This window comes from Vitis riparia, chromosome 14, assembly GCF_004353265.1.
Source record: "Vitis riparia cultivar Riparia Gloire de Montpellier isolate 1030 chromosome 14, EGFV_Vit.rip_1.0, whole genome shotgun sequence".
In the NCBI taxonomy this organism is placed as follows: domain Eukaryota; kingdom Viridiplantae; phylum Streptophyta; class Magnoliopsida; order Vitales; family Vitaceae; genus Vitis; species Vitis riparia.
This window is the reverse complement of record NC_048444.1, coordinates 15,805,515-15,877,603: the sequence shown is the minus strand read 5'-3', so window position 1 is coordinate 15,877,603 and position 72,089 is coordinate 15,805,515. Positions and strand designations below refer to the sequence as shown.

The 72,089-nt window shown below is 35.5% G+C and overlaps 3 protein-coding genes across 7 annotated transcripts; 1 reads left to right on the top strand and 2 right to left on the bottom strand.

Annotated features, from left to right (window-relative positions):
- The first annotated feature begins 9,973 nt into the window (after window positions 1-9,973).
- LOC117930495 lies at window positions 9,974-10,899 on the top strand. The gene is made up of 2 exons (XM_034851144.1): window positions 9,974-10,569; window positions 10,677-10,899. Exons 1-2 carry the CDS (start codon window positions 9,974-9,976, stop codon window positions 10,897-10,899), a joined length of 819 nt encoding a protein of 272 aa, XP_034707035.1.
- A 10,182-nt stretch (window positions 10,900-21,081) lies between these two features.
- LOC117930494 (probable disease resistance protein At1g52660) lies at window positions 21,082-21,570 on the bottom strand. Its single transcript, XM_034851143.1, has one exon. It carries the CDS (start codon window positions 21,568-21,570, stop codon window positions 21,082-21,084), a length of 489 nt encoding a protein of 162 aa, XP_034707034.1.
- A 17,138-nt stretch (window positions 21,571-38,708) lies between these two features.
- On the bottom strand, window positions 38,709-44,776 carry LOC117929894 (plasma membrane ATPase 2-like). Of its 5 annotated transcripts, none has more exons than XR_004653822.1 (6): window positions 44,529-44,776; window positions 42,624-42,743; window positions 42,014-42,126; window positions 40,394-40,652; window positions 39,198-39,254; window positions 38,709-38,919 (listed from the first exon to the last, which is right to left on the bottom strand). XR_004653822.1 is itself a non-coding variant. In XM_034850334.1 (4 exons), exons 1-4 carry the CDS (start codon window positions 44,562-44,564, stop codon window positions 40,646-40,648), a joined length of 276 nt encoding a protein of 91 aa, XP_034706225.1. In that variant the 5' UTR covers window positions 44,565-44,776; the 3' UTR covers window positions 39,965-40,645. The 5 variants fall into 5 exon arrangements, 2 of the variants coding, with proteins under 2 accessions (XP_034706225.1, XP_034706224.1); XR_004653821.1 differs by having other exon boundaries at window positions 38,709-39,254; window positions 40,394-40,502; window positions 40,600-40,652; XR_004653820.1 differs by having other exon boundaries at window positions 38,709-39,254.
- Window positions 44,777-72,089: the final 27,313 nt, after the last annotated feature.

Genomic DNA, 72,089 nt, shown 5'->3' with positions numbered 1-72,089 from the left:
ATAAAAGGCTTGTTATCTTTCTTAACATAAGATGTCTTAATGAGGTCTTGGGTTTCAATGATCTCCTTAACCTTGTTAAGTTTATCACCTAAAGTTTTAAGAAACATGTTAGTGTTGTTGTTTTGCTCCATGATTCTTCTAACATCTACTACACTAGCAGTTCCTTTATCCTCAGGCTTAGTCTTAAAAGGTGAAGCTTTTATTATAGTTCCATTGATATTCCTTTCTATCTTAGCTTTTGGATGGTGGATGAATTCTATAACAGTGTCGTCACTAGTTTTTCATCTCTTAGTTTTGGTGGATGTGTTATTAACACGCTTACCAGGGTAATTTAGGCATTCCTCTTATTTGAAGAGTTCAAACCAGATCCAATACTTAATATTTTTCTTTTCTTGCCTTAAATAAGCATAGAATTCTTCTTGGTAGATGGTTCTAAAGACCTTAGGGACTTTGCTAAAGAACCAATCTCTTTTTTCTTATTGGCTTTAGAATAGAAGTCTTTCCTTAAGAGATCTTTGTTAATCTTAAAATCCTCATCATCTAAGCTTACTGTGTTAATCATCTGTGAATACATAGGAGACATATCGGGAGATTCATCTTGATGTGATCCTTGGGTAGACTCCTTTTCCTCAGTGTAAAAGGGTCTAGCCAGGTTGGTGTGACTTCTAACACTTGTTAACTTAATGTTCTTAGGATTTGCTTAAGTGGATCCTTTTTCTATCCTAGTGATTCTTACTAGGATAGATGAACTTGAAGCTCTAGAGGGTTCATAATATGAAATTCTAAGGTTGCTAGAAACTCAACCTCATTCCATATGATCATTTTGAGGATTATGAAGTTTGACTTGTTAAGAACATCTGAGTGGAAGAGAATTGTTTCATCCTTAGGACTGGAGCACAATGCTCTAGATCGAACGCTTGTGGTCATAATCTTATAGGCAAACCTTGTTGTAGACCCTCAATTTTGTCCCTCGACACTGACATTTATCCTTTGGGTGTCACCTGCACCCATCGTTCTCATATGACACCATTAGGGCCCCTTTTGGGCTTAGTCGGTGTCCGAGCCTCGTGTGGGCTTGTCTGTGGTCCATTGTGGTGTGTATGTGATTCATTTTGGAGGATCATCGTGGCCATTTTCCTAGTCGTTCACATCACCCTATAGGAAGGAAGTGGGGTCATCCCGATGTTTTAGCTTAGTTGGAGTTTATAGGGGCATGTTGAGGTTCGGAGCACTCGGGCTTATTTTGATCATATCTCCCTTTTTCGAACTCGGAATTGCGCACCGTTTTTTTTCATGGATTCTTCACTCTTATAGGAACATTTTATCAAATTTTCAAAATTTTTTGCAACCGGTTAGACCAGTTGGCATCCGATTCAGCCGGTTCATCGAGTCAGCCGGTGTAGAACACTGATTTTTGGTAATTATTTTGATCATATCTCCCTTTTCCGAACTCGGAATTGCACACCGTTTTTTTTTCATGGATTCCTCACTCTTCTAGGAACATTCTGTCAAATTTTCAAAATTTTTTTGCAACCTGTTCGACCGGTTGGCATCCGGTTCAGCCGGTTCATCGAGTCAGCCGGTGTAAAACACTGATTTTGGTAATTTTGGGACCCAAATCCTACATGGCTCAAGCCCATAAGCTCCATATAGGTTTTGGGCAATGTTTTGGGCCCATTTTGGGCCTTGGTTTGGGCTCCTTGCAGCCCACCACGAATCCATATGGATTCTTGGTGGTGAAGCAAGTTGAAAACTGAAGGGGGTGAGTTGGCCTCGTAAGTGCAAGAGAAATAATGGGGGGTGTGTTTTCCATGCTGATGGAGGGGATTTCGGTGCTGAAGGGGAAGGAACCCAGGAAGCTCAAATGCTGAGAGGGGTATGAGTATAAAAGAAAAAAAAAAAAAAGAAAAGGAGGGCACTTTGGAGAGAGGATTTTTTGCTGGTGAGAAAAACAGAAGGTCAGAGCACCTTCTGAGTTAAGAGCGTGGGGGAAAGATTCAGCACTGTGGTTATTTCGAAGAGGAGAGCTACAACATCTCATTTTTTGGAGGTCATCATCGACATACACGGATCATATCTGGTGGAGATTCTGAGGTAAGTAGGCTGAATTTTTTTTACCTGCAGTTTATCTTCATTTTCTTCATATGCGTTTTCTCCTTCCGCATCATCTTTTATTTCCTTTGATGTGAAGATTGTATTGCTTGGGTGTGGGTAATAAAGGCCACACATGATTGTTGTTGATTGGTTATGAATGGTTTAGAAACTTTCTGACCAAATTTAGGATTTTTCATCAACCGGCTAAACTGGTTCAATCGGTTCAGCGCCATAGCTGGCTGCCTCTGTCAGCCATGAGGAACCCCTAACCTTTCTTTGTCCGATTCTCACTCATCCGGGCTCGGAATTGAGAACCATTTCTTTTGTTTGTTTCCTTATTTAGCTAGAAACTTCCTGGCTAAATTTAGGATTTTTTTATCAACCGTCTGAACTGGTTGGGAACCGGTTCAACCGGTTCAGCGCCATAGCTGGCTGCCTCTGTCAGCCATGAGGAACCCCTGACCTTTCTTTGTCCGGTTCTCACTCATCTGGGCTCGGAATTGAGAACTATTTCTTTTGTTTATTTCCTTATTCAATTAGAAACTTCTTGGCCAAATTTGGGATTTTTTATCAACCGTCTAAACCGTTTGGAAACCGGTTCAACCAGTTCAGCACCATAGCTGGCTGCCTCTGTCAGCCATGAGGAACCCCTGACCTTTCTTTGTCTGGTTCTCACTCATCTGGGTTCAGAATTAAGAACTGTTTCTTTTTCTTGCTTCCTTATTTAGTTAGAAACTTTCTGGACAAATTTGGGATTTTTTATCAACCGTCTGAACTGGTTGGGAACAGGTTCAATCGGTTCAGCACCATAGCTGGCTGCCTCTGTCAGCCATGAGGAACCCCTGACCTTTCTTTGTCTGGTTCTCACTCATCCAGGTTCGGAATTGAGAACCGTTTCTTTTTTTTATTTCCTTATTCATTTAGAAACTTTCTGGCCAAATTTGGGATTTTTTATCAACCGTCTGAACCAGTTGGGAACCGGTTCAACCGATTCAGCACCTTAGCTAGCTGCCTCTGTCAGCCATGAAGAACCCCTGACCTTTCTTTGTCTGGTTCTCACTCATCCGGGCTCAGAATTGAGAACCATTTCTTTTGTTTGAATCCTCACTCATTTAGGAGTTTTCTAGAAAAAATTGGGAATTCTTCTCAATAGGTTGTACCAGTTGAGAACTAGTTCAACCTGTTTTGCTGGAGGACTTTAGGTAGCCTTCGATTTTGGCATTTTTCGAGCCCTTATCCATTGGGGCTCAAACCCATTTGCTATAGGGCACTTGTGAGCCATCTTGAAGGTTTAAGTCAGTGTTTGATTTCAGTTAGTATGGGCAATTTTGAAGTTATGGGTGGTGTGGTCTAGATGAGTCTAGTTCGATTTGTATGACATTTGGGGAGTCCCTTACCTCATTTCAACCAGCTATCTTGCTTTTTGGCACAAGCTTTGATGCTTGATTTTGAATACATGTTGCGTGGCTGACTCACCCTCTGCTGTAGCACATGGCTAGGGACCACAGGTATGCATCGTTGGTTTTGATTGTTGAATCATATGCATACATGGTGCTTAATCCTGAATGTTTGTTATGTGTTTATCTGTGTTTGACTGACCTTTTATGCATCGCATGGCTGGGGACCATAGGTACGCACCCATTGTTTTGGTTGGTTGAATTCATATGCATGCCAAATACCAATTAGGATTGTGTGATTCATGACATCTATTTAGCCTAGGGTTTCATTTTTGACCCATATGCTCCCACATACCCAATTCATTACTAGAGACTGTGTTCCGGGCCTAGAGGGGTGCTACCTCGCATGAGGTACCTTCCTAATGGGTAACTTGATCCCCGGACCTAGAATCTAGTTTTCGTAGACCACTTTTTCCATACTAGGGTCATTAGGGGTTTTTGTTCTTACTTAATTTTCCCCATTTTAAAAATAAAAATAAAAAGTAAGTGGCGACTCCATACAACACCGTTCCTCACCGGGGGCGGGTTTTTCAAAACTGGAAAACACAATTTTTTCATTATTTCTTTTCTTTTAAAAGCGAGTCGCGCCGGTCCGGTGGATCGGGTGAGGGTCCACAAATTGGCAACTCCACTGGGGATCGAACCCAGAATCTCTGGTTTCATAAGAAGATCAAGCTTGAACTTGAGTTGGGTATATTGGAGCACATGATTGATCAGTAGACTTTTAGGCTACATAGATGACTGATGATCATGTACTTGGTTAGTATTTGGATTGCACCTGTGATGTGTTGTTGCTTGTGTGTTCACCTGTTGGATTCTAGCATGCTTGCTCATTGTTGATTGGTATCTAGCTATGACATTTGGGATTAGACTTAGATGATTAGATTGTGTGTAGATGTGTGGTAGGCTATCTCTTTATGCATGACTATTTGCTGTATGACTGCTCATTCCCTTGCATGACTGCTTGCTGCTTGTGTTTGTGGGGCACGTGTGTATCCCTTTACTTTCGAATCACTAGTCTTGGTCAACTATTCCTCATGGATTGCTTGTGTTTCTTGGGAGTCATTCCCAATTGTTCACCTTCGACCAAGCTAGGGGTTTGGAATAGGGTCTAGCATAAGGGCTATATCGATGTTTGGGAACACTATGGAGAAGACGGATATCTGAGCAATGAAGACCTGTATAGCCCTGAGCTGGATTTCATGGATACATGCGTGGCCAGCATGTCACTTTGATTGTTGATTGATTTTTGGTTAGGACCTTAGGTTGCGTATCCCTGTGGGTACAGTCATCTAGTCTTTTAGGACTTGCCTCTTCTCTTTTTTGACTTTTGAGCCACATTACCCTTAAGGTATCACCATGTCAGAATCCCGCTCCTGCCTGCGGAACCGTATATCGGTTTAGCTGTTGACATCACATGTCAGTTCATTTTCTTGGAAGATTTTAGTCATACATTCCTAGTTTGATGTCCGGATTGATAGTCACAGGGACTGGCGCACCCCTTTCCTTTTGTAGGATTATTGATTGAGATCGACCTGGGTTCCCGAGCTTGGATTTGGATTGGAGATAGACTGGTTAGAGTATCAGATCCACACAACTAGTTAGAGCAGATACCAGATCATAGAGATATGGACCCTCAGTACGCTACTGTTGACCAGTTGGCTGAGATTACCGATACCATGGCGTCACTCAGGGACGCTATCTTAGGATTGGGTCAGAGGATTGATGGGCACTAGGCCCAGCCATTACCGATTCCAGGAAACACCTCGCATGACTCTACCACACCACCACCACCACCACCTAGGCCATCTGGACCTACTATACAACAGGACTGCATAGTTCCACCACCAGCAGTTCAGTCAGCTCCCCAGGCTGGAGCATTTGTGTTGCACGGTCGAACTGAGACTACACCACATTCTGTTGTGGCACCTGCACAGATTGTTGATGACACCCAGACTCGTATTGACAGGATTGAGCAGATGATGAGATCACTACATGTTTCTGATGGGATTATGAGTTAGGATGGCTATGATGATCTGCCAGTAGCAGCTTTGCCTGTTGAGTTCCGCATGCCGGACATTGAGAGATACACGGGGATAGGGTGCCCTCGTATTCACTTGCAGTTGTATAGCACTGTTATGTGCGAGCATAGACTAGATGAGGCACAAATGATTATGTTATTCCCTCTGTCACTGAGTGGTGCTGCTCAACGTTGGTTTGCCTCATTGGACCATTCGAGACGTAGGACATAGACTGATTTGGGACAAGAGTTTATCAGATAGTATTCTTTCAATACTGTAGTGGATGTATCCCGGAGGGAGCTAGAGGCCCTCTCAGACATGGGCCGGATGAGTCAGTCACTTCATTCATTTCCCGTTGGAGGGAGAAGATAGCACATATTATTGATAGACCTTCAGAGCGCGATCAGATCACTATGAATATGCGTAGCCTCCAGCCCTGCTTTGCTAGGCATCTCACGGGCTTCCCTCAAACAGACTTTGGCTCGTTAGTGTAGGCCCTCTATGGCATTGAGAAGGGTATATCTAGAGGTTTATGGGCAGATTCTTCCCATTCGGACTCAAAGGGGAAGAAGCCGGGATCAGGACCCAGGCCCTCAGATGTTGGTACTATTGGCATGATAGGACACAGGTCCGCACATCGTCCTTTGTTTCAGAGTCAGTTTTTAGGCACTCCTTATCAAATGATACAACATGATCGGTACAGACCAGTTGCTCCCATTAGGCCGGCAGGGACTACTTATCTGCACCCACCACCACAGCCGGTATATGCTACACAGGCACCCCAGAGGCCGCCTATGCAGTTCCATCATCAGTATAGAGCACCGCCTCCACCGAGGTCTGTTAGACAGTTCACACAGCTTGGGATGCCACTGAACCGAGCTTTTCAGAGATTGGTTAGGGAGGACTAATTGCCTCACTACCGCCTAGACCACCATTACAGCCTACCCCCCTAGGATTTAGGACAGATCTTCATTGTGCATACCATCAGAGAGCAGGCCATGATACAGACAGCTGTTCAGCACTGAGACATGCCATTCAGGATTTGATTGATCAAGGCTTGGTTGATTTGGGGTGTTCGGGTGTAGCCACAGACCCGCTACCTACTCATGACATTAGAGCAGTACCTCCACCCCCAGAAGGGGTACATTTGATTGAGTTTGCAGGGGATGAGATATTTATGATGGGTTGGGATGGAGAGGCTCCTCAGCCGATCAGTCTATATGAGGAGTCAGATTTTGTTGGATATATACCTAGATAGCAGATCCCCAGGCCATTCAGTTTGACCCCGGACAAGATTTATGGGCCGCCTCCAGTATCACCAGTATACTTACAGCATGTGCCACCTATGACACCCTTCATTCTGTTCCTAGAGGAATATAGGCCCCCTCACAGAGATGTTCAGATAGTTACACGAGTGGAAGGGTAGCACAACCTCCACCCGTTGACAGGCCATTTGCTGGTATAGCTGCCAGAGAGGAGGTTCAGAGGGAAGATGATGAGATATTACGCCAGCTGCGCACTACTCAAGCTCGCATATCTATTTGGAGCCTTTTGGCCTCATCTAGTACACACATAGATGCACTGGTCAGAGCCCTTGGCCAGATTAGGGTTGACACTTCTACTATCCCAGAGGGGCTTATTCACATGTTGACAACTGATAGAGCTACATGTATAGTGTTTTCTGATGATGACTTGCCACCAGAGGGATCAAATCATGTTCGACCCTTATTCATTGATGTTGTTTGTTCAGGCCATCGGGTGCTGTCTGTTCTGCTGGACAATGGTTCTGCCCTGAACGTTTGTCCATTGGTTACTACTATTGCACTTGGGTTTTCGCCAGCCGATTTTAGGGCTTCTACACAGACTGTTAGAGCTTATGATGGGACTCAGAGGACAGTTATGGGTACACTCAGTACACATGTCATGATTGGGCCAGTTAGTTACTCCATAGTATTTCAGGTTTTAAGGATTCAGTCATCCTTTAACCTGCTTCTTGGTCGCCCATGGATTCATGAGGCTGGTGCTATACCATCTTCCCTTCATCAGAAGGTGAAGTTCATACATGAGGGGCACATTATCACGATACAGTCTGATAGAGATATTATCACTTCGTCTGAGCCAGTGTTACATATCAGTCACAGTGAGAATGAATTACATTTGACCGGGTTTACGTTCGATGAGGTTCAGGTTGTCAGCTTAGAGGATGGCAGCAGAGATATGGTACCTATGTCATTCGACCAGCACAGCAGCACTTTGGTGCTCAGCATGATGAGAGGCATGTCTTATTTGCCTGGCATGGGATTGGGTCACCGCCAGCAGGGCCCCACGAGTTTACTTTCGTAGTTGATCATGACACACCCCATGGATTGGGTTACATCCCCACAGAGGCTGATGCACGTTATATGGCACGGCTGCGCAGGATATAGTGAGGGCTCGCATGACTGGCATTCCATTTGATTATCCCCTCCGCCCATACACATTCCAATTGGCTGACTACTTCATCAGGGGTTCAAAGCATACACCCCGCACAGAGGGGACTGTTCACATTCCAGAGACAGTTGAGATTTAGGACATCCAGCAAGCCCTGGGTCAGATGCATTTGGACACCGGGACTACTGAGATGCCTGGTGCCATGATAGTTGCGCCCTTATCACCAGACCGAGCTAGTGTGTTCTCTATGTGTTTCCCCGAGGAGGTCCCTGACTATGACCTACCTATGGATTTGGGATATGGCACTGACGAGATGGACATGATCGGCATAGGGAGTATCTTCGATGCAGCCCCACGCGGGCCCCATACTGCTTTCGATATGTTCGGAGTTTCTATACTCGAGACTGATGAGGATGACTTTATTCCTGATGCCTACACTGATGATATGGATTTTATAGGCATTGGTCGTATCCTTGATGTAGCCCCACGCGGGCCCCATTCTGCTTTTGACATATTTAGAGTTTTCGTACTTGATGATGAGTCAGTCCTTGATGTCGTTACTTCTGTTGAGGGAGTGTCCGACTCTGTGGACCCGCCTCTTTCTTCTGACACTATGTCCGGGTTTGTCACCCGCTTTGATGATATTTCTGATGATAATAATGATATGAGTATTTTCGAGTACTTGACTATGTCACAACATTTTCCTTTGATTGCACCACCAGCACCCACGACACATATATATGATGTTGATTATGTGGGGATACGGATAACCCACTGGGTGGTCAGTCAGAGTGTGATTCTGACACAGAGGACGAGAAAGTCACACCCATTTCTGGTAGCACAGAGTTGATAGATTTTGGGGCACCAGATCAGCCCAGGGAGATTAGGATTGACTCTTCTCTATCTCCTGATGAGAGGAGTAGGTTGATTGACCTGCTCAGGTCATACTTGGATGTATTTGCATGGTCATATGAGGACATGTCGGGCCTTGACCCCTCCATAGTGCAGCATCACCTACCCATTTTACCACATGCTAGGCCCATTAAGCAGAAATTGAGGAGACTACACCATCGATGGAGTTTGCAGGTTAAGGAAGAAATTTGGAAGCAACTCAGTGTTGGCTTCTTGTCAATGGTTGAGTATCCTGAGTGGCTGGCTAATGTCGTCCCTGTTCCCAAAAAGGACGGCAAGGTTAGGGTTTGTGTTGACTTTCGAGATCTGAATAAGGCTAGCCCTAAGGATGATTTTCCCCTCCCACACATTGATATGCTGGTTGATAGCACTGCAGGGCATCTGATGTTGTCCTTCATGGATGGCTTTTCTGGGTATAATCAGATTCTGATGGCTCCAGAGGATATGGAAAAGACTTCTTTCATTACTGAGTGGGGTACTTACTGCTACCGGGTTATGCCATTTGGGTTGAAGAATGTAGGAGCCACTTATCAGAGAGCTGCTACTACTCTGTTCCATGATATGATGCACACAGATGTCGAGGTATATGTGGATGACATGATAGTGAAGTCCCGAGACAGGACAAATCACTTAGCAGCCTTACAAAGGTTCTTTGAGAGGATCAGACAGTTCAGGCTGAGATTGAATCCCAAGAAGTGCACCTTTGGGGTGGCTTCTGGAAAATTGATGGGACACATTGTTAGTGAGCGAGGTATAGAGATTGATCCAAAGAAAATCAGAGCCATACTTGACATGCCTGCCCCGAGGACTGAGAAAGAGATCAGGGGATTCCTAGGTAGATTGCAGTACATCAGTCGTTTCATTGCTAGACTGACAGACATTTGTGAGCCTATCTTCCGTCTTCTGAGGAAGAATCAGCCTACAGTTTGGAGTGATGATTGTCAGCGCGCTTTTGAGAGGATTAAGGAGTGTCTCATTTCTCCTCCGATTTTAGTGCCTCCCACACTGGGGCGTCCTTTGCTTCTGTACTTATCAGTTTCAGACATGGCCTTATGATGCATGTTAGCTCAGCTTGATGATTTGGGGAAGGAGCATGCCATCTATTATTTGAGTAAGAGGATGCTTGAGTATGAGTGCAAGTACATTATGATTGAGCGCCTTTGCTTGGCATTGGTTTGGGCCACTAGGAGACTTAGACATTACATGACAGAGTATTTCGTGCTCTTGGTCTCACGATTGGACCCGTTAAGGTATCTATTTGACAGGCCTGTTCTGACCGGTAGGCTCATGAGATGGCTGGTATTGTTAACAGAGTTTGATATTCATTATGTCACACAGAAGTCAGTAAAAGGAAGCATTGTTGCAGATCATCTAGCTTCTTTATCGATATCCGATGACAGATCGGTTGATGATGATTTCCCTGATGAGCAGATTGTTTCAATGACTAGTATTACGGGATGGTGGTTGTACTTTGATGGTGCCGCCAATCAGTCGGGGTTTGGCATTGGTATCTTGTTAATATCACCACAGGGTGATCATATCCCCAGATCAGTCCGGTTAGCATTTTCTGATCATCACCGGTTGACGAATAATATTGTGGAGTATGAGGCTTGCATTACAGGTTTGGAGATTGCATTTGATCTTGGCATTAGACAGTTGGAGATCCACGGGGATTCCAATTTGATTATAGGACTCGGGATGAGAAGCTAAAACCCTACCATGCTTACTTGGACATGTTGATTGATGGATTTGATGTGTTAAGGTATATACATCTGCCTAGGGCGGAGAATCAGTTTGCCGATGCATTAGCCACCTTGGCTTCTATGATTGTGATCCTCATGGGGGTGACTGTTAGGCCATTGCTGATTGAAACTAGGTCTGCACCAGCTTACTATTGTCTGATTGGAGAGATAGAGGATCAGATTGAGTTGCCATGGTATCACGATATTTATCAGTTTCTGTCATGCGGCACTTACCCAGAGTGAACCTCGGCCAAGGATAGGAGAACATTGAGACAGTTGGCCACCAGATTTGTTATTTGCGAGGATGCACTGTATAGGAGATCACCTGATGGCCTGTTATTATTATGTCTAGACCGTACATCTACAGATCGAGTGATGAGAGAGGTTCATGTAGGGTCTGTGGCCCACACATGGGAGGTCATATGCTAGCGCGTAAGATCATGAGGGCTGGCTACTTTTGGTTGACCATGGAGACAAATTGTTGCCAGTTTGTACAGAGATGTCAGGAGTGTCAGATGCATGGAGACTTGATACACGTGCCACCTTTTGAGTTGCATGCACTCACATCCCCTTGGCCATTTTCAGTATGGGGTGTTGATATTATTGGGAAGATCTCGCCCAAGTCCTCCAATGGTCATGAGTACATCTTAGTAGCCATTGACTATTTCACCAAGTGGGTGGAAGCCGCTTCCTATGCTAGATTGACAGCGGCCAGGGTGGCCAAATTCATCAGATCGCACATTATCTGCCGATACGGGGTCCCTCACGAGCTGATTTCTGATAGAGGGGTGCATTTCAGGGGCGAGGTGGACACGTTGATTCAGGAGTATGGCATTCAGCATCACAGATCGTCTGCATACAGGCCGCAAACTAACGGGGCAGTTGAGGCCGCAAATAAGAATATCAAGAGGATTTTGAGAAAGATGGTCGAGACTTCTCGAGATTGGTCAGAAAAGCTCCCTTTTGCATTGTGGGCTTATCGTACATCTTTTCGTACCTCTACTGGAGCTACCCCATATTCTTTGGCGTATGGTATGGAGGCAGTGTTACCTGTTGAGATTGAGATGAGATCTTTAAGAGTAGCACTAGAGCAACATGTATCCGAGGCCGAGTGGGTCCAGTCTCGTTACGATCAGCTTAGCCTGTTGGATGAGAAAAGATTGAGGGCAGCAGATCATGCTCAGGCTTATCAGAGAAAGATGACCCGTGCATTCAGAAAGAGGGTTAGGCTTAGGAAATTCCAAAGAGGTGACCTAGTCTTGAAAGTCCTTAGGGGATTGATCAGCGACCCTAGAGGCAAGTTTAGACCGAGTTGGAGCGGGCCTTATGTCATATGAGATCTGACTCGAGAGGGAGCTGTCTGGTTGACAGACCTAGACGGAAATAAGTTCACAGAGTCAGTCAATGTGGATTAGCTGAAGAAGTTTTATGCGTGAGATCATGGTCAAAGGATGGGTGGCCGTCACTTCGAGTAGCCATATTCCCTATTGCACGCCCATACATCGATATACCCTATTGCTAGCCCTTTGAGTCTCACGCGGTTTATTATGGCCCTTTCTTTCATTTAGCCTTGCATACCTTTTTTGACCTAGGTTGGGGGCCTGCCCCTGTGCGCTTTGTATTTATTGATTAGATCTGTGAGCATTGGAAGCATTGTGTTATTCTTCATTTGTTCTTTTTTGCATCATTGCTTGTTTCTTTTCTTCTCCGTTTTGCATCTTCACACCGTATTCATTTCGCTTCTGTTTTCCCTTGTGTGATGGTGACGCGCTCTCGTCTCAAGGCTACAAGTCAGGCTTGTCACATCTTTCGTTCCACCCTTAGGTTTTGATCCAGGAGTTTTAGTTTGAGGAGACCATTTGAGTTTGAGATTTGAGGTTCTTTTGGTTGGACTATGCTAGTGGGGTATTCGGCCTACTTTGAAAAAAAAAATGAATGAAAAAAAAAATTGAAAAAGGAAAAAATAAAATAAAAAATGAAAAAAGAAAAAATTGTGCTTGTTTGGTATTCGTTGATATACTTGGGATCATCAGAGGTGGTTTTGGGTTTGAGGGATTTCTTTTTCCTTTAAGAGTCGGGTGAGAGCATTGAACGATCCTTCTCACCATGGATATGGGTGACACATTGGGAGTGAGGTTTGGGTTTCCTTTGCACTAGGTTTCCTGGATCATTATCTACATCACCATTCCCATCATATAGTGACTTGCTTTGATTTTCCGTTCTTAAGATGAGTTGTTCGTTATTGTCACACATTGCTACACTTGTTTCCCAGCTTGTTTCTCCATTTCCTATACCTCCATTCATTGTTTGTCTCATCCCTCTTCATTTTCAGCTACCCTCGCCGATCGTCGTCTCGCTTCATGAACGATGAGTTCTTTGGTGCATGTCACCTATTGTTTGATTATTTATTTATTTATTTAGATACATGGTTGAGTCACCTCACTCACATGGTTCTGCGATATTTGACATTACGCACACAGGGGTTTGGCACTATCTATTTGGAGATTTGGGCCTTTGTTTCCCATCGTTTCATTCACATTTTACCCTGGCCTACATTACGGTCCTAGTCGTAAGACCACCCTGAGGCCATGAGGTCTCGTGTTTGCTTCGATGCGGTTCATTCGGACAGGCTTCGTCTACTGATTGAGTATGGGATGTTGACAGGTCTCCATTACTTCGGTTGATATCGAGGGTCACATATTGTCTTTCCATTCAGTTTACTTGCCTCAGGCCCGTGATCAGAGACAGATGATACAGACAGTTGGGACCATTGAGGGCACCTTTACTCGATGTTTTGACATGTTCATACTGGGGCATGCCCCCATCCTTGCATGCTGGCTGTGGTTTTTGTACATGTACGCAGGCATTCTGTTTCACCTAGCGATGTTATGGGCATCAGAGTTTGAGTAAGCCCCGCATTCAGCTCAGTTTCTTCATACAATAGAGTGCTTCTAGGATCTGACTCGAGATCAGATTCACGGTATTCATCGACCCAATAGGGGTGCATACCCCATTCATTGTCTTGTTCGTTAAGTTCAAACGAGTGGGTCTTCAGTGATGTGTTTCAGAGTTTTCATTGAGATATTTGAGTTTCAGATGTACACACTGGGGCATACCCCCTATCAGTTTTTGTGGATATTGAATGTTATGGGTTAGAGTTGAGGGTTTTTTCTTCAAGGATGGATGTTTGTGATATTTCCAGCTCTCTGACTTTAACCATATGTGTGGTTATGGGATTCTGACATGATATTGATACCTTAGACTGGGGCATAACTCCTTCTTGTCACCCTTGGTCACATTTGTGAGTTGTCCTGCAGGGGCATACCCCTTGCTTTCCATCTGTTAATGGTGATTGTTTTTTCTCTTGTCATTTGTCATCATTTTCTAGGGTTACACTGGGGCATACCCCTTTCTTTTGTCATGATGGAGGTGTTTGATTTCTGGCCTCTTCGAGTCATTTGTTGGCAATCCCGAGAGTCATATTGGGGCATACCCCTTTGTCATCAAGGTTTGTACATCAGCGGTTGCATCTTGAGTCTCCCCATTATGCTCTGAGTTTTGTTTTAAGGCATCTCCTGTCTGTTTAGGCGTCTAGAGCCTTAGTCTTTGCATCCCTACTCCTTTTAGTTCGGTGGTTCCTCGGCATCGTGCCGAGTTCGATCCCCTTCTCCGGTACTCGCCCGGATTCTACCATTTTCTGGTATTCGCCCGGACCCTTCTTCGGTACTTGCCCGAATTCTGCCATTTTTAGGTACTTGCCCGAACCCTTCTCCAGTACTTGCTCAGAACCTTCTCCGGTACTCGCCCGGAGTTTTTTCGGTACTTGCCCAAACCCTTCTCTGGTACTCGCTCGGATCCTTCTTCGGTACTTGCCCGAATTCCACCATTTTTTGGTACTTGCCTGAACCCTTCTCCGGTACTCGCCCGGAGTTTTTTGGGTACTTGCCCGAACCCTTCTCCGGTACTCGCCCGGATTTCACATTTTTTTTGGTACTCACCCGAATTCTGCCATTTTTAGGTACTTGCCCGAACCCTTCTTCGGTACTTGCCCGAACCTTCTCCGGTACTCGCCCGGACCCTTCTCCGGTACTCGCCCGGAGCTTTTTCGGTACTTGCTCGAACCCTTCTCCGGTACTAGCCCGGACCCTTCTTCGGTACTTGCTCGAATTCCACCATTTTTCGGTACTTGCCCGAACCCTTCTCCGGTACTCGCCCGAATTCTACCATTTTTCGGTACTCGCCCGGACCCTTCTCTGGTACTCGCCCGAATTCTACCATTTTTTGGTACTCGCCCGGACCCTTCTTCGGTACTTGCTCGAATTCCACCATTTTTCGGTACTTGCCCGAACCCTTTTCCGGTACTTGCCCGGAACCCTCTCCGGTACTCGCCCAGACCCTTCTCCGGTACTCGCCCGGAGCTTTTTCGGTACTTGCCCGAACCCTTCTCTGGTACTTGCCCGGAGCTTTTTCGGTACTTGCCCGAACCCTTCTCTGGTACTCGCCCGGACCCTTCTTCGGTACTTGCCCGAATTCCACCATTTTTCGGTACTTGCTCGAACCCTTCTCCGGTACTCGCCCGGACCCTTCTTCGGTACTTGCCCGAATTCCACCATTTTTCTGTACTTGCCTGAACCCTTCTCCGGTATTCGCCCGGAGCTTTTTCGGTACTTGCCCGAACCCTTTTCCGGTACTCGCCCGAATTCCACCATTCTCCGATACTTGCCCGAACCCTTCTCCGGTACTTGCCCAGACCCTTTCTCGGTACTTGCCCGAACCCTTCTCCGGTACTCACCCGGACCTTTTTTCGGTACTCACCCGGACCTTTTTTCGGTGCTTACCCGAACCCTTCTCCGGTACTCGCCCGGATTCCACCTTTTTTCTGGTACTTGCCCGAATCGGATCCCTAATCTTTCTCGACATTGTGATCGGGTCTCCTTGTATTTTTCTCCGGCATCGTGCCTGTATCCTATAGTCCATTTGGTCAGCATGACTTATTTTCCTTAGCCTCCTTTATTATTGGGTGGGGACAAAATTGTTGGTCATTTGGGTTCTTCACTAGAGTTCATTTCACTCTTGCATTGCTTGCACATTGCACTCACAATTCACTCGTCCATTCACTCTACTGAAGAGGGGCATATTGTGGACCCTCACCCGATCCACCGGACCGGCGCGACTCGCTTTTAAAAGAAAAGAAAGAATGAAAAAATTGTGTTTTCCAGTTTTGAAAAACTTGCCCCCGGTGAGGAACGGTGTTGTATGGAGTCGCCACTTACTTTTTATTTTTATTTTTAAAATGGGAAAAATTAATTAAGAACAAAAACCCCTAATGACCCTAGTATGGAAAAAGCGGTCTGCGAAAACTAGATTCTGGGTCCGGAGATCAGGTTACCCATTAGGAAGGTACCTCATGCGAGGTAGCACCCTCTAGGCCCGGAACTCGGTCTCTACTAATGAATTGGGTATGTGGGAGCATATGGGTCAAAAATGAAACCCTAGGCTAAATAGATGTCATGAATCACACAATCCTAATTGGTATTTGTCATGCATATGAATTCAACCAACCAAAACAATGGGTGCGTACTTGTGGTCCCCAGCCATGCGCTGCATAAAAGGTCAGCCAAACACAGATAAACACATAACAAACATTTAAGATTAAGCACCATGCATGCATATGATTCAACAATCAAAACCAACGATGCATACCTGTGGTCCCTAGCCATGTGCTACAGCAGAGGGTGAGTCAGCCACGCAACATGTATTCAAAATCAAGCATCAAAGCTTGTGCCAAAAAGGAAGATAGCTGGTTGAAATGAGGTAAGGGACTCCCCAAAGTCATACAAATCGAACTAGACTCATCTAAACCACACCACCCATAACTTCAAAATTGCCCATACTAACTGAAATCAAACACTGACTTAAACCTTTAAGATGGCTCACAAGTGCCCTATAGCAAATGGGTTTGAGCCCCAATGGATAAGGGCTCGAAAAATGCCAAAATCGAGGGCTACCTAAAGTCCTCCAGTAGAACAGGTTGAACTAGTTCTCAACTGGTACAACCTATTGAGAAGAATTCCCAAATTTTTCTAGAAAACTCCTAAATGAGTGAGGATTCAAACAAAATAAACGGTTCTCAATTCCGAGCCCGGATGAGTGAGAACCAGACAAAGAAAGGTCAAGGGTTCTTCATGGCTGACAGAGGCAGCCATATGGTGCTGAACTGGTTGAACTGGTTCCCAACTAGTTCAGATGGTTGATAAAAAATCCCAAATTTGGCCAGAAAGTTTCTAACTGAATAAGAAAGCAAACAAAAGAAACGGTTCTCAATTCCGAACCCGGATGAGTGAGAACCAGACAAAGAAAGGTCAGGGGTTCCTCATGGCTGACAGAGGCAGCCAGCTATGGTGCTGAACCGGTTGAACCGGTTCCCAATTAGTTTAGATGATTGATAAAAAATCCCAAATTTGGCTAGAAAGTTTCTAACTAAATAAGGAAGCAAGCAAAAGAAACGGTTCTCAATTCCGAACCCGGATGGGTGAGAACCAGACAAAGAAAGGTCAGGGGTTCCTCATGGCTGACAGAGGCAGCCAGCTATGGTGCTGAACCGGTTCCCAACCGGTACAGACGGTTGATAAAAAATCTCAAATTTGGCCAGGAATTTTCTAACTAAATAAGGAAAAAAAAAACGATTCTCAATTCCGAGCCCGGATGAGTGAGAACCGGACAAAGAAAGGTCAGGGGTTCCTCATGGTTGACAGAGGCAGCCAGCTATGGCGCTGAATCGGTTGAACCGGTTCCTAACCGGTTCAGACGGTTGATAAAAAATCCCAAATTTGGCCAAGAAGTTTCTAACTGAATAGGAAAAAAAAAAAAAAAAAAAGAAACGGTTCTCAATTCCGAGCCCGGATGAGTGAGAACCGGACAAAGAAAGGTCAGGGGTTCCTCATGGCTGATAGAGGCAGCCAACTATGGCGCTGAACCGGTTGAACCGGTTTAGCCGATTGATGAAAAATCCTAAATTTGGTCAGAAAGTTTCTAAACCATTCATAACCAATCAACAACAATCATGTGTGGCCTTTATTACCCACACCCAAGCAATACAATCTTCACATCAAAGGAAATAAAAGATGATGCGGAAGGAGAAAACGCGTATGAAGAAAATGAAGATAAACTGCAGGTAAAAAAAATTCAGCCTACTTACCTCAGAATCTCCACCAGATATGATCCGTGTATGCCGATGATGACCTCCAAAAAATGAGATGTTGTAGCTCTCCTCTTCGAAATAACCACAGTGCTTAATCTTTCCCCCACGCTCTTAACTCAGAAGGTGCCCTGACCTTCTGTTTTTCTCACCAGCAAAAAATCCTCTCTCCAAAGTGCCCTCCTTTTCTTTTTTTTTTTCTTTTATACGCATACCCCTCTCAGCATTTGAGCCTCCTGGGTTCCTTCCCATTCAGCACCGAAATCCCCTCCATCAGCATGGAAAACACACCCCCCATTATTTCTCTTGCACTTACGAGGCCAGCTTACTCCCTTCAGTTTTCAGCTTGCTTCACCACCAAGAATCCATATGGATTCGTGGTGGGCTGCAAGGAGCCCAAACCAAGGCCCAAAATGGGCCCACAACATTGCCTAAAACCGATCTGGAGCTTATGGGCCTGAGCCATGTAGGATTTGGGTCCCAAAATTACCAAAATCAGTGTTTTACACCGGTTGACTCGATGAACCGACTGAACCGGCTGAACCGGATGCCAACCGGTTGAACAGGTTGTAAAAAAATTTTGAAAATTTGAAAAAATGTTCTTGGAAGAGTGAGGAATCCATGAAAAAAAAACAGTGCACAATTCCGAGTTCGGAAAAGGGAGATATGATCAAAATAATTACCAAAAATCAGTGTTCTACACCGGTTGACTCGATGAACCGGCTGAACCGGATGCCGACCAGTCGAACCGATTGCAAAAATTTTGAAAATTTGAAAGAATGTTCCTGGAAGAGTGAGGAATCCATGAAAAAAAACGATACACAATTCCAAGTTCAGAAAAGGGAGATATGATCAAAACAAGCCCGAGTGCTCCGAACCTCAACATGCCCCTATAAACTCCAACTAAGCTAAAACATCGGGATGACCCCACTTCCTTCCTATAGGGTGATGTGAACGACTAGGAAAATGGCCACGATGACCCTCCAAAATGAACCACATACGCACCACAATGGACCACAGACAAGCCCACACGAGGCTTAGACACCGACTAAGCCCAAAAGGGGCCTTAGTGGTGCCATATGAGAACGATGGGTGCAGGTGACACCCAAAGGATAAATGTCAGTGTCGAGGGACAAAATTGAGGGTCTACACTTGTGGATATGGAAACATGACTATTTCCTTCCTTAAACTTAAATCCATGGGTCTTAACATGGAGGACAATTGAATTTAAGATGTCGACGTCTCTTAATCTAACTGTGAAGTTAGGATAACACTGGAAGTAAACAGGACCATCATTCAATCCTACTTGAACTACTCCAATAATAGAATCTCGATAATCAAGATGTCTATTATCTCTTAAACACATGACAATTGAGGTATTTAAACCTATTCTTGTCAAAGGCTTAGTTGCAACTTGAATCATACTAAAGTGTATGAAGTTGTAGTCTTTCTTATGTCTTTCTATGGATTTACCATCCAAGAGTCTTATCACTTGATCTTCCTGTTCTAAGCTTATGGTCCATTCAAGTGTCTTAATAGTGTAGTCTGTAAAGAACTTAAATGTTCTTTTCTTATAAATTTCTTGATTAGATACCTTGGGTAACTTCCAATCATCTAAATCATTTTGGGTTTTAGGATAATTGATCTCTTTACTGTTCACTACAGCTTCTTAAGAATCTGTGGATTTCCTAGACATGGTTCTGAAAATCGAACTCATTTTAAGGTTTTAATCTAGAGCCTAATAGCATATTGACAAACCTAGTGAGTAATCACCCCAACCCTTTTACAACCCTAAAACACTTAACACTGGCTAACGACGAGCTCAACCCGGCAAGGATCGCCTTAGGTAGATTGCTATTTTTTCCTAGGATAGATTAAAAACTTAAAACAAAACCCAACTTCCCTTCTCGTGGCTCAGATAATAAGTTTATATTGGATGATGTTAACAAGTTACTTTTAGCTAAATAGAAAAAGCCAAATATTTTGCCTTTTTCTATTCAACCAAAAAACAAACACCACCTAAAACTTTGAGTAGGTTCATCCCTTCAAAATTGTGTTTGGGATATTCAAGGAACGACTGTTGTTCTGCAATAAAAAAAAATAAAAAAAAATTGAAGTTTCGAACATACTAACCTGTGAGGAAGCTCATGCACCGCATTGAAATTTAAAGAGATGTATTTGGATTCATCAGTCCCTGAACATTATTCCAATGGAACATCTTCTATAACTACAAATCAATGAGGATCCTTGGATGCAATATATCTGGTAACATCACGAACAACATCATGTAGCCTAACAGACTTGTTATCAACATCCATGAAAAGCAACCTTGAAGTTCCTCCTCCAAACTTGTGTCTATGATTTTCACCGTCAAGTAACAAGCTTGAGGCTTTGAGGATTTCCACTAGTGTAACTAGTTTATTTCTTGCTTGCTCTAATGACTTGATGTGGTCAAACAAATCCAAACCCATAGCATACCTTAACAAGCGGTCCATTGAAATATCACCATAGCTTAAGGAACCACAAAGTAAGAACAATGACTTGATTTCATTGCCTTTCAAATGGTTGTAGCTCCACTCCAGGCATGAGTATATGATTACTACCAAAAAGTGCTATTTTGTAGACCTAATTATAATGGTTTTAAGCACCTTTGTGTAGTAATCATATTCATTTAACCCAATTAATTCATTAAGGTCCTTAGTAATTGGTTTTAACCATTTTGTGGCAAGTTTACATGTTTTTATCAGCTTATGAATCAATTCAAGCATGCCAAATGATGGAGGAGCTACTTGGACAAGTTAAAGCAAGGATTTTGGAAGTTTACAGGCTTGAATTTCAAGTGGAAACACGAGCACAAACAAGAACAATGGAGAAGATAGAGGAGAACAGAGGACAGCAGCTGCAGTCTTCTTTCTCACTTTTGGGGCACTTCCCGAAGTCCATTTTCTACATACTATATACCATTTCAAATCTCAGGAAGTCAAGAATCTAACGCTTCAAACCATGTACAATTTGGAGCTGAAATGAGGAAGATATGGCCTTCGGAAGACAACTGCATCAAACCTTGCGAAAATTTCGCAAGGTGAATTTCTCCTTGCGAAATTTCGCAAGGGGATTTTCCTCATGGTGCGAAATTTTTCCATTTCGCACCATGAAGAAACCACCTTGCGAAAATGCCAAATTTCCTCTGTTTCTCCACGCACGCACCACCGACTTCCCAGATATTTTTAGCAGTATACTTTTTCCTCCACTTCTCTGATGTTTGTTGGTGCAGAACTCCTGAGTTCTTCCAAGGCATTCTTCCTTACAGCCAGGCTTTCATCTTTTAATGCCTTTGCAATTGTTACAATTGCAACTGGTAGAAGACCCTCGCATTCTTTAACTACCTCCCTTGCTGTGGGTTGCAATTCAAGATTATTCTCCACGGAATCACCTGCTGTCTTCTTAAATAAATGCCAAGCTTCTTCTTGTGATAGATGTTGAATTGGAAAACATTCTTGTGCGCCCATGTCTTTGCGTAATACGGCTTCATTTCTAGAAGCCAACACTATTTTGCATTTTTTCTGATCATCTTTAGAAGGAATTCCAACTTTCTCCAAATCAACTTCCTTCCAAATGTCATCTAAGATAATAAGGATCGTCTCCTTCTTCAGTCTCTGCTTCAGTTCAACTGCTCTTGTGGTTTCATCTTTCCCCTGAAATTGGAAGCCTAACATTTCTGCAGTTTTTTTGTTGAATTTTAGCAATTCCTTCTTGAAGTTTTTCCGACTGTCGAGTCCAGGATGAATCTATATAGATTTCTGTGGCGAACAAATTCTCTTGCTTAGCTTGTATAGTCACTTGTTTGACCAGCGTGGTTTTGCCCACACCGCCCATGCCCCATATCCCAATCATATTGACATCATCACATCGTAACCGCTCCATGATTTTTTCCAATGTCAGGTTTCTTGATTCGAAAGCTTCGTGACCTTCGAGAGCTGCAGATCCAGCCCCTGGCGGGGGAGCCAATAAAATATTGTTTGAAAATCGCCTCCTTCTTGGCTTTTCTTGACATCCAGGGCCATTTTCTTTGCTTGACTGCTGAGCTGGTATCGTGAGATCAAATTAGGACACAACCCCTTGAAACAGCTCTTCTTTGCTTTCTTTTCATCTTCAATGAATTCCTGAGCCTCCTGGGAGATGTCATCAGCTTGTGTCAGCCAGATGCGAACATCTAGTAAGATTTCACCCCCATGCCTATTAACCTCGCCCTCACGTAACTGCATGCTCTCTCTTGCTTCACCCAGCTTCTCAACTTGATCCCGGAGTTCCGCCATGTTGCAATTGTAATGAAAGAGATAACCTAGCTGATGTCCAACTGGAGCAACCAAGTATTCAGCAACTTTTGCTGCAATGGAAATAACAATCTCCACCATTTTCAGAAACGAAATTAATGAAGGAAATGAAGGCACCAGAGTATTTGTTAATCAAAGAAGGAAAGATGGTAATAGGATGGATGGTGATGAGGAGTGAGAACGAGTATGATGACAAGCGTAGAGAGCAGTAGTAATGGATGGTGAGTAGGAAATGAAAGGCAGAAACAAATGAAAGCAGCAATAAGAAGAAACTGAAGTGCTTGTAATTGCAATTGATGGGAAAATGAAAATTGCTCAAAAGATGTTTGTATTATTGAAACATAGCTGTTTATATGTATAATGTTTTTAAAAATATATGTGAATTTAAATGTATACACTTCCTATTTTTTATTTTAAAAATAAAAGATTAAAATAATATTATCTTTTATATAATATACCAGATTTTTATATTGAAAAGATAAAAATAAATTATGTCTTAAAATTTTAAGATATTTTTTAAAGATATGAAGTAAATCTAAATTTTTTTATATAATATTTTATTTTTTATGTAGAATTTATTAAAATATTCTTTTTTTATATATATAAACTTTTTAAATGAAAAATTATCATCCAACCCACCTAAGTTTTTTTTATTTACCAAGGGTATGTTTAGTTTTTGGAAAATTTGAGGGAAAATGCGAGGGAAAGAAAATAGAGAAGAAATATAGGAGGAAAGAAAAAAATGAAGGAAAATAAAAAATAAGTTTAAACTTAATAAATTATTTATATAAAGATAAAATAATTTAAAAATATATAAATTTTTAAGGAATTTTAATTATATTTGGTTTTCTTTTGTATTTTTCATTATGATACTAAACATGAGAAAATCATTTTTCTTAATAGTTTTTTTTCTTTAGTAGTTTTTGGGAACCAAACATAGCTTAAAACAACAATATGGGTGACTCACTCTCACCTATAAGCTTTAAAAAAATCATAAAAAATAGTAAAAAAATTATAATTTTATTTCCTTTTTATTACATAATTACCGAACATTTTTTTTCTCATTTTGATGAAAATAAAAAATAAAATTGTAACCACCAACAAAGGAATACAAATACATGGTCTATAGCTTACATGAAAGTGGGCTATCGATTTTCAATAACAAAGACAAACATCTTGAGCCTTGGGTGCCTTTACATAAACCACTATTGTGTATAGTGAAAAGGGGCTCCCATTATTAGGCTCAATCAGTGGAAGCCTACTGTAGCAATGAACGAAATAGAGAAAAGACCAACACATGAAATCACAATCAGTGACTTTAAATTCCATTGTTTGCCATTCACCAAGAGCATGTGACTCCCACAACACATTCAAGTTTCGGTCTCCTTTGGCTGTTAAATTATTGCCATTTTAATCTCTTCTTTGACTATAAAAAATAATCATAATTTATTTATCATACATGTTTTAAGATATAATATATGTGAATCGCCCTACTTAGTTACTTAAATTATTTTTGCCTACATGGTTTCGTAATATGATCTAATTTTAATGTCTTTATACTATAAAGTTGGAATGTAAGTTTTGTTATAACTTTTTTTTTACCATTTTTACCCCTATTTTCTTTGAATATTTACAAAACTACCCACACCAACAGATAATGCCCTTTTGAGATATTAATAATAATACCCTAAAATATTAGGTTATATAACTTATATCAAATTGGATATGTGTAACAAGTCTTATATTATGTATGTTAAAGGAATAAAAATTAGAGTGAACAACATCTCATCTTTTTTTTTTATATATAAAATATAAATATATAACATCTTAATATGTGATAGTAAAAATATATGAAATCTCTCTTAGAGCCCATTTGACACTGCTTCTAGTGAAAGTGTTTTTTTCTACAATACTTTTATGAAAAACGCTTTTATAAGAATTTAAAAAGTGATTCTAACAATGTTTTTTATAATATATTGTATAAGTACAAAAAAACATTTAATGACAGTAAATTACTAAAAAGAACATTTATTTAAAAAATAAAATGTTATAATAAACCAAATACTTTTATTACATATATATATATATATATATATATTCTAATAATTTGTTTTATAATTAATTCGAAATTCACTATAACATAAGTTATATACAAGGATATTAAGATAAAAAACAATAGGCAACCGCAAAACCCACTTTGTTTTTTCCTCTTTAACTCTTTGATCCCGTGCACAAGATAAGACAACACAAATTCAGCCCAATTCATCTTCTCTATTGAATCGATGTCTTTCACAAGATGTAAAAAAGAATGTTTCACAAAAAACTTTATTGTTGGGCACAGCAATGCATCCAACACAAATAATACAAAACAAACTTTAAAATCATTCTCACCTTCTTTATTCTCCCTAATTTGATTTTCTAACATGACTAATGGCAATCGCCCCTTTTATCACAATATTTTTTTTTTTACATAAATCATTCTTATTGCTAACATCTTTGTTCATGTCAATCCTCAACTCTCTTGCCCTCAATCCCATAATAAATTCAACATTAATTGAGGATAATTTGATATAAGTATTATATAGCTCTAACATATAAGTGTTTTGATTGAAACTATTTATCAACCAAAGACATAACCCATGATCAATTTTCCTACACCGAAGTTCCAAGAGGCTACCAAATCCTATTTCTTTTATGGTTGCTTTTTGCTTTGATTCTAATTCTTCAATAACACTAATCACTCGCTCGAGTGAGCATCGAGTCTGAAGACATAATTGAAAAGATACAACATCAAACATGTTTACATTAATATAATTTGCAACAAATACATAAGTAATGAAATTTTTTATTCATTACAAAAAATTCACCTTTGGACCCACACCCTTTGGAAACGAATATTGTTTTGAACTTTCCTTTAACTTTGTCATGAAATCTTCTTTTTCTACTTTTGAGAGGGCATTCCACTTCTTGCTCATTTTTTTCCTCAACTACATTAATTTGTCATTTACTTCAAATTCAAATTTTAAATTTTAATTATATTAGCCGCAAAAGTATTACTCTTTACATCATCATTTGTCTTCACTCCTTTATCCTTCTCTTTGATCATGGCCAATTGATTGTTACTACAAAACAATTTCAAACAAATATAACTATAACAACCACAAAAAAAAAAAAAAAAAAAAAAAAAGATAATCTTTTACATATTTCTATTTTTCCTTACTAGTAATGTATCCAAGCTCCCATAGGTCTCTTTGGATTTCTACGAACTTCAACACCATCACACTTGCTCCTAAATCATAAAAAATAGTAAAAAAATCATTAAAAATTATAATTTTATTTCCTTTTTATTACATAATTACCAAACATTTTTTTTCTCATTTTGATGAAAATAAAATATAAAATTGTAACCACCAACAAAGGAATACAAATACGTGGTGTTTACATGAAAGTGGGCTATTAGTTTTCAACAACAAAGGCAAACATCTTGAGCCTTGGATGCCTTTACATGAACCACTATTGTGTATAGTGAAAATGAGCTCCCATTATTAGGCTCAATCAATGGAAGCCTATTGTAGCAATGAATGAAATAGAGAAAAAAACCAATACATGAAATCATAATTAGTGACTTTAAATTCCATTGTCTGCCATTCACCAAGAGCATGTGACTCCCACAACACATTCAAGTTTCGGTCTCATTTGGCTATTAAATTATTGCCATTTTAATCTCTTCTTTGACTATAAAAAATAATCATAATTTATTTATCATACATGTTTTAGGATATAATATATGTGAATCGCCCCATTTAGTTACTTAAATTATTTTTGCCTACAAGGTTTCATAATATGATCTAATTTTAATGTTATTATACTATAAAAGTTGGAATGTAAGTTTTGTTATAACTTTTTTTGACCATTTTTACCCCTATTTTCTTTGAATATTTACAAAACTACCCACACCAACGGATAATGCCCTTTTGAGATATTAATAATAATACCCTAAAATATTAGGTTATATAACTTATATCAAATTGGATATGTGTAACAAGTCTTATATTATGTATGTTAAAGGAATAAAAATTAGAGTGAACAACATCTCATCTTAATTTTTTTTTATAAAATAAATGTATATATAACATCTCAATATGTGGTACTAAAAATATATGAAATCTCTCTTAAAGCTTGTTTGGCATTGCTTCTATAGTGAAAGTGCTTTTATTAAAGTGTTTTTTTTCTACAATACTTTTGTGAAAAACACTTTTATAAGAATCTAGAAAAGGGGTTCTAATAATGTTTTTTATAATATATTGTATAAGTATAAGAACACTTTTAATAATAGTAAAATACTAAAAAGGACATTTCTTAAAAAAATAAAATATTATAATAAATCGAATACTTTTATTACAAAAAATATATATATAAATTGATATTGTTATAAAAACTTAGAAAAATATTGGTATGAAAGGGAAGTGAATGAAGAAGGGGTGAGTGAGAAGGAAGCAGAGGGTGAAAGAGAAATGGAGGATAGCGGGAAATGGTATTTTAGTAATATAAGAAAAAATTTTAAGTGTTTTTTTTTTAAAGAAACACCTCTCAAGTGCTTCTCTAAAAAACACTTAAGTGTTTTTCTAAAATTTCAAAAGTGTTTTTCAAATATTGTCAAACACTTATTTTTTACCTTAAAAAAAAGTTTTTAAGTGTTTTTAGGACTAAAAACACTTTTAAAAGGCACTATCAAACGAGCTTTTAATTTACTTCTCTTTTTAAAAGTTTTGATATCAAAACTTTTACAATTATTTCATAAGTCACGTTTGGTATTATATTTTTACTTTTTACTTTTTAAATTTGATAACAAGAAGTTAAGGATAAAGGTATATAAATTTGTTTGATACCTAATTTAATAGAAGGCAAATAGAAAATTATCATTCAACTCATCCCTATTTTGTTCTTATTTATCAAACCAACCATGTGGATGGCATCAAATATTTCATAAAAAGTAATAAAAAAATTTATCTTTTTTTTTTTAATGAAAATGACAAAACAAGTTATAACCACCAAATATATTTAATATTTATAAAAACAAAAAGAATAAATAAAAATCATTTATTTATTTTTAAAATACTATAGAAGTTGCATAATTGACCTTTTTTTTTCCATTTTAAAACTTTGGATAACCCCTAAAATTACATCTTCATATTACCAATCCTATATTTTGCTTAATTTAATTTTTCAAATATTTTTTATTATGCCAATAATTTTAAACACAATTTTGTCACAAGATTGGTAATCAATCCGCTTTTATATGATAGAGGCTTGTATAAATATAATTTTTATAACTAAATATTATATTAAAGTAATATATACTTCATTGAATTTTAAAAATATTGATGTAAAGTACTATGATAAATAGAATTAATAGATAAAGGAGAATTGGGAGGCTACAAGGAATGTGAGGATTCCTCACATTCTTCGTACCCTTGTGAATTTTTTAGTATTTTTGGATTTTGATTTTTTTGGGCATCCATTCAATACCCCCTAATTGTAATGAGATTATTTAAATAGTATCAAAGCCATATAAGATCCCATAAAAAAATTTAAACTTCAAAGAAGTGGACAATTAGGAGTGTACGAGGAATGTGAGGAATCCTCACATTCTTCGTACCCTTACTAATTTTTTAGTATTTTTGGATTTTCATTTTTTCGGGCATCCATTGAACAACCCATAATTGTAATGAGATTATTTCAAAAAACTCCAAGCCATATGAGTTCCCAAAAAAAGTATTTAAGTTTCAAAGAAGTGGAGAATTAGGCGGGTATGAAGAATGTGTGATTTCTCACATTCTTCATACCCTTGCTAATTTTTTAGTATTTTTCGATTTTAATTTTTCCGGGCATCAATTCAACAACCCTTAATTGTAATGAGATTATTTAAATAATAACCAAGCTATATGAGGTCCTAATTTTATTTTTTTTTCTAAACTTCAAAGAAGTGGAGAATTGGGAGGGTACAAGAAATGTGAGGATTCCTCACATTCTTCGTACCCTTGTGAATTTTTTAATATTTTTGGATTTTGATTTTTTCGGGCATCCATTCAATATCCCCTAATTGTAATGAGATTGCCATATAAGATCCCATAAAAAAAATTTAAACTTCAAAGAAGTGGACAATTAGGAGTGTACGAGGAATGTGAGGAATCCTCACATTCTTCGTAACCTTACTAATTTTTTAGTATTTTTGAATTTTCATTTTTTCGGGCATCCACAGAACAACCCATAATTGTAATGAGATTATTTAAAAAAAATCCAAGCCATATTAGATCCCAAAAAAAGTATTTAAGTTTCAAAGAAGTGGAGAATTAGGCGGGTACGAGGAATGTGCGATTTCTCACATTCTTCATACCCTTGCTAATTTTTTAGTATTTTTGGATTTTGATTTTTCCGGGCATCCAATCAACACCCCCTAATTGTAATGAGATTATTTAAATAATAATAAAGCTATATGAGGTCCAAATTTTATTTTCTTCTAAACTTCAAAGAAGTGGAGAATTGGGAAGGTACAAGGAATGTGAGGATTCCTCACATTCTCCGTACCCTTGTGACTTTTTTAGCAATTTTGGATTTTGATTTTTTTGGGAACCCATTCAATACCCCCTAATTGTAATGAGATTATTTAACAATATCCAAGCTATATAAAATCCCATAAAAAATTTTAAACTTCAAAGAAGTGGAGAATTAGGAGTGTACGAGAAATGTGAGGATTCCCCACATTCTTCATACCCTTTTACTCATTTTTTAGTATTTTTGGATTTTCATTTTTTCAGGCATCTACTGAACAAGCCCTAATTGTAATGAGATTATTTAAAAAAATTCCAAGCCATATGAGATCCCAAAAGAATTATTAAACTTCAAAGAAGTGGAGAATTTGGAGGATCCAAAGAATGTGAGGATTCCTCACATTCTTCTTACCCTTAATAATTTTTAAGTATTTTTGGATTTTGATTTTTCTAGGCATCCATTCAACACCTCCTAATTGCAATGAGATTATTTAAATAATAACCAAGCTATATGAGGTCCTCATTTTCTTTTTTTTCTAAACTTCAAATAAGTGGACAATTGGGAGGGTACAAGGAATATGAGGATTCCTCACATTCCTCGTACCCTTGTAAATTTTTTAGTAGTTTTGGATTTTGATTTTTTCAGGCATTCATTCAATACCCCCTAATTGTAATGATATTATTTAAACAATATCCAAGCCATATAAGATGCCACAAAAAAATTTTAAACTTCAAAGAAGTGGAGAATTAGGAGTGTACGAGGAATGTGAAGAATCCACACATTCTTCATACCGTTACTAATTTTTTAGCATTTTTGGATTTTTATTTTTTTGGGCATCCATTGAACAACCCATAATTGCAATGAGATAATTTACAAAAATTCCAAGCCATATGATATCCCAAAAGAATTATTACACTTCAAAGAAGTGGAGAATTTGGAGGATTCGAAGAATGTGAGGATTCCTCACATTCATCTTACCCTTATTAATTTTTAAGTATTTTTGGATTTTGATTTTTTCGGGCATTCATTCAACACCCCCTAATTGCAAGCAGATTATTTAAATAATAACCAAGCTATATGAGGTCCTAATTTTCTTTTTCTTTTTTCTAAACTTCAAAGAAGTGGAGAATTGGGAGGATACAAGGAATGTGAAGATTCCACACATTCTTCATACCCTTGTGAATTTTTTAGAATTTTTGGATTTTGATTTTTTCGGACATTCATTCAATACCCCCTAATTGAAATGAGATTATTTAACAATGTCCAAGCCATATAAGATCTCATACAAAATTTTGAACATCAAAGAAGTGGAGAATTAGGAGTGTACGAGAAATGTGAGGATTCCTCACATTCTTCGTACCGTTACTTATTTTTTGGTATTTTTGGATTTTCATTTTTTTGGGCATCCATTGAACAACCCATAATTGGAATGAGATAATTTACAAAAATTCCAAGCCATATGAGATCTGAAAAGAATTATTAAACTTCAAAGAAGTGGAGAATTTAGAGGATCCGAAGAATGTGAGGAATCCTCACATTCTTCTTACCCTAATTAATTTTTAAGTATTTTTGGATTTTGATTTTTCTAGGCATCCATTCAACGCCCCCTAATTCCAATGAGATTATTTAAATAATAACCAAACTATGTGAGGTCCTCATTTTCTTTTTTTTCTAAACTTCAAATAAGTGGAATTGGGAGGGTACAAGGAATGTGAGGATTCCTCACATTCTTTGTACATCTATGAACTTTTTAGTATTTTTGGATTTTTTATTTTTTTCAGGCATCCATTCAATACCGCCTAATTTTAATGACATTATTTAAACAATATCCAAGTCATATAAGATCCCATAAAAAAATTTAAATTTCAAAGAAGTGGAGAATTAGGAGTGTACGAGGAATGTGAGGAATCCTCACATTCTTCGTATCCTTACTAATTTTTTAGTATTTTTGGATTTTCATTTTTTGGGGCATCCATTGAACAACCCATAATTGTAATGAGATTATTTAAAAAAATTCCAAGCTATATGAGATCCTAATAGAATTATTAAACTTAAAAGAAGTGGAGAATTTTGAGGGTCCGAAGAATGTGATTCTTCTTACTCTTACTAATTATTAAGTATTTTTGGATTTTGATTTTTCCAGGCATCCATTCAACACCCCCTAATTGTAATGAGATTATTTAAATAATAATCAAGCTATATGAGGTCCTAATTTTCTTTTTTTCTAAACATCAAAGAAGTGGAGAATTGGGAGGAGGGTACAAGGAAAGTGAGGATTCCTCACATTCTTCGTACATTTTTTAATTTTGAAGTATTTTTGGATTTTGATTTTTTTGGGCATCCATTCAATTCCCCGTAATTGTAATGAGATTATTTAAACAATATCCAAGCCATATAAGATCCCATAAAAAATTGAAAATTTCAAAGAAGTGGAGAATTAGGAGTGTACGAGGAATGTGAGGAATCCTCACATTCTTCGTACCCGTACTAATTTTTTAGTATTTTCGGATTTTCATTTTTTCGGGCATCCATTGAACAACCCCTAATTGTAATGAGATTATTTTAAAAAATTCCAAACAATATGCGATCCCAAAAGAATTATTAAACTTCAAAGAAGTGGAGAATTTGGAGGATCCGAAGAATGCGAGAATTCCTCACTTTTTTCTTAACCTTAGTAATTTTTAATTATTTTTGGATTTTGATTTTTCCGGGCATCCATTCAACACCCCCTAATTGTAATGAGATTATTTAAATAATAACCAAGCTATATGAGGTTCTAATTTTCTTTTTTTTCTAAACTTCAAAGAAGTGGAGAATTGGGAGGGTACAACGAATGTGAGGATTCCTCACATTATTCGTGCATTTGTGAACTTTTTGGTATTTTTGAATTTTTAATTTTTTCAAGCATCCATTCAATACTCCCTAATTGTAATGACATTATTTAAACAATATCCACGTCATATAAGATACCATAAAAAAAAGTTTTAACTTCAAAGAAGTGGAGAATTAGGATTGTACGAGGAATGTGAGGAATCCTCACATTCTTGGCACCCTTACTAATTTTTTAGTATTTTTGGATTTTCATTTTTTCGGACATCCATTGAACAACCCATAATAGTAATGAGTTTATTTAAAAAAATTCCAAGTAATATGAGAGCCCAAAAGAATTATTAAACTTCAAAGAAGTGGAGAATTTGGAGAATCCGAAGAATGTCAGTATTCCTCACATTCTTCTTACCCTTACTAATTTTTAAGTATCTTTGGATTTTGATTTTTCCAAGCATCCATTCAATACTCCCTAATTGCAAGAGAATTATTTAAATAATAACCAAGCTATATGAGGTTCTAATTTTCTTTTTTTTTTTCTAAACTTCAAAGAAGTGGAGAATTGGGAGGGTACAACGAATGTGAGGATTCCTCACATTCTTCGTACATTTGTGAATTTTGTAGTATTTTTGGATTTTGATTTTTTTGGGCATCCATTCAATTCCCCGTAAATGTAATGATATTATTTAAACAATATCCAAGCCATAGAAGATCCCATAAAAAATTTAAAACTTCAAAGAAGTGGAGAATTAGGAGTGTACGAGGAATGTGAGGAATCCTCACATTCTTCGTACTCGTACTAATTTTTTAGTATTTTTGGGATTTTCATTTTTTCGGGCATCCATTGAACAACCCATAATTGTAATGAGATTATTTTAAAAAATTCCAAGCAATATGAGATCCCAAAAGAATTTTTAAACTTCAAAGAAGTGGAGAATTTGGAGGATTCGAAGAATGCGAGGATTCCTCACATTTTTATTAACCTTAGTAATTTTTAAGTATTTTTGGATTTTGATTTTTCCGGGCATCCATTCAACACCCCCTAATTGTAATGAGATTATTTAAATAATAAGCTAGCTATATGAGGTCCTAATTTTCCTTTTTATCTAAACTTCAAAGAAGTGGAGAATTGGGAGGGTAGAACGAATGTGAGGATTCCTCACATTCTTCGTACATTTGTGAACTTTTTAGTATTTTTGGATTTTTTATTTTTTCAGGCATCCATTCAATACTTCTTAATTGTAATGACATTATTTCAACAATATCCACGTCATATAAGATCCCATAAAAAAAATTTTAACTTCAAAGAAGTGGAGAATTCGGATTGTACGAGGAATGTGAGGAATCCTCACATTCTTCGTACCCTTACTAATTTTTTAGTATTTTTGGATTTTCATTTTTTCGGGCATCCATTGAACAACCCATAATTGTAATGAGATTATTTTAAAAAATTCCAAGCAATATGAGATCCCAAAAGAATTATTAAACTTCAAAGAAGTGGAGAATTTGGAGGATCTGAAGAATGTCAATATTCCTCACATTCTTCTTACCTTTACTAATTTTTAAGTATTTTTGGATTTTGATTGTTCTGGGCATCCATTCAACACCCCCTAATTGCAAGAGAAATATTTAAATAATAACCAAGCTATATGAGTCCTAATTTTCTTTTTTTTTCTAAACTTCAAAGAAGTGGAGAATTGGGAGGGTACAAGGAATGTGAGGGTTCCTCACATTCTTCATACACTTGTGAATTTTTTAGTATTTTTAAATTTTAATTTTTTTTCAGGCATCCATTCAATACCCCCTAATTGTAATGAAATTATTTAAACAATATAAAAGCCATATAAGATCCCTTAAAAATTTTAAACTTCAAAGAAGTGGAGAATTAGGAGTGTACGAGGAATGTGAGGAATCCTCACATTCTTCGTACCCGTACTAATTTTTTAGTATTTTTGGATTTTCATTTTTTTCAGGCATCCATTGAACAACCCATAATTGTAATGAGATTATTTAAAAAAATTCCAAGCTATATGAGATCCCAAGAGAATTATTAAACTTTAAAGAAATGGAGAATTTTGAGAATCCGAAGAATGTCAGGATTCCTCACATTCTTCTTACCCTTACTAATTTTTAAGTATTTTTGGATTTTGATTTTTTCGGGCATCCGTTCAACACCCCTTAATTGCAATGAGATTATTTAAATAATAATCAAGCTATATGAGGTCCTAATTTTCATTTTTTCCAAACTTCAAAGAAGTGGAGAATTGGGAGGGTACAAGGAATGTGAGGATTCCTCACATTCTTCGTACATTTGTGAACCTTTTAGTATTTTTGGATTTTGATTTTTTCGGGCATCCATTCAATACCCCCTAATTATAATGACATTATTTAAACAATATCCAAGTCATATAAGATCCCATAAAAAAATTTAAACTTCAAAGAAGTGGAGAATTAGGAGTGTACGAGGAATGTGAGGAATCCTCACATTCTTCGTACCCTTACTAAATTTTTAGTATTTTTGGATTTTCATTTTTTTGGGCATCCATTGAACAACCCATAATTGTAATGAGATTATATAAAAAAATTCCAAGCCATATGAGATCCCAAAAGAATTATTAAACTTCAAAGAAGTGGAGAATATGGAGGATCCGAAGAATGTGAGGATTCCTCACATTCTTCTTACCCTTACAAATTTTTAAGTATTTTTGGATTTTGATTTTTCCGGGCATCCATTCAACACCCCCTAATTGCAATGAGATTATTTAAATAATAACCAAGCTATATGGGGTCCTAATTTTCATTTTTTCTAAACTTCAAAGAAGTGGAGAATTGGGAGGGTACAAGGAATGTGAGGATTCCTCACATTCTTCGTATCCTTGTGAATTTTTTAGTATTTTTGGATTTTTTATTTTTTTGGGCATCCATTCAATACCTCGTAATTGTAATGAGATTATTTAAACAATAGTTAAGCCACATAAGATCCCATACAAAATTTTAAACTTCAAAGAAGTGGAGAATAAGGAGTGTACGAGGATTGTGAGGAATCCTCACATTCTTCGTACCCTTACTAATTTTTTAGTAATTTTAGATTTTCATTTTTTCGGGCATCCATTGAACAACCCATAATTGTAATGAGATTATTTTAAAAAATTCCAAGCAATATGAGATCCCAAAAGAATTATTAAACTTCAAAGAAGTGGAGAATTTGGAGGATCCGAAGAATGTGAGGATTCCTCACATTCTTCTTACCCTTACTAATTTTTAAGTATTTTTGGATTTTGATTTTTCCGGGCATCCATTCAACACCCCCTAATTTCAAGCAGATTATTTAAATAATAACCATGCTATATGAGGTCCTAATTTTCTTTTTTTCTAAACTTCAAAGAAGTGGAGAATTGGGAGGGTACAAGGAATGTGAGAGTTCCTCACATTCTTCGTACCCTTGTGAATTTTTAGTATTTTTAAATTTTAATTTTCCCGGACATCCATTCAATACCCCCTAATTGTAATGAAATTGTTTGAACAATATCCTAGCCATATAAGATCCCTTAAAAAAATTTTAACTTCAAAGAAGTGGAGAATTAGGAGTGTACAAGGAATGTGAGGAATCTTGACATTCTTCGTACCCGTACTAATTTTTTAGTATTTTTGGATTTTCATTTTTTCGGGCATCCATTAAACAACCCATAATTGTAATGAGATTATTTAAAAAAATTTCAAGCCATATGAGATCCCAATAGAATTATTAAACTTCAAAAAGTGGAGAATTTTGTGGATCCGAAGAATGTGAGGATTCCTCACATTCTTCTTACCCTTACTAATTTTTAAGTATATTTGGATTTTGATTTTTCCAAGTATCCATTCAACACCCCCTAATTGCAATGAAATTATTTAAAGAATAACCAAGCTATATGAGGTCCTAATTTTCTTTTTTTCTAAACTTCAAATAAATGGAGAATTGGTGGGTATAAGGAATGTGGGGATTCTTCACATTCTTTGTACCCTTGTGAATTTTTAGTATGTTTGGATTTTTAGTTTTTGGGCATCCATTCAATGTCCCTGAATTGTAATGAGATTATTTAAACAATATCCAAGTCATATAAGATCCCATAAAAAAAATTAAACTTCAAAGAAGTGGAGAATTAGGAGTGTACGAGGAATGTGAGGAATCCTCACATTCTTCGTACCCTTACTAATTTTTTAGTATTTTTGGGTTTTCATTTTTTCGGGCATTCATTGAACACCCCCTAATTGTAATGAGATTATTTTAAAAAAATTCAAAGCCATATGAGATCCCAAAAGAATTATTAAACTTAAGAGAGGTGTTGAATTTGGAGGATCCGAAGAATGTGAGGATTCCTCACATTCTTCTTACCCTTACTAATTTTTAAGTATTTTTGGATTTTGATTTTTCCGGGCATCCATTCAACACCCCCTAATTGCAATGAGATTATTTAAATAATAACCAAGCTATACGAGGTCCTAATTTTCTTTTTTTCTAAACTTCAAAGAAATGGAGAATTGAGAGGTAAAAGGAATGTGAGAATTCCTCAGATTCTTCGTACCCTTGTGAATTTTTTTATATTTTTTGGATTTTGATTTTTTTAGACATCCATTCAATACCCCGTAATTGTAATGAGATTATTTAAATACTATCCAAGTCATAAAAGATCTCATCAAAAATTTAAAACTTCAAAGAAGTGGAGAATTAGGTGTGTACGAGGAATGTGAGGATTCCTCACATTCTTCGTACGCTTGCTAATTTTTTAGTATTTTTGGATTTTCATTTTCTGAGCATCCATTGAACACCCCCTAATTGTAGTGATATTATTTTAACAACATCTAAGACATATGAGATCCCAAAAAAATATAAATAAATAAATTTCAAAGAATTTGAGAATTATGTATGAAGAATGTAAGGATTCCTCACATTCCTTGGACCCTTGCTAAGTTTTTAGTATTTTTGAATTTTGATTTTCTGGGCGTTCATTAAACACCCATTGAGTGTAATCAACTTATTAAAACAATGTCCAAGCCATATGAGGTCCCAATTTTTTTAAAAAAACTTCAAAGATGTGGAGAATTGGGAGGGTATGAGGAATGTGAGAATTCTTCACATTCTTCGTACCCTTACTACTTTAAAGTATTTTTTTATTTTGATTTTTTCAGGCATCCATTGAATACCCTCTAATTGTAATGAACCTATCTAAACAATATCTAAGTCATATGAGGTCCCAAAAATTTGTTTAAACTTCAAAGAAGTAGAGAATTGGGAGGGTATGGGAATGTGAGGATTCCTCACATTCTTCATACCCTGGCTAATTTGTTAGTATTTTTGGATTTTGATTTTTGTGGATATTATTTGAACACACTCTAATTGTAATTAATCCACCTAAACAATATGTAAGTCATATGAGACCTCAAATTTCTTTTTAAAAGGTCAAGGATGTGGAGAATGGGGTAGGTACGAAGAATATGAGGATTCCTCATATTCTTCGTACCTCTAGTTAATTCTTTAGTATTTTTGAATTTTTATTTTTCCATGAAGATTATTTAAACAATATCCAATCCATATGAGATCCCAAACAAAATTTTAAACTTCAAAGAGGTGGAGAATTGAGAGGGTACAAAGAATGTGAGAAACATTTTCACATTCTTCGTATCCTTGTTAATTTTTTAGTATTTTTGGATTTTGATTTTTGAAGGCATCCATTGAACACCCCTTAAGTGTAATGAACTTATCTAAACATTATCCCAACCATATGAGATCCTAAAAATGTTTTTAAACTTCAAAGAAATGGAGAATGGGTATGAAGAATGCAAGGATTCCTCACTTTCTTCGTACCCTTGCTAATATTTAAGTATTTTTGGATTTAGATTTTTTTGAGCATCTACTAAACACCCCTAATTGTAATGAGATTATTTAAATATTATCCAATTAATATGAGATCCCAAAATAAATTTTAAACTTCAAAGAAGTGGAGAATTAGGAGGGTACAAGGAATGTGAGGATTCCTCACATTCTTCGTACCATTGCTAATTTTTTAATATTTTTGGATTTTGATTTTTCTATGCATCATTTGAACACCTTTTAAGTGTAATGAACCTATATAAACAATATCCAAGCCATATAAGATCCCAAATTTTTTTCTAAACTTCAAAGAAGTGGAGAATTGGGAGGATATGAAGAATCCTCACATTCTTTATACCCTTACTAATTTTTTAATATTTTTGGATTTTGACTTTTCCAGGCATCCATTGAACACCCATTAAATGTAATGAGATTATGTAAACAATATCCCATCCATATGAGATCTAAAAAAAAAAAAATTAAAACTTCAAAGAAGTAGAGAATTAGAAGGGTATGAGGAATGGGAAGATTTCTCACATTCTTTATACCCTTGCTAATTTTTTAGTATTTTTTGATTTTTATTTTTCCATAAATCCATTCAACACCCCATAATTTTAATGGGATTATCTAAACAATATCCCGACCATATGAGATCCCATAAAAGTTTTTAAACTTCAAAGAAGTGACAAATTTGAAGGGTACAAGGAATGTGAAGATTCTTCACATTCTTCATACCCTTACTAATTTTTTAATATTTTTGGATTTTGATTTTTTCAGACATCCATTCAACACCCCCTAATTGTAATGAGATTTTTTAAACAATATCCAAGCCATATGAGATATCAAAAAAAAAAAAATTAAACTTCAAAGAAGTGGAGAATTAAGAGGGTATGAGGAATGTGAGGAATTCTCACATTCTTCGTACCCTTGCTAATTTTTTAGTATTTTTAGATTTTGATTTTTCTAGGCATCCATTCAACACCCCCTAATTGTAATGTGATTATTTAAAGAATATCAAAGTCATATGTGATCCCAATTTTTTTTTTTTTAAAAAAAGAAAACTTAAAAGAAATAGAGAATTGAGAGGATATGAGGAATGTGAGGAATCTTCACATTATTTGTATCCTTTGCTAATTTTTTAGTATTTTTGGATTTTGATTTTTCTGGGCATTCATTCAACACCCCCTAATTGTAATGAGATTATTTAAACAATATACATGTCATATGAGATCCAAAAAAAAAAAAAATTAAAACTTCAAAGAATAATCCAAAGATTCATAGACTTCTTATAATTTGCAATAAGATGCAAGACATTGTTTCCTTTAATATCCACTGCATTAAATACACTCTTTCTTACATTTTTGTTTTAAGAGATCATACATGATGGGGTTGTCTATTCTCCACTGCCAACAACACTACGTTCTTCTTCTCTGACTTTGTGTCATGGATGGCAATTGGAAAATGTTCGAGGATGCTTTCCACAATTCCTTTGATACCAGTCCCTGTTGTTGCCAATACCACAATACTCAATTCCTAAGCTAAAAGAATAAAGGTCTAGCATGAGCCATGAGTAAAGCCAAAATAAAACAATTTTATGTCGTCAAAACAAACATTAGAGTATCAGTTTCCACTGATCTTTGACAATTTGACACAGTTTTTGCATAAGATGGAAAAATTATGTGAAACTCACATAATATAGTTGCCTCTGATCCTACTACTCATCATGTATACAACCGACGAATTTTGACATCAACTATAAAAACTAGAGACTCCAACCTACCATCCTCTGTGTATCACTTATTGTTTCAGTCGGTTCAATGCTGGTCATGCCATCCCCCTAAGAACAACCAAAATGTCAATGAAAGATCAAAATATATGCATACTGTAGAGGAAGGAAGACAAAATACGTAACATATTTGATTAAGCACATTAAAATCGTTAGTCATGAATTAAAACTGGCAATCATGAAATCAAGGTCAAATCAAAGTTCAGTTGTTGAATGTGTCATGCTAAGATTTTCTATTTCCCTGAACTCGTCTAAAGGCTCATTATGATCCGTTTGACAATTTGTTTTGATATAAAATCATTAGATAGGTGGGGTTTGGGCTTAAATAGGGCTAGGGGTTGGACAAAGGCATTTCTGCTTTGTATCATCCAATTGCAAACTAAACAAGTTGAAGTCAGGTTGTAAACACCCAACAAACATTCTTAGAAGAGCAGAAGTAAGAAAAAGAAGTCAAGACAGAATCTGTGCTACTAATCACATTATATGCTTAAATTTTAGAGCTGAATCTTCTGATCAACTTATATTTTCAATGTTAATTATGGTCATACTGGTTGTCCTCATGTTCAGATGCAATCTGAATCCTTAGATGATATGCAAACAGTGTCCAGGTTGTGGCCAACAGCTCCACATCGCTTCATATCAGATTTAAAAACCATTCAGTAGCCAGTACACATAGTTCAGAGAAAGGGTGATTGATATTTGGTATTTTATCAATTTTCTAGACAAAAAATGTACAATAAAAATAAGTAACACATCACAATAACACTTCTTCAGTACATTGCCAAGAAGTCTAAAATTAATCTAAATTTCTAAATTAACTCAGATGCTTCATTTTTCAGAACTCCAACCTTTTAAAGGATGTAGGAAGCAATTGAATACTGTCGTATTAATCCACAAAAACCAGAAGTACATTTAAACAGATCTGATTAAATATTCACATATTAGTCTTAGCTGTAGTATGATTATATAAACATAATAAATGAATGAAATAAATATTAGGAACAATGTGAAGTTTTTCCTTTTCTGAACTCCTTAGTCATCACTTAAATTTGATAAGAGTGGGAAAATAATATCTTCATGAGAACAAAGACAAGTGTATGAATCAATTGGAGAGTTTTCTAAGTCATGGTCTGTAAAAAAATACAGGTAGTTCTAAGAGATGACAGTAGTTGCATACGAGAATTGCTCACCATCTCAGGATCCCATATTCTAACAATATGATTATCAATAGTAATCAACTTCATTCATTCAGAATTAAGAGTTCGATGCCACTTGATGTTCAATATTGGACTGCCATACCTATAAAACAAAGAGAGTTTACAAGAAAAGAAAGTTTGACCCAGTTTTTGTGCAGGAATATCCAGGTGTATGCACCATCTGGTGAAAGTCCACTCACATGTGATCCTTAATTCGGATAGGACATGAAGAACACAAATCATATATCAGAACCTGCATATTTCAATAGCAATAATGAGTTTGTCAAATGCAGTCTCAAAATAGAGATGACAGCAAAAGGTTGTACATTTAAAAATCTGAATATGTGATCATAAAGTTAAAACCATTCACTAACAATTAAATTACAAGGTGACAACTGAAAAATCAAAATCTGAAAATATTCTTCTGAGAGGTTAGGAGAAGAAAAATGTTGTCACTAATTCTTGATCCTCATTGTCATCACCTCCTTTTAACTTGTTGATGTTTAGGTACATAGATCCTTTTCTTCATACCATTAATCATATCTTTAAAATTTTCAGTCATTCTTTGTTAAGTGTTAGCCAAATTCAATAGAACCACCTGGAACACCCATAAGTCAAAGAGTCTCCAAATCAACCTCTGCACATAAGTCATTATTCATTTTCAAGGCTTCAACCCCTCTTCAGTGTGGCAGGAGGACCTGAGGCATTTCCTTCAGATGTTGTTTAATCATTTTTTCTTTCAAAAACTCTTGGTCAGCAAGTCATCTCCCTTAAGAATTCCAGCATTAAGCAGGTTCTCTATTCCCTTGCCCTATTTCTTCTCGTATGATAAGAAACATCAATTTCATTCAAAAGCAATAAGAAAAAAGCTACAAAGAGGATGAGCTATTCTTCAATCCAAAAACAAAAATGGAATCACAAACAATGATCACAACACCACCAACATAAGTCTGAAATTAAACATCCTAAATAATAACTAGGCATAAAAGACCCAATTAAAACTAATGGGATAATAAGTTCCCAACAAACATCTCAAGCATGGAAACTCCTCTTTTAGCAACTGAGCTCCTCAGTCGCCCAAAAAAAAGTAACACTTCGTATCCTTCAAGTCTCCTGAATCCACTTATTCCATCTCATACCACCATTTTTTCCCTTGGAAAACCCATGAAAGAACAACAGAATATGCTTCAACTTGGAATTTTACAGAATGACAATAGCAAAGTCACCATCAATCAATAAACCCAAAAATATCAAAGTTTTGGCTTGCAATAACTCTTTTAAAAAGCTTGAGTCTCTACTCCAATAGTTATACCCTCTTTTGCCTATTTAGAAAATGCATTGACTATTATATCATAATGATCTTTGGACATTCTCTAATACTAAGCTATCTTGAGTTATCTACCAAAGATCCATCATAATCAAATTATATAGAGCCCTCTGGGGATGGAAGACACTTAGGTTGCCTAAGCAAATTTATCAATTATTTAATGTACTCTTCTTCCAATATCTAATTTGTTATGTGCCTGCTTGAGAATGTGCAAGTGACATGTAAAGGGAGGCCAAAGTTTCAGAATCAATTAATCTAATAAGGCTTCAAAGTGAAAAGTTCTATACCTGCTCTGGAGCACCCTTGCTAGCTCTATGCATTTTACCAAAGTTGTCAATGTATGTAAGCGATGTACTTTTATCAGTTGGATTAAATGGAAGGAAGTGTACCTCTGTAATTCCTGCAAAAAAAATTTCAAGTCTGTCATCTTATCAGCTCGTCCTTTGCAACAAAAGAACAGGAAAAAAATTATAGAGAAAGGATAATCAAATTTTCAATCTAACTTCACAAGCATGGAGAATGCTACTGATATGTATTAGCTGCAGCTTGTTATCCCACTCTATTCACACATAAAACTGTATAAATCTAGAAGAAGTCTAATGACTTTTTTTTTTTTTTTCTCTAATACAATATTAAGGCATTCCAGGCATACTAAAAAGATGTCCATTGCATTTGTATACCACAAAAACAACAAGAGCAATAATGACACTGGAAGACCATCAATAACCTCAATATTCTTCAATTTCTTCAAAAAGCAGAGAGAAAAAACGTAAGCAAAGAAGGCCTTGGATTGGGTCATCATGTCGTTGCTCTAGGTTTATATACAACTAGTATATCTCAAAAGGAGCCTCAGCTGAAAAGACTCCCATGAATATTCTATTTAATGAGTTACAATACCTCATTAGGATCATCCAACATTGCCACAATTGCAGCATCAATAGCATCTTCCTTCTCCAACCTTGAATCTCTTGCAACCATCAATACAACCATTTCCTTGTCAACACCTTTGGCAAAAACCTGTATCAAAGTCGATCATGTCAATATATATTGCAAATCAAAATGGAAAAGACTACAGTTTTGACAGATCAGAGCAAGGCCATTGTTTCTGCAGCACTTTAGATGCATTATTCACAAATGCCAAAAGCTTCTAGCAAATATTGGTGTCTTAAAGTGCCAAGTGCTGAGTAGGACACCCTTCTGTAGCGATTGGAAAATCAACAAACTGAGACTAAAAAATTCAAGCCATCCCAGTGGAAACTCAGATTATATCATCTCCACCCATAATCATAAATATACAAAAGAAGCATTAAAATAAGCTTAAAGTGTAGGAAATTCCAATCTTCAAATGAGACATCAAATTAAAGTAGAAGTATCATATTACTTGCTAAATCTATTGATGCATAATATAATCCATAAATGTATAAGTAAATACATTATCCATATACCAGCATCTGCAATTAGTGAAAACATTTATTCCATATATGTGAATAACCTGTCACTACCTAAATAAGTTGTAAGAGAAAGTCATAAATACAAAATGTCAATTACATTACCCAAATGTTCAAAAATAAAAATAAAAGAAAAATCCTAAACTTTGCTAACTACATAAGTAGTAGAAACTATAAGAAGGGGTCCTTTATGGGCTGGGTCATGAGGTGGGAACTGGGCTTGCAGGAATGCCATCATCTCATCATGTTGGTCTCATATAACCTGCATGCCTCTTTGTATTCCTCCTAAAAACTATCAATGTGCCACTCCAAAGATGTCAACTGTCTATCATTTGCTAGCACCATTTCCTCTAACCGCGTACCAATGGAGCTAATCTAGGCATTGAGGTTATCCGATGCCTTAGCCTCGTTCCTAGCAGTTTGAGAAGGATGATTCGCAACCGCTTTTGCTCCTATCCCATCGTTGGATGGTAATTCTGTCGCATTTTTGTTTTCAGTATGTCTTCCCTCCACATTGTCATTTTCATTTTCCTTCGTCGAGGCCCCATCATCTAAAGACACATCCACCTTTGAAGGGAGCACAGAAGACTTCCTTCCCCACGAACCATCTTTTTTGCGCACAAAATGCATACGACGAAGTGAAGCCCGATCATATGTATCAAAGGATTTGAGTTTCTTATTGTCTATCTCATGCTGCAAATTCACATTGAAGTTTTTGACAATCTTTGTGATGAACATGCCATATGGGAGGATTGAATCTTCGCTCAATGAACAAGCTTTCATATGACGGAAAATTATATGCCCCATATTAAGCTTCCTCTTTGTTAGAATGTTGTCCACCATAAATGCCTCTAAGAAAGATACATCGTCTCGATGTCCTCCTTTAAGGACAAAAATGTAAAAGATCATGTGTTGTAGGACTCGACTCAACACAGTCAACGAATAAGAAGTTGGTCTACCATATTTTTGATAACCACACAATCTCTATAAAGCTTTTGCAGGTTTGAACCATCAACCCTTGGCCACTTTTTTTATTCATATAAACAAATCCCTTCATTTGGAATGTCTAAAATCTTACAAAGCTCAGCCACATCAAATTTCATTTGAACACCATTAACGGTTGTACTAATGGGTTCTTCCTCTTCAAAACTCATATTGCAATAGAAGAATTTCACAACCCTAGGATAAAGAAGCTCTTTCACGGACACAATAGGTAGCCATCCCATTATGGAAAAAAGACTATCAAATCGAAAATAACCTAGCTTTGCAAAATCAATGTTCCTTCCCAGGATCACTGTCCTATTAGTGAAATGATGATTATATCTCTCAGCCAACTGTGGGCTTGTGAATATACCTTTATCAAAGGTGGCCTTCTATCAGACCTCAGCATTTTTCGAAACCGTCGGCCTCTTCTCTTTGCCGCTACTGGTCATTGTTGTTGTTGTCGATGCTCATTTGGGTGCCATGGAGTGTGGTTCCGCTTGTGGGGTTCCATTATGGAATTGAGAGTGTGGAATGCGCTGTCGAGAAGTTGAATGGAATGGAAGAGGGGTTCCGTTGTGGAAGAGGGAGAGGTTCAAGGTTTTATGTCCATGCCCTCAATTCGGTCGACCATGGACTGCAAGACATTGGAATGTTTATTTTAACTTCAAAAGAAAATTGTTTCACCTCATAACAAATAATTAATGTAATATGTGTTAAAAAGGGGAAATTGAATTTATTTAAATGTCCAATACTTAAATTTACAAATATTGGAAAGTTAATATTAAATTTATTTTAGAATTTGGACATAGATTAATATTTAAATTGAAAATTGAATATAGATTTAGAAAAAATGATGCCCCCATACTTAATCATATGTTAGAATTGGGATTTTAGAAAAAAAAAAAAAAATTCCTAACAGACTTCAATTGGAATGATGTGCAATGGTAGATTAATTAAGTTATATGATTTCCCGTATAGTTCAAGATGTAAATTACAATGCTTAAGCATATGTTAGAATTGGGATTTTTGAAACAAAAAAATTAATTTTCCTAACATGCTTCAATTGGAATGATTAAGAATAGGTTGAAAATGGGAATTTTAATAAATTGCTTCATGAATATATGAATTTGGATATACTTCCATAAAATTGAAAGTATTATCGGACTTCAATTTACTTAATTAGCCATAGAGTGAATATAAATTAACAATATAACATCCATTGATTTAAATCTATCATTTTGCATATAACTTATATAAATTTAAAGTTATACATAATTCCATTTGAACTTACTTTAAGCAGCAACATTATGGTAAATAATTGAGACATTGTTAATATGCTTGTATTTAATGTCACCTAACAAATTAGCATTTAGTATGACAACTTCATTAAAATTTATAATTAGGATATAGTATGATTGCTTATTAAATTAATTCAGGTTAATTGACTAACATTTCTCATAATTTCTAGATAGCATGATACCTTAATTTAATTAATTCAGGTTAATAATTTTGTTCTTATAATAATTAGCATATGGTATGACAACTTAATTAAATTAATTAAGGTTAATAAATTTAAATTTATAATAATTAGGATGTAGTACGACAACTTAATTAAATTAATTCAGGTTAATTAACTTAAATTTATAATAAGTAGGATATAGTATGATAGTTTAAATAAATTAATTCAAGTAAATTAATTAAAATTTATAATAAGTAGGATATACTATGATAACTTAATTAAATTAATTCCGGTTAATTGATTAAAATTTATATAATAAGTAAGATATAGTATAATAGCTTAATTAAATTAATTTAGGTTAATTGATTAAAATTTATAATAAGAAGGATATATTATGATAATTTAATTAAATTAATTTACGTTAATTGACTAACATTTCTCATAATTTCTATATAGTATGATACCTTAATTTAATTAATTTCGATTAATTGATTAAAATTTATAATAAGTAAGATATAGTATGATAGTTTAACTAAATTAATTTAGGTTAATTGATTAAAATTTATAATAAGTAGGATATACTATGATAACTTAATTAAATTAATTCAGGTTAACTGAGTAACATTTCCCATAATTTCTATATAGTATGATACCTTAATTTAATTAATTCCTATTAATTGATTAAATTTTATAATAAATAGGATATAGTATGATAGCTTAATTAAATTAATTCAGGTTAATTGATTAAAATTTATAATAAGTAGGATATACTATGATAACTTAATTAAATTAATTCAGGTCAAGTGAGTAGTTTTTCTTATAATTTCTATATAGTATGATACCTTAATTTAATTAATTCCAGTTAATTGATTAAAATTTATAATAAGTAGGATATAGTATGATAGCTTAATTAAATTAAATCAGATTAATTTATTAAAATTTATAATAAGTAGGATATATTATGATAACTTAATTAAATTAATTCAGGTTAATTGAGTAACATTTCTCATAATTTCTATATAGTATGATACCTTAATTTAATTAAGTCTGGTTAATTGATTAAAATTTATAATTAGTAAGATATAATATGATAGCTTAATTAAATTAATTCAGGTTCATTGATTAAAATTTTTAATAAGTAGGATATACAAAAAATAATAAATAAATTAATTAAGGTTAATTGAGTAATATTTCTCATAATTTCTATATAATATGATACCATAATTTAATTAATTCTGACTAATTGATTAAAATTCATAATAAGTAGAGTATAGTATGATAAATTAATTAAATTAAATTAGGTTAATTTATTAAAATTTATAATAAGTAGGATATATTATGATAACTTAATTAAATTAATTCAAGTTAATTGACTAACATTTCTCATAATTTCTATATAGTATGATACCTTAATTTAATTAATTCCGGTTAATTGATTAAAATTTATATAATAAGTAAGATATAGTATGATAACTTAATTAAATTAATTTAGGTTAATTGATTAAAATTTATAATAAGTAGGATATACTATGATAACTTAATTAAATTAATTCAGGTTAATTGACTAACATTTCTCATAATTTCTATATAGTATGATACCTTAATTTAATTAATTTCAATTAATTTATTAAAATTTATAATAAGTAAGATATAGTATGATAGTTTAATTAAATTAATTTAGGTTAATTGATTAAAATTTATAATAAGTAGGATATACTATGATAACTTAATTAAATTAATTCAAGTTAATTGACTAACATTTCTCATAATTTCTATATAGTATGATACCTTAATTTAATTAATTCATGTTAATAATTTTGTTCTCATGATAATTAGCATATAGTATGACAATTTCATGAAATTAATTAAGGTTAATAGATTAAAATTTATAATACGTAGGATATAGTAGGACAACTCAATTGAACTAATTAAGCTAAATTCCATTGAGAAATGTAAATATTATAAATCAACTCCATAACTCCACTTTATATTTTATAAAGTTATACATACATTCATTTTACATACATTCATTTTAAATGAGTGTAATGATCCACATTAGGTTGATTTTCCATCCTACCTATTTATTGTTCTATTTAATGTCACTTAAGAAAATTAACCAAAAATGGTAAATTTCAACCACCAAGTGTACCATTGTACATGTTTTTTTTCTACATGTGGCAACCTATTAAAATCTATCATTACTTCACCAACCAACGACCTATATATGTTAGTAGTTATTTAGAAACCAACCTTTTCTAAGGGAGCTAGAGAGTGAAAGAGGTGTTCTCTTTGCTGGAGCCCTTCATACAAAAAACAAACAACCACATTTCTTGAGCTGAAGCTGCCTCAAAGTTACAATTTCCATTGTCAAGGTATCATCCTTAACTCAATAATGATTTGTTAAACAAAACTATAATAGTTTTTTCTATCTAACTACCCCCAACCTTCAAACGGATGGGAAAAATATCTCTCAAAGCTATATGTAATTTTATTTTATTTTATTTTTTAAATGTAGGTTATGCATGTCTATAGTACATTCTTAGTAATATTCATCAGTTAACATTTTTTATTTCAACTTAATGGTGGAAACACACATGCCACCAGTGTCTACCAGTTTAGTTTTTTCTCAATAGGTTGACTTTTTTTTTTTTTTTTTTAGCTAGTAGACGCTGCCAATAACGAGAATTTTGAATATGTAGTCCAATAGGTTGATCGGTTTCATACCGGTCAAGTTTAACATGTCAATTGGTACTTATTGCTTGTAAAATGGATGACTTATATATATATATATATTATAGATTGATTGGAATTATGCAATTGATTTATACAAAACTTATCCGATCATTCGTTAAGTTTTCATTCCTACAATTTTAAACATATTTTCTGAAATGTAGGTGCTACAATTACAAATGGAGAAAGCAATCAAGCAGGAATTTGAAGTGAAGCTTGAAGATGTGGTCCATGACGATGCATATACTAGTGGGAGTTACCACCAGGATGTAAACAGTTTGAAAGAGAAGGTGTTGAAGCGTATTTTGTTTGGAGAAGTCTACAAATTGGAATTCAGTTGCATAGAAGAGGCTAAAACATTTTATTACATGTTTGCCAAAGTTACCGGATTTAGTATTTAGAAAGATGATTTGAAATGGGACAAGAATGAAGATATAATATCTCAAAAGTGGGTGTGTTCCAGAGAAGGACATCGATTGACAAGGTGTTTTGAAAATGACAATTTACAGCGTGAACCACGATCGTTGGCTAGAGTTGGATGTAAAGTTGCATTTCGCATTGGGTTCAATTAGAAAGTTGGAAAGTGGATTGTTAAGGAGTTTAGAGGAGACCATTATCATCATTTGGTCGATGCTATCAACACACAATTGATCGGATGTACCAAATTTAATGAAGGATTTACCAAATTTTGTGAAGGATATACCAAATTTTGTGAAGGATATACCAAATTTTTTTAATGATGTACCAAGGGTTCCAAAGTGTGATCCGAAGTGGGGATCGACCCCAAATCACTTTGTTATGGGTTTCTAAATGAAATATTGGCTCATCCATGGTCAGAAGGGGGTCCCGTAATCACTAGGTTCGGATGTATCAAATTTTGTCAAGGATGTACCAAGGGTCCAAAAATGCGTTCCGAAGCGGGGATCGACCCCCAATCACTTTGTTATGGGTTTGTAAATGAAATTGTGGCCCATTCATGGTCAGATGGGGGTCCCGGAATCATTAGGCTCGGATGTACCAAATTTAAAGAAGGATGTACCAAGGGTCCGAAAATGAGTCACGAAGTGGGGATCGACCCCCAATCACTTTGTTATTGGTTTCTAAAAGAAATTATGAACCATCCATGTTGAAATGGGGGTCTCAGAATCTGTCAGATTGGATGTACCAAATTTTGTGAAGGATGTACCAAATTTTGTGAGGGATATACCAAGGGTCCAAAAATGCGTTCCGAAGTGGGAATCGGCCCCAAATCACTTTGTTATGGGTTTTTAAATGAACTTATGGCCCATCCATGCTCAGATGGGGGTCCTGAAATCACTAGACTCAGATGTACCAAATTTAATGAAGAATGTACCAAATTTTGTCAAGGATGTACCAAGGATCCGAAAATGCGTTCCGAAGTGGGAATCAAACCCCAATCACTTTGTTATGGGTTTGTAAATGAAATTATGGCCCATCCATGGTCAGATGAGGGTCCGAAAATCATTAGGCTCGGATGTACCAAATTTAATGAAGGATGTACCAAGGGTCCGAAAATGAGTCACAAAGTGAGGGTCGACCCCCAATCACTTTGTTATGGGTTTCTAAAAGAAATTATGGACCATCCATGTTGAAATGGGGGTCTCAGAATCTATCGAATCGGATGTACCAAATTTAATGAAGGATGTACCAAATTTTGTGAAGGATGTACCAAGGGTCCAAAAATGCGTTATGAAGTGGGGATCGGCCCCAAATCACTTTGTTATGGGTTTTTAAATGAATTTATGGCCCATCCATGCTCAGATGAGGGTCCCAGAATCACTAGACTCGGATGTACCAAATTTTGTGAAGGATGTACCAAATTTTGTTAAGGATGTACCAAGGGTTCCAAAGTGCGATCTGAAGTGGGGATCGGCCCCAAATCACTTTGTTATGGGTTTCTAAATGAAATGGTGGCTCATCCATTGTCAGATGGGGGTCCTAGAATCACTAGGCTTGGATGTACCAAATTTGGTACATCAAATCCGATCGATTCCCGGACCCCCATTTCAATATGGATGGTCCATAATTTATTTTAGAAACCCATAACAAAGTGATTGGGGGTTGATCCCCACTTCGGACTGCATTTTCGGACCCTTGGTACATCCTTCACAAAATTTGGTACATCCTTCATTAAATTTGGTACATCCAAGCCTAGTGATTCCGGGACCCCCTTCTGACTATGGATGAGCCAATATTTCATTTAGAAACCATAACAAAGTGATTTGGGGCTGATCACCACTTCGGATCACACTTTGGAACCCTTGGTACATCCTTAACAAAATTTGGTACATCTTTCTCAAAATTTGGTACATCCTTCATTAAATTTGGTACATCTGATCCGACAGATTTTGAGACCCCCATTTCAACATGGATGGTCCATAATTTCTTTTAGAAACCCATAACAAAGTGATTGGGGGTCGATCCCCACTTCGTGACTCATTTTCGGACCCTTGGTACATCCTTCATTACATTTGGTACATCCGAGCCTAATGATTTCGGGACCCCCATCTGACCATGGATGGGCCATAATTTCATTTAGAAACCCATAACAAAGTGATTGGGGGTCGATCTCCACTTTGGAACACATTTTCGAACTCTTGGTACATCCTTGACAAAATTTGGTACATCCTTCATTAAATTTGGTACATCTGAGCCTAGTGATTTTGGGACCCCCTTCTTACCATGGATGGACCATAATTTAATTTGGCAACCCATAAGGAAGGGATTCATGGTTGATCCCCACCTCGAAACACGGTTTGGAAACATTTGTACATCATTCGCAAAATTTGTAATATATATATATATATATATATATATATATATATATATATATATATATATATATATATATATATATTAAAGATGTTTTGTAAGTGTAATTGATATAAGTACAATTAAAGATACTATTTATTAAATTTTTATCAAAAAATTAACATAAATTCATTTAATATATTCAAGTGATTTATTTTAAAATTAAAAAAATACTTTTATTAAAACATATTTTATTACATTTTAAGTAAAAACTAAATTGATTTATATCAAATATTTGATTTGAGATATGATTTTTAAAAATTTATTACAAATATGTGGTGACAATTTTTCTATTAATATTAATTTATTTAAATAATTAAAATTATTAATCATTTATCTAATCAAATTAATTTTAAGTTATAAAATATTAGGACTTCATCATTTTTTTTATTGTAGCAAATTCTGAGTACAACTATTTTTGTAATATTTAAAAATACAAAATTTTGAAATTAAATAAAAGTAAATGGGTAAATAAAAAAAATTAATAATGAGCTAAATAAAAAAAGTAGTTAAAAAAATAAAGATAATATAAAATAAAATGATAATATAAATTTGAAATAAAGTATTAGGTAATGACAACGTTTTTTTTGTAGGAATCAGCATGAAGGAAAACTATGGCCACCGTCTTCATGTCATACACATCCCCAATGGTATGATAAACTTTGGAATCTTATGTTATATGCAATACACAAAATAAGGGCCCACCCTTTATTTCACAGGCATACCTATGTGTTGAAGATGCCATGTGCAGTAGCCAAATTAGGGGCACACCTTTCATATGACATGCATGCAAGTGGGTGAAAACTTAATCGTAGTTATTATTTGTGTAGTATAAAAAAGATAGGCATGCCCCTTGTGCAGGCGGCATGCCTTCATAGTGACTTTATCTTACTTGTTGATTGGACAGTATGGTCATGGGAGGCAGGCCCAACGCATGAAGGGTTGGCCCTACACGTTCACATTGAAATAAAATGTATGAACAATTGCTTCATATGTGTTGAAGCCTAAAATATAGAGTCAATACATACTAAGATTGGAAAATGGGAAAAATGTCATTCAGACATTCAAAATAACTTAAACCAACCTCATAACTAGCATCACATTTACACATAAATATTGCATAGAGTGTTGAAAATTGGTGCAAGAGAGTATAAAGTTTACTGATGATTAATGAAAGCATGCATATCGACAAGCATTAGAAAGCACTAAAGTAAAAGGAGTTAAGAAGTTGTTTGAGAACGAGATTTTATAAACTTATTACAGAATCCATGAAAATGTTGTGCGCACACATACGCACTCGGTTGTAAGACGGCCAGAAACTAAGGTTACTCATCTCCATTAGTTGGTGCATCTTCGTCTTCTTCATCTCCACCATCATCATCACCATCTTCCTCATCATCTGTCTATGATGGCGTAGGAGGTAGAGCATCAGGGTGCAATGCTTTCCATGCTGCAATGGAACGATCGCATTGTTGACGCACAATCTTCAATTGATTGTGTAAATATCCCCAAGCTGAGAACTTTTAGTTGACTTACGCGAAGAAGATGATGATGTTTGTTTGTCTATCGACATTTTCATGCGCATAGGTTGCATGCGCGGGATTGACTCATAAGGTAGTGTCTTGAAATCCAACCTTGCATTTTGTAAAAGCAAGCAAACAGTTGAACCATATGGTAATGCACGTGTGCTCACATTACTACATTGTGCCTCTATCAGGTTATGGCAAATAAGTGCGGGCAAATTAATTTTACGGCGACGTTCCATGTGGAACAGAATATGCAAAACATATAGTGTAAGCTCATTAAGATGACCCTTCTTATTCAAGACAGTATGAAACAATATCAAACTTAGAATCCTGTATTTTGGAAGAAGAGATCTACGTTCAACGCTTGTACCCAACTGAAAAGAATGGCCGCATAATTCCTTTGTTATTGTGTCTGACATTGCCTTTATATCAATCTCTGGAATACAAAAGTTAATAGCTTTCTTGGGTGTTTCCAGAGAGAAGGTGCATCCAATAAGGGATGGGGAAACTCGCACAGCAACTCCCTTGAATGAAGTGTGAAACGAATATTTCTCCTCGTCAACATTTTTGATATTGCTGTAGAATGCTCGCACAGGAGTTGGATAACATTCTTGCGTTAGCTGTATAAATGGTCTCAATTTGTAAAAATCTAGTAACTCAGCAACACCATGTTCTTCAAACCCAGCAATTAGTATGACACGCTCAACGTTAATTGGTCGTTTTTCTATTAGCTTATCACATTCGTGCTCATCAGGTGGGTGGTGAGGCATGAAAAGGTCATGTTGGACTTCCTCAGGTACAGTTGACGTTAAGCCATGTCTAACATTTTTTTTAGGCAGCATGATGTTTGGTCCTTGTAATGACACTACATATTGTTAAAAATTCAATGATGGAAGTTAGAGATGAAAAGTTTCAATTCATTGCATCCAAGCCAACCACAAATAGCTTAAAAAGGAATTCAAGCAATTCCCAAAAGAGTGGTTGCCACAACCAAGAGAAAATATGTGCAAAAAACAATGAAAAACAAACCTTATTGTTGTTGTTATTGTAGCAAATTGTTGACGATTATGCCGTTGAAAATCTTAGAGTCAAAGGGTAGGTTAACTACAATGGAGGAATGGGTAGGTGGAAGAGGGAGGTTGTGATCTGCAACGTGTATAGGTGGTAGAATATGAGGTGTAAATAGGAATGAATATGAGTTGTTGAGGATGTGATGTCAACCAAATTGAGTAAATGATTGAAGTTGGAATGGAGGTCCGCCTGTGCAAGAGATGTAGCTAGTACATACATGCATTTAATGTTCCATAATGAGTGCATAGTTACAAGTCACTAAAGTTGGATGGGATGAAACAACGTGAATGAAGTCTTCTACAAGCCTACAATTGGAGACTATCATTATGTGGAGTGAGTGTGAAGTTATTATGTGGTAGGTGCATCATAAATATTGGTAATATGTTGACCTCTAGTTATTAATTGTCCACTGTGGTACAATCAAATCAAATGCAACAAAAGTTTTTCAAGTTTTTGTTCTCTTTGACATAAAATGGCCAAATATTTATCAAATAAGTGTAATGTAGTTGATATAAATATGAATAAATATAATATTTATTAAATTTTTATAAGAAAAGTAGCATTAATTGATTTAATATATTTAAGAGATTTATTTTAAAATTAAAAAATACGTATATTAAAACATATTTTATGACATTTTAAATACTTTAAAAAATGTATCATTAAATTATTAAAAATGCTAAAAAAAACTTTCACAATTGACAAAAAATGCGCATGGACTCCAATTTTTTTCTACAAAAATAGTAGTAGAAGTTTATTTAATTTAATTTGGAAAAAAATGATCCATATCATTAAAAATAATTATTTTTAAAAATCATTCGTAAATATAAAATTCTATGGCTTTATTACTCTGATAGCTACACATAGAAGCTAATCACCTTGCTAAACAAAGATTTATTACCACTATAATATTTTCCATCATGCCAAACGTTGCACGAGTATGCAATTTCGTTTTGTAAATGCTTATATCATCCACAATCATTTAAACCTCCATAAATGATCAATAACTATTTGTATTTCATGGCATTGGCAGAATTGAACCTTTTGGGAATACAAGAAATAATGTTGATGGGACAAAATTAGAATTTCTAACAAAGTACATAAATTGGAAAGCTAAGACAAACTTGAGAAACCGAGAAAGAACCACCAGATTTAGCACACATTTAGGGTTCCATTATGAACTTTCATCATGAAACATATCCTAGAATCAATAGCTAGCTATAATCCCCAATGCAAACCAATTGGCATCTTTTGCAGTAGAAATACTGGCGATTGATGAGCCCAATCACAGAACTTCATGAGCTTTCCCATAATACCTGTTTATAAACGGTGCCTGAAAGGCATTCCAAACAACAATAATTACTATTTAAAGATTAATGAGTCATAGTTATTTCCTGAAAAATATGTAGAGAGGGCACAAATAAGATAATGCAATTAGTATTCATTAACAAGTGTCTGCTCTAACAGAAGAGGCCAAATTCATTGATATGCTACAACCAATCAATTATTTTTTGTACTTATTCACACAATGGATGGCAAAACATACCCTTAATAAACCATGGCCAAGTGAAAACAAGGTGACTCAATAGAAAAAACTCAACTTAATTAGCTAAGTAAAAGTCAAACCATTTAGAAACAGTGTCATATTGATCCATTGGATACCAAGGAAAAAAAATGGCCACATAATGACAAAGCTTTTGGGCGATCAGTTAGTTGATATTAAAAATAGCAGATAGGTTATGTTAGCATGGGATAGATAAATAAATTAAACATATATTCCATCAAGAGATTAATTTTTGACTATTTATGTAGGGAACGACTTATAACAATACACCATGATCTTGAATATCGCATCAAGGCCAGCTTCAAAATGCACAAGATTCATAGGCTATCAATAGTCTCATATGGAGAAACAAAAATAGTGGTGTCGAAGATATTATGTTCTTTCAATAGAAGAGATGTTCAAAATTGTACCTTAACATTTTAAAATTTTTGTCAATGAAGAATAGTCGGAACAAACTCTAACAAATTCTTTCTTATGCTCTCTCTGGCTTTTAACATGACTGTCCATATTAGACTGTGTTGATTGGTTGGGCTCTTGATGATTATAGAGAGGTGTTTTTGTTAATCTCTCAATCTAATTGCCTTTATGTCTCATTTCTAAACTTTTTGTGTACATTTGTGCACCTTCTTTTAATTAGGCGGTGTTAATAATATTAGCTTTTGCAAAAAAAAAAAAAAATTGTACCTTAACATTTGATATGTTAGGAGTATCATCGGTCTGGACTGAGTAGAACTTGTTAAACTTCATGTTTTCAAATGCTGCTTTAGTCTATTAACTCATTTCTGCAAGGCCTTTTTTCGGGCTTCTCTAGCCTACAAGAAAATGAATTGACAAGTACTCAACATATTTGAAATTTATGTGCGAGACCAAAACTATTGCAATGATTGGTATCTGCTATAAAATACCTATTTATTGGCTTTTTTTGCCTCTCGAACATTGTCTTTGACAAAATTCTGAGCAACCAAAACAATTTAAGTTCATGGTATGGTTAATTACATGCAAGAGCAATCAGTTACATGCATATCATCAATTACAGATCACCTTAAATGCATCCTTTTGATCTGCATCAAATTCATCCTCCTCAATCAACTTATCAGTGAACTCCTAAAGATAAGAGAAGTACAATTAACCACAATATGTAAATAAAACATAATAAAAACCTATAAAGCTTATGAGTAATGAAGGAACTTATTCCTTTAGAGGGTTCCTTCCACAACACTCCCTTAGGAAATATTAATGCAGGAACAAGTCATCTTTTGTCTTATTAAATGTCTAACCATAAAAAATCACTCTAAACTAAGTTTAGTATCAATTGCTTTATAGATGCGAGACAGCCAAACCCACAATCAGATGGTAACAAGGATTCTTTCAGTTAAACAAGAAAATACAGCCATTTGACCAAATTGGTTTACAGGGTTGTTGAATTATCTAATAATTGGCTCATGATTATACATAAACATAGAAAATTGGGGATAAGTTTAAGTAACCAGACCATGTCATTACAATATTATCAACTGATTTAAACAGGTTATATGGAAGAGCACAAACGATTTATGGAAACATAAAGAAATTGTCAATAATATAACCTTAAAAAATAAAAATGTCATTTACTATAGTTTTATATATATAGGGAGGAGATAGCACCTAACCTGGTAGTCAAATGAACCATGCATGCATTGGAAGCAATATTGATAACTTATCCCTTCTATTGTACCATAAAGAAGACATGACATAGCCTCAAAATCTATTATTCACTATCGATGACCAAGTTAGAGTTTAAATTAGAATGTATAGTTAAAAATTGAATGAAATAAAACAAAAGAAATTAATTGTGAAGGTTACCCAATACTATTCTGCATCGTTGGTTGACCAAATATTAGCTGTAACCATTTCACCAATTTTGTTTTTGCTATCAAGAACCATATGAGTTGCAAATTTCAATCTTTCAAGGCTCATGCGTTCCTACACATTAACCTTATGTTAGACCCTACATCCCGATAACATTTAACATGTACATTTGAAAATAAAAACATAACATCATATTTAACAACTTACAAAATTAATGGTTCTATTAAGACCACTTCCATCCCAATGTTGCATATAGAGAATAACATACATCCCAGTATGACATCTGCAATAACAAGTATGATTTGTGACATGTTATTAACATAGGACCCAATTAAGATTGAAAATGAATACATGAAAAAAAAAATATGTAACTAACAATTTTGGATTGCCAACGATATCTGCATAGTGTGGATGTAAATTATTTATATTCACATCATTCCGTTTGAAGGAATTTTTTTAATAACTGAGACATAAATCCAACTACTTTGAAAGCTTCATTAACAAAGTGAATGTGTTGAATGCTATGATATGATGAAAGTAGATCCACCCTTTTAGCCTCCAAATTGATTACCATGATGACCCATTCATTAAATTGGAATAAGGGGATATAAAACTACAAAACAGACAATCATCATAACAACAATGAAGGCTTAAATATTTGAAATATAAATTCGAAATTACTAAAAAATTGTCATCAATCTATGTAATCAATACAATAGTCAAGCATTACCTGGTTGCAACATTCAAGATTAACATAATAGCTACCTAATCTTTTCTTGAGTGTTGATTTTGAGGTAGATTTGCTCATTGAACCACATATTTCCTATAAAAAGTTGTTGAGATCATAGTAACAATGTATGACTAAAACTATACATGCATCTTATATTAGGGATAAGATTTGGTGTACTCGAGGAAAAAACCTCACCCCAAAGTATGGATTAAAAAAGTGTCTGCGAGAAGGATTCTCTTCTTTTGCATTCATGTATCGGCAGAACATGGAAATCACTTACATAATGACTCTTCATTAGTTAAAATGATCAATGGAAAGATGGAAGTATTTTTTCTTATTTATCATGAACCTTACCAGAATATCAATGAAGCTCTCCCCTACTAAGCATTGAAGTTGTTCCCATGTCACACCATAGCCACCATATGCACAAAGCATCTCACTATTAATCACATGAAACATAAGACGTGAGTATTTTTTTTTGTTTTTCTAGACAAATCCATAATCATAGTCTTTTAAGAACAATACTTGCTAAACGTGTGATTTGGGACTAACCTAGGATCTTTTGACTCGTCAAACACATAGTCGGCAACATGTGTCTCTTCCTTCGTCAACCTTTTGTATTTTGATACACATAATTGTACAAAAGGTGACTTGCACGCAGCTGCTCGTTGCCTATGACGACGTACTTTCATTTTTACTCTTCATGTTTGTATTTCTTTTGAGGCTTGTGGTGCTACATCCACATTGTTGTCCATGCACGATTGCACTAACACCAACATATTGTGTGGCCCAGGGTGAAGGGGATCCTCGTTTGCAAAGAACACACCATCTTCTACGTTGGGTTTTTCTAACACTCCTTCATTTGTACATCCAAGGTCATCTTCAAAATATCTTCTTTGACCACCATAATGAACAGTTGAATGTTGTGGATTATTTGTATAAAATGGTGCACCACTGTCATTAACATGTTCATGACAATTTGACGGTTGACCTTCATCTGTGCGATAGTGTGAAGAGGTGAAACAAGTCCTCAACACTTTCATGTCACGGTTGTATGATGCAATAAGACTATTAAGATGACTTTGTGCATCGGTGATTTGACGTTGTGTTGCCTCCATGCGAGCACAAATAACCTAAGTCAAACATAATGAAGGAACATTAAATGACATATATTTAAACTAAGCCTTAATATAAGTTACTATTTATAGTCATTAGGTATGAAGGATTACATCAAAGTCTTCATTCTCATCTGGGTCAACTGGGTCATCAACTGTAGGAGCCTTATTTTTTTCTGTTTCATCTTGCTCCGCCGATGTGCTAACCAACTATCATTGCAAAACATGTAAATTGTCATCCCAATAATCTAATTACAGTGGTAATCAACTATCTTAATATAACTAAAAGCTAATTATACCTCAACTTTGCCAAATCCTCCAAGCATTCCCAACTCCAACTTGATCCATTGCTTGACCAAAAAATCATTCCATGCAGCAATGCGAGGAGTGGTAAGTTCCACATACATGGCTGGAAAATTAGATATTGAAAAGTAGAATATCTATTGCATTATATAAGGCATAATTACTGGTAGTATCATGGCCAACATAGTGTATAACCATTATTAAATATCTAATACATGAACATATACTTACAAATAAGACAAAAAGTTACCTGTAGAAACATTAAACACCCTTTAATCCAAACACTTTCCTTCCTCCTATGTTCATGTATAACTCGAATAAAAAATTCTAAGACATATTCTCCCCAATTTATGTTCCCAAGTAACTACTCTCGAGGTGCATACCATAATGAATGACTACCTTCCAAACGAGATGTGGGTGCCAATAAGGTTGCACAAGCGAAAATCAAGAAGACCCGCTTAAATTCCTCCATATCATCGATGCCAACCATCATTGACTCTATATCTTGCAAACTCGGCATTTGACTAGCTTTAACTCTTCCCTTCTCAACAATTAACTTTCTTCCACTATGTGGAATGCCTATCGTCATCCCAACATCATGACATATCAAAGAAACCTTCTTACCCCCAAATAACTCGAGTTGGGAATAAGCAATGTTTGTGTTTTTTATCAACCAAAAACATAAATCTAAATTAACCTCCTTACAACCTAATTGCAATAGTCCACCAAAACCAAGTTCTCTTATTACATCCTTTTTCACTTCTGAGAGCAAATGGATTCCAGAGAGGAATCTACGGTCAGAACAACAACACGGTATGTTCATATTATCACTGCATTAAACAACCATAATTCATTAATAAATTAATCAAATGTTAAAGACACGTGAACATGAATATAGTGTTCCTATATACATTCATCATAATTATTACACAAATATAACATATATTAACAAAGAAATGAGAAACATTTTGTTACATCGTGTAAATGAAAATCATTGATATCGGTTTCCCCTAGCCTTTCAATAATATGGTTATCAATAAGGGTAAAATTGTTATATATAGGGTCACCCACTATGATACCCATTGCCCAAAAAAAAAAAAACAGACAATGTGCATTTTAGTGGGTTAGCCAATTAAACAAATGGTATGCCTCAAAGTTACATACTCATCTAACCAAATCAGTGTAGTTTAGGGAAAAGTGGGATTTGATTCACTAATAAGAAAATATATGGTAAAAAGAATCCCAAATATTTTAAATTAGTATTATCTTCATCTATTTAAAAATAATTTGAAATACATGCACTGAGTTATCCAATTATTCCAAAAAATGTCATTTTTTTGTCATGTTATTCAAATCAATTGACAACTACACTCCATATAAACGTTTCCTTATTATTTTAGATTTTTTTTGTTATTTTATTATTTTATTATTTAAGATTTTTTTTTCTCTAGAAACAAACACCTTATAGGATTCTTATTTTAGTTTTCTAAAAGTTTAGGAAATATTGTCAAACAAATCATATTTAATCATAATTACCAATTCAAAAAGTAATAAGATTGTTTATTAAATAATAAAGAATAAACTTTGTAATATATAATTATTTTAATATTATAACAAATTTATTATTGAAAAACTCTAATAACAAATTTTATTCATTATTATATTAAATAATTATTAATATTATATAATAAATAGAAATTTATTATTGGTTTATTTATTGTCAAGAATATGAATCTATTTTTAACTTATTAATACGATAATAAATTCTATTTTTTTTTCAAATTCTTACTTTATAATGTTTCTAGAGAAAAAAAAATCCCAAATAATAAAATAATAAAATAATAAAGTAATAATAATAATAATAATAATAATAATAATAATAATAATAATAATAATAATAATAATAATAATAATAATAATAATATATCTAAAAAGAATGGAAATATTTATACGAAGGATTCTAATTGTCAATGGACTAGGATGACATGACAAGTAAAGGGCTATTTTTGGGAATAATTAAATCATAAATTAAAAAGTGCATGCATTTTAAATTATTTTTAAATAAATGAAGATAATATTGGAATTTTCTTTGTCAACCAATTAGTTTTGAGAAAAAAAGTTCTTGTAACGGATAAACTCCAGAATTGAGGAGGTTAGTTTTTGTATATATATAACACTTCATGTAAATTTTGATTTTTTTGTAAATTAAAATATAATATTTTTTATATTGATAAATGAAAGCCATATTGTTTTAAACTACTTTATTCAACAAACAACAAGATCAGTGGCCCCAACATTGATATGGTTACAAAAATAGCTATAAAAGAAAATATGACATATCAAAATCCAATTCAATAAAAATCATAGTCCTCAAACCTTTGTTTCAATCGTTAGTGTTACTCGAGTACGTAATCCTACAATTCACTTCATATGACCCATGAAGTTAGCGCCATCAAGATGAATTGTCATAACAAAAACAAATCTACACAAACAAATAGAGACCATTTCACATTTTAAACTACAATATCCATCAAACAACAAAAAGACCAGTGTTTACAAAATTAATGAAATTACAAAACTATTGAAAGAAAATAGTAACCTACCATTTAAAAAATTTCTACATTTGTATTAAAAATATGTGGTAACAAAATTTTCTATTAACTTTAATTTATTTAAATAATTAATATTATTAATAATTTATCTTATCAAAATAATTTTAATTTATAAAATATTACTGATAAAAACTGAAATTTTGATTTAACCAAAATAAAGATGGATAATTAATAATTATTTATAATTAATAATTAATAATTTTGATTTATAATATTGTTCTTATGATTTGTTTCCTTTTTATTTCTATACTAGATCTAAAAAACAAAACGGCCACCCCGAGTGAGGCATCAAGAAGCCCTTTTGCTGAATTTCCTCTCTAGGCGAGCATCATGCCCTATTTTCCTTTGCCACTCTCAATCCTCGCAGGTACTAATCTAATCATGTTATTAATATTTCTTTTCAACCCCCGTTTGCTTCCTAAGAAAATCCATCCCCCATTCGATTTCAGGGAAAATTCATCCTCGTTTGATTTCTAAGAGAAATCCATCAAAACTCCCAAGGAAAAAAAAAATGCTTTTATTTTTGTTGCTCCTTGTGTTTTCTAGATCTGTTCTAGGGTTACATTTGCTTTTATGCCATTGGATTTAAATTTTACAAACCCTAAATCCACGATTTTTTAGCCAGGCTGAAAACCGCAACCTTTGCCCACAAATTCTAGATCTGTGTGCGTGTGCGAGCTGGACTGGTAAGTGGAGTGCTACCTTTGCCAACCACTGAACCACACCTAAACTTCAAATACACTATTTCTTTAATTAATCAAATTTTCCTTTTATATCCATCAAAGCCTCTTTTTAAGACCTACAGCTTAAAGCCTAGAATTTTATTTTTATTTTTTGATAGTTACAAACTTACAACCTCACTAGTTTCAGTGAGATTTCCTGTATTTATTTTTTTTTTTAAAATGGGTAAAAATACCCATTAATACCGAAATCTCGGCGATATTTTTAAAAAATTACCCAATTTTCTGTCAAAGATCTCAACAAGCAATAATAACAACCCAAATTAACTCATAAATCCATTACATTCGTACCTAGGAAAGCTCCTCTCAGCTCGGACCACCTCTCTCTGTTTTCACTGCAAGCTCCCCTCGCAAATTGTGGCTATGAAATAAAGTGAAAAAATATGGGTTTTTGGAGTTAGGGTTTGGTTCAAGAGAGAAAAAGGGATTTGGGGGGTTTGGTTCAAAGAGAGAAGAAGAGATTTAGGGTTTTGATTCAACACAAAAGAAAGGATTTCAGGTAAATCTCACTGTTATATTTTAGTAAATATTTTTTTTAAATATTGCCACGTGGAGTGTCTACATGTCATATGAGCCATGTCATTGGCTTAAGTGAAACATGGCTTTTCTGAGCAATTGATTATGTCAAAGTGCATGAGGGTATTTTTGGAAGGACCCTCAATATCACTATTATAGTGTATGAAAGGTGGTTTATTTTTCACAAAATCCATTGAATTTGAAAAGTAAAAAGTAAAGTTTCCAAAAGGCAAAATTTTGCCCCTTGGTGTATGGTTACATAAATTCCCCAAGAAAATATTATACAACTTCTATTGAAGTCAAGAGATGAGGAAAATGTTTATGTTCTTCCCTTGGTTGGAATTGATGATCTTGGCAAGACTACTCTGGCCAAATCTGTAATGACCAGATAATTTAGGCCACGTTGGAAATTTTAGTTTGAAAAGTCTTCTTTTGTGTGGTAGTTGAAAAGTAAAAAAGAAAAGTGTTTGGAGAACACGTGTTAATTTTGGATTGGTGAAATTTAATTTATTGTGTTGGTTGATTAGGTGAGTTGAAAATTTTGTACCACGTCAGCCTTATGGTAGAAAATTTCTTAGGATTTTAGAAATTGAAAATTTTTGAAAACAAAAATGATTAGTGAATTAATTAGAATTAATTAAAATTAATTAGAATTAATTAAGTAAATAAATAAATAAATAAAATTGATTATTAATAAAATTGAGAAAATTAAATTTTTGGATTGGTGATTAATAAATTAATTTGTGCTAAAAGAAAGAATTGGAAATGAAACAAAAACAAATGGAATAAATAAAAGAAAATAAATAAAAACGATTCAATTGGCCTTTGAATATTGGGTCGTGCAGTGGGCTGTGGTTGGATTAAAAACAAAATGAAATGGGCTTGTGTGGATGGTGGTTAAAATAAAGAAAGTGGTTTTTTTTGTGTTTTAAAAAAAAAAACAAGGAAAAAGGAAGAGAGTTGGAAAAGTGGCAGAACGGGAGAGAAAGAGAGCAACGGCGGACTGTGGAGAATTTCCTTGTTGCAGGAACTTTGACCGGCTGTTTGGACGGTTGAACGATGTCCGTTTCGGCTCAAATTTTGAGGAGGTGTTCTACTCGATGAGAGGAACAATTCTATGGTGGCCAATCATGATTTTAACAGTCAAATTCTTAGATTTGTGGTAGGTGAACCTAACCTTAAAACTCTAATTAAATACGTTTTTCATTGAAAAAAAATTGTAAATCTTGTCATTGTGAGTTAAGTAGGTAATATTGGTTTTGTAGGAGTTTTTTTTTTGGATGATTTGGAATTTATATAATTTCGGGAATTTCTTTTTGGTTGATAAATAATTGCCTTGGGTTGTTAAAAATTATTAGAAGTGTGGGAAAATTCTGAAATTAAGGTATAATTTCAAATCTAGTGACATGTGAATTTTTTTTAGAATTGGTTGGAATATTTTCGGTAATTTTATTGTAGAAAATTAATTATTTTCGAATATTGGAAATTATTAGAATTGTTGAAATTTTCGAAATTGTGATATAATTTCACATTTATTGATGTGTGAATTTTTGAAAAATTGTTAGGATATTTTCGGAAATTTTGATGTAGAAAATTATTTTATTAGATTATTGGGAATGTTGGAATTGTTGAAATTGTTGGAATTGTTGGGAGATTTCGGAATCATGGCATTCATTTGCATCATGGGTGTGTGAAGAAAGAATAAAAATTATAAAAAGTGTATGAAATGGAAAAGAAAAAAATAGTGATGAAAATTTAAAGCCCGTGTGAGGCGAATTAAGAAGGGAGAGAGATCTCTAGGGTGAAAGACCCAAAAGTTTACCCTGATAAGACTCCGAATGGGGAGTGTATTTGGGTACGGATGCGTATCCTTTAGTGAAAGCCCGAGAACGATAGTGCATTGTATGATTTAATTGTTGAATGTTGTAGAATTGTGTATAATATTAGATATTAAATTACGTGGCTTTATTAATACTGTAGAAATGTTTCTTTTGTGTTCTTTGAAACTTAGTAATCCCCATTAACCCCTTGGGTGTTAGGCACCCTATTGAGCAATGTGGAATGGTCACCCTTTTTTTTTACATCTTTTAGATGTAGATATCATTCTTGAGGATCCACAGGTGGGGCAGAGAGCACTTCAGGATGCACCTAGAGTGGTTTAGTGGAGCATGTCTTATCTATTGTGTTTGTGCTATTGGGACTTGTTTTAATAAATTGTGAACTATGGATGTGTAATGAGACCCTAGTTTGATTAAGTTATTTAACTGTGAACTTTTATTTTGGACTATAATGATAAATAATACATTTTGTTGCTTTTGAGCAGTGTTTGTGATATTATTAGTTGATGAAAACTCTAGTGTGAGGTATGTGTAGAAGAAAAAAAATTTCAGAGTGTTTTGGTTGACTGTCAGCATGGAATAGGAGGAACCCTTAGGGTCAAACCTCTGACTTAGGGTCATGGGCTAAATTTTGGGTCGCCTAGAATTCGGGTCATGACAGCGTGGTATCAGAGCCAAGGTTGCAATAATACCTTGAGGTCAATGTTTGTGGGTGTTTGTGTGTATTTTAATGTTATGATTTTTTGTATGTGTTAGTTAACGAGCTGATTATTAATTGAATTATGTATTTTGATTGTATGAAAGTGAAAGTTTTGACAATTATTGAAGTTGCTAAATGGGTACATGTGAATTTATTTTGCTCACCTTTGTAATGTGGTTGAATTAGGGATTGTTAAATTTGAAATGGCGAGAAGGACCAGAAGAGGAAGATCTGAGAGAAATGAGGAGTTGGAGTCAGTAAGAGAAGAACTCCGAGAAGTAAGAAGGGAGTTGAAAGAGACTGTCCAATTGATGAGAGGCCAGGGTTCCAGGAGATCAAGAGGTACCTAGGGTCATGAGAATTTAGACCACTCACATAGAAGGAGCTGCACTGAGAGGCCAGTAATGAGCCAGATGGAAGCGATGAAGAGATTCATGGTGATGCAACCTCCATCTTTTAATGAAGAGCCCAGTATGGAAGCAGCTGAGCATTGGTTGAGGAGGATGAGAAGAATTCTGGTGGGGCTGGACATACTTGAGGAAAGAAGGGTAGGTATGGCAGCATACATGTTTGTTGACAAAGTTGATTTCTAGTGGGAATCAATGAAAAGAGTGTATGACACTGAGGTTATGACTTAGGAGGAATTTGAGAGAATCTTCCAGGGCAAGTATTTTGGAGAGGTGGCTAAGCATGCCAAGAGGATGGAGTTTGAGTCATGCTTTTCAGAGTTGTCTAGATTCGCTTTGGGGATGATCAATGAGGAAGAAGAAAAGACTAAGAGGTTCCAACAGGGGTTGAGGCCTACCATTAGGAATAGATTAGTCCCACTAGCAATAAAGGACTATTCTGAGTTGGTTAAGAGGGTTTTGTTGGTGGAACAGGACATTGAGGAAACCAACCAAATTCGGAAGCAAAATGGGGATAGAAAAAGGAAACAAATAATGGGAGAAAGTTCATAGAGGAGATCCCAGGGCCCGCAGTAGAGACAAATGACTCAACAGTCTGAAGGACATTCCTCGTTCTATGTAGGAGGTGAGCAGAATGCTTAGAGAGCGGCTACTAATAGAGTATGTTATGGTTGTGGAGCGGGAGACCACTTATGGAGGGCTTGCCCATTGCGGGGCTTACAATAGGCTCGACCTCAATCTCAGGGAAGTTCTCAGCAGCGGCCGGTAGTGCCTTTCCAGCCTCCTTAGTTTTAGTTGCCTTACTATCAGATGCCACAATTACCCCCAGCAGTGTAGGGAACTAAGACAGCTACCATGAGTAGTCAAACCCGTTCTTCTCAGGGATCGAATACTAGAGGTAGGGGAAGGCAGGCAACAAGAAGAGTTTTTGCCTTGACCCCAACAGAGTCAGTGGAAGACGCCTTTTTGGTGGAAGGTATGATTTTGGTATATAGTACTTGGGTGCATGTTTTTTTTTTATAATGGTGCAACTCATTCTTTCATTTCTACATCTTGTGTTAATGCATTGGGATTGAAAACAGAAATGGTAGAAAATTTGTTACTTATCGAGTCTCCTATGGGTACGAATTCTAGAGTTGATAGAATATGCAAAGGGTGTGTTATTACCTTGGCAGATAGAGCATTTAATGTGGATTTGAGGATTTTGGATATGACTGGGTATGATGTTATATTAGGAATGGATTGGTTGACGGTGTATAGAGCGCTTATTGATTGTCATCGCCATAGGATAATATTTTGTTTACCAAATGGATTTGAGGTTTGCTTTGTTAGAGGGAAGTGTGTTAGTTTGCCTCTTTCGCAGTTCGATCCATGCTATCAGTATGTGTTGAGGAAGGGATCAATAAATTTCCTAGCTTGCTTTCGTGGTAAGGAAAAAGCCTAGAAGGACATTATAGAAATTCCAATGGTGAGAAAGTTCCAGGATGTATTCCTAGATGAGTTACCAGGTTTACCACCACATAGAGAGTTGAAAAAGGATGGCACACTAAGGTTGTGTATTGACTATAGGAAGTTGAATAGAGTTACTGTGAAGAATAAGTATCCTCTCCCAAGGATAGATGACTTGTTTGATCAGTTGAAGGGTTTGAAGTATTTTAGTAAGATTGACTTGAGAATTGGGTATCATCAATTGAGAATTAGGGAAGAAGATGTTCCTACAACCGTTTTTAGAATGAGATATGGGCATTATGAATTCTTAGTCATGCCTTTTGGGTTAACTAATGCCCTCGCTGCTTTCATGGATTTAATGAACAAAATATTTCGTGCTTACTTGGATCAGTTTGTGATTGTCTTTGTAGATGACATCTTGATTGAGGTTAGAAGTTTCTTGGGGTTGACTGGATATTATAGGAGGTTTGTGGAAGACTTCTCTAGGATTACAACACCAATGACTCGGTTGACTAGAAAATGGGTGAAGTTTGAATGGAATGAGGAGTGTGAGAATGCTTTCTAGGAATTGAAGCGGAAATTGACCACTACTCCAGTGTTAACTGCTCATATTAGTGGAGAGTTGTTTACGGTTTATTGTGATGCTTCTATAGTGGGGCTAGGGTGTGTGTTAATGCAGCAAGGCAAGGTGGTAGCTTATGCCTCAAGACAATTAAAGCAGCATGAGCTGAATTATCCAGCACATGATTTGGAGTTTGCAGTAGTGGTGTTCGCCCTTAAGACTTGGAGACACTATTTATATGGAGAGAATTTTGAGGTTTACTCTGATCACAAGAGTTTAAAATACATTTTCACTCAAAAGGATCTGAACTCTAGGCAGAAGAGATGGATGGAGACATTGGAAGATTATGATTTTGCTCTTCATTACCATCCTGAGAAGGCAAATGTTATAGCACATGCCTTGAGTAGGAAGAGCTATGGTTAGTTGTCTAACTTGGGGTTGAGAGAGTTTGAGATGCATGCAGTTATTGAGGATTTTGAGCTATGTCTTGGTTGGGAAGGACATGGTCCATGCTTGTACAGTATATCGGCTAGGCCAATGTTTATCTAAAGAATAGTAGAGGCCCAAGTCCATGATGAGTTTTTAGAAAAAGTTAAAACCCGGTTGGTAAAAGGTGAAGTAAATGAAAATTACTCTATACATGTAGATGAGAGTGTGAGATTTAAAGGAAGGTTGTGTGTGCCAAGAGATGTGGAGTTGAGGAATGAACTTCTAGCAGATGCTCAAAGGGCAAAGTATACCATCCACCTTGGGAATACCAAGATGTATCAAGACTTAAAGAGACAGTTCTGGTGGAATGGGATGAAGAGAGACAATACTCAATTTGTAGCCAACTGCTAGATTTGTCAGCAAGTGAAAGTTGAACACCAAAAGCCTGTAGGGTTGTTGCAGCCTTTACCTATACCTGAGTGGAAGTGGGATCACATCATTATGGACTTTGTGATAGGGTTGCTAAGAACTAAAAACAAGAAAAATGGAGTTTGGGTAATTGTGGACCGTCTTACTAAGTCAACTCATTTTCTAGCAATGAAGACTACTGATTCCATGAACTCTTTAGCTAAGTTGTATATACAGGAGATTGGGAGATTACATGAGATACCTTTGACTATAGTGTCTGACAGGGACCCTAAGTTTACTTCTCAGTTTTGGCAGAGTTTACAAAGGGCTTTAGGCACCCAATTAAATTTTAGCATCGTTTTTCATCCTTAGACAGATGGTCAATCAGAAAGAGTGATCCAGATCTTAGAAGACATGTTAAGGGCTTGTGTTTTGGATTTTGGAGGAAAATGGGCAGATTACCTACCTTTGGTAGAGTTTGCTTATAACAACAGTTACCAATCTAGTATTGGCATGACACCTTATGAAGCACTCTATGGGAGACCTTGTAGATCGCCCTTGTGTTGGATAGAAATGGGTGAGAGTCGTTTGTTGGGACCTGAGATTATCCAAGAGACTACAAAAAAGATACAACTCATCAAGGAAAAGCTTAAGACTACCCAAGATAGACAAAAAAGCTATGCAGACCAAAGGAGAAGGCCCTTGGAGTTTGAGGAAAGGGATTAGGTGTTTGTAAAAGTATCCCCTCGAAGAGGCATATTTCGATTTGGGAAAAATGGGAAGTTAGCCCCTAGATTTGTGGGACCATTTCAGATTGATAAGAGAGTTAGTCCAATGGCATACAGGTTAATCTTGCCTCAATAGTTGTCCCTTGTGCATGATGTTTTCCATGTGTCAATGCTAAGGAAGTGTACTCCAGATCCAACTTGGGTAGTGGACTTGCAAGATGTTCAAATTAGTGAAGATACTTCTTATGTGGAGGAACCTTTACGAATTCGAGAAGTTGGAAAACATAGGTCCAGAAACAAGGTGATCCCTACAATCAAAGTGTGGTGGCAACACCATGGGATAGAAGAAGCCACTTGGGAACCTGAAAAAGAAATGAGACGACACTATCCGCAACTCTTCTATGATTTTTAAGGTAAGCTCATTTAAATTTCGGGACCAAATTTCTTTTAAGGGGGTAGGATGTAATGATCGGGTAATTTAGGCCACGTTGGAAATTTTAGTTTGAAAAGTCTTCTTTTGTGTGGTGGTTGAAAAGTAAAAAAGAAAAGTGTTTGGAGAACATGTGTTAATTTTGGATTGGTGAAATTCGATTTATTGAATTGGTCAATTAGGCGAGTTGAAAATTTTGTGCCACGTTAGCCTTATGGTAGAAAATTTCTTAGGACTTTAGAAACTGAAAATTTTCGAAAACGAAAAACGAAAACGAAAATGATAAGTGAATTAATTAGAATTAATTATAATTAGTTAAGTAAAAATAATAATAAATTAAATTGATTATTAATAAAATTGAGAAAATTAAATTTTTGGATTGGTGTTTAATAAATTAATTTGTGTGTTAAAAAAAATGGAAATGAAACAAAAACAAATGGAATAAATAAAAGAAAAGAAATAAAAATGATTCAATGGGCCTTTGAATATTGGGTCGTGCAGTTGGCTGTGGTTAGATTAAAAACAAAATGAAATGGGCTTGTGTGGCTGGTGGTTGAAATAAAGAAAGTGGGCTTTTTTGTTTTAAAGAAAAAAAAAAGGAAGAGAGTTGGAAAAGTGGCAGAATAGGAAAGAAAGAGAGCAGTGGCAGACTATGGAGAATTTCCTTGTCGCTAAAACTTTGATTGGCCGTTTGGACGATCGAACGATGTCTGTTTCGACTCAAATTTTGAGGAGGTGTTCTACTCGACGAGATGAACAATTCTACTGTGGCCCATCGTGATTTTAACGGTCGAATTCTTAGATCTGTGGTAGGTGAACTTAACCCTAAAACTCTAATTAAATACGTTTTTCATTGAAAAAAAAATTGTAAATCTTGTCATTATGAGTTAAGTAGGTAATATTGGTGTTGTAGGAAATTTTTTTTTGGATGATTTGGAATTTATATAATTTTGAGAATTTCTTTTTTGTTGATAAATAATTGTCTTCGATTGTTAAAAATTATTAGAAGTGTGGGAAAAATCCGAAATTAGGGTATAATTTCAAATCTAGTGATATGTGAATTTTTTAAAAATTGGTTGGAATATTTTCGGTAATTTTATTGTAGAAAATTAATTATTTTCAAATATAGGAAATTATTAAAATTGTTGAAAAATTCTGAAATTGTGATATAATTTCAAGTTTATTGATGTGTGAATTTTTTAAAATTTGTTGGGATATTTTCGAAAATTTTGATGTGGAAAATTATTTTATTGGATTATTGGAAATGTTGGAATTATTGAAATTGTTGGGAGATTTTGGAATCATGACATTCATTTGCATCATTGGTGTGTGAAGAAATGATAAAAATTGTAAAAAGTGTATGAAATGGAAAAGAAAAAAAAAATAGTGATGAAAATTTAAAGCCCGTGTGAGGCGAATTAAGAAAGGAGAGAGATTCCTAGGGTGAAAGACCCAAAAATTTACCCCGGGAAGACTCCGAATGGGGAGTGTATTTGGGTGCGGACGCGTATCCTTCAGTGAAAGCCCAAGAACGATAGTGCATTGTATGACTGTGTGTCACACGTTCATATGCATTTAATTTAATTGTTGAATGTTGTGGAATTGTGTATAATATTAGATATTAAATTACGTGGCTTGATTAATACTGTAGAAATGTTTCTTTTGTGTTCTTTGAAACTTAGTAATCCCTATTAACCCATTGGGTGTTAGGCACCCTACTGAGCAATGTGGAATGCTCACCCCTTCCTTTTTACATTTTTTTAGATGCAAATATCATTCCCGAGGATCCACAGGTGGGGTAGGGAGGACTTCAGGATGCCCCTAGAGCGGTCTAGTGGAGCGTGTCTTATCTATTGTGTTTGTGCTATTGGGACTTGTTTTAATAAATTGTGAACTATGGATGTGTAATGAGACCCTAGTTTGATTAAGTTGTT

What these genes read in the sequence shown, in the direction of transcription:
- LOC117930495 (XM_034851144.1), top strand. Translation starts at nt 9,974, where the DNA reads ATGTTAGCTCAGCTTGATGATTTGGGGAAGGAGCATGCCATCTATTAT. An exon ending in TTTGATCTTGGCATTAGACA is followed by an intron (nt 10,570 to 10,676) that starts GTTGGAGATCCA and finishes TGATGTGTTAAG; the next exon opens with GTATATACATCTGCCTAGGG.
- LOC117930494 (XM_034851143.1), bottom strand. Translation starts at nt 21,570, where the DNA reads ATGTTAGGCTTCCAATTTCAGGGGAAAGATGAAACCACAAGAGCAGTT.
- LOC117929894 (XM_034850333.1), bottom strand. Translation starts at nt 44,564, where the DNA reads ATGCTGAGGTCTGATAGAAGGCCACCTTTGATAAAG. An exon ending in GAAGGCCACCTTTGATAAAG is followed by an intron (nt 42,744 to 44,528) that starts GTATATTCACAA and finishes ACTTTGATACAG; the next exon opens with GTTTTTGCCAAAGGTGTTGA. An exon ending in TGTTGGATGATCCTAATGAG is followed by an intron (nt 42,127 to 42,623) that starts GTATTGTAACTC and finishes TTTTTTTTGCAG; the next exon opens with GAATTACAGAGGTACACTTC.